At 37.5% G+C, this 72,089-nt stretch overlaps 6 protein-coding genes across 6 annotated transcripts; all 6 read right to left on the reverse strand.

The window, feature by feature from the left end:
* Positions 1 to 2,680: 2,680 nt before the first annotated feature.
* Positions 2,681 to 3,612, reverse strand: LOC128565541 (olfactory receptor 5M3-like). The gene is given in 2 exon segments (XM_053562052.1): positions 2,681 to 3,450; positions 3,453 to 3,612. Coding segments are annotated over 2 exon segments (930 nt in total).
* Positions 3,613 to 20,497: 16,885 nt separating this feature from the next.
* On the reverse strand, positions 20,498 to 21,436 carry LOC128565608 (olfactory receptor 5M8-like). The gene has a single exon (XM_053562199.1). The coding sequence runs from the start codon at positions 21,434 to 21,436 to the stop codon at positions 20,498 to 20,500; it is 939 nt and encodes a 312-aa protein (XP_053418174.1).
* An 11,141-nt stretch (positions 21,437 to 32,577) lies between these two features.
* On the reverse strand, positions 32,578 to 33,546 carry LOC128564320 (olfactory receptor 5M11-like). Its single transcript, XM_053559814.1, has one exon. The coding sequence runs from the start codon at positions 33,544 to 33,546 to the stop codon at positions 32,578 to 32,580; it is 969 nt and encodes a 322-aa protein (XP_053415789.1).
* Positions 33,547 to 43,894: 10,348 nt separating this feature from the next.
* Positions 43,895 to 44,842, reverse strand: LOC128565888 (olfactory receptor 5M10-like). Its single transcript, XM_053562664.1, has one exon. It carries the CDS (start codon positions 44,840 to 44,842, stop codon positions 43,895 to 43,897), a length of 948 nt encoding a protein of 315 aa, XP_053418639.1.
* Positions 44,843 to 51,437: 6,595 nt separating this feature from the next.
* LOC128566047 (olfactory receptor 1030-like) lies at positions 51,438 to 52,376 on the reverse strand. Its single transcript, XM_053562950.1, has one exon. It carries the CDS (start codon positions 52,374 to 52,376, stop codon positions 51,438 to 51,440), a length of 939 nt encoding a protein of 312 aa, XP_053418925.1.
* Positions 52,377 to 66,155: 13,779 nt separating this feature from the next.
* LOC128564321 (olfactory receptor 1020-like) lies at positions 66,156 to 67,106 on the reverse strand. The gene has a single exon (XM_053559816.1). It carries the CDS (start codon positions 67,104 to 67,106, stop codon positions 66,156 to 66,158), a length of 951 nt encoding a protein of 316 aa, XP_053415791.1.
* Positions 67,107 to 72,089: the final 4,983 nt, after the last annotated feature.

Here is a 72,089-nt window from a genome sequence, read left to right on the forward strand (position 1 = left end):
ATAGGTCTACCAATTGGTGGGATCAGGGTGCAAAACAAGTAGGTTTGTACTTATTAACTGCTGTAGCCTTAAAAATCTTCTGCAGCTGCTTCTTAGATGACCTATTCTACTGTTATATTTTCTTTCATTTAAAATTTTGCTCATACATTCCCCACAGTAGGGAAAGTTGTCTCTTCCATATCATTCATCCCTGATGGACTGTTAAGAACTGTTTGGGATCCCACAGCAGGTTTGACCACAGAGGTGCTAGATCACTGCTTCTCCCAACTTCTCCAGGTTCAGGTGATCCCTTTGACCTAGGAGAAGGCTACAATGACTTCTGGGAGAAAACCAATCTGTTACAGATATGTTTATCATCCATCAAAACAATCAAGGAGTTTGAAGGTCTAACTTCAAGAAAGCAAATTCATTTTCTATTAACATTCCTCCAATACCCCATGAAGCAAAACAGTGAAGGTACAAATACTGGAAAAATCATTCCAACTGACTCAATATCCATAACTCCATCATATATATTTTAAAACAATATTGTGAAAATGCATACTTTTTTTTTTTTTGAAAGAAGGATTCATACTCTGTCACCCTGGCATCATAGCTCACAGCATCCTCAAACTCTGGGCTCAAGCAATCCTCTTGCCTCAACCTCCTAAGTAGCTAGGAATACAGGTATGTCTCACACTCCTGGCTAATTTTTCTATTTTTTGTTGAGATGGGTCTTGCTCAGGCTGGTCTTGAATTCCTGATCTCAAGAAATTCACCTTCCTCAAAATCAATAGTCTTTATCAACAAAGGAGAGTAAAGGAAAAAAGTAAATGAGGAATAAAGAGTTTTGTAAATCCTCATTAAACAAGGTCATTCTTACAAACTTTTGAATAAACTATTAATAGAAATATTAAAATTTCCCCCTAGTATAATGATACACAATAAAATACTTCAATAGCAAACATTTGTGTATAAAGCAATAGTTCTCTCAAAATAGGGAATAAAATTAAAAGACTTAACTGTAAATCTGTACTGCAGAGAGTACAGAGCTTGCAGACCTACCTTCAGCATAGCAGAACAGCAAACGGCAATTTCTCAATACTTATAGTGGTGTATGAAACAGCAGGAGCATTGGGACCATCTCTCGAAGGAACTATCCAAGTTATTTTGAAGGAAATAATGAACACTCTAGAACTATCTTAGCAGCAGGATAAGTTAAAGAGTGTTGATGGGAAGAATAATTCACAAATAATAGTGAGATCAAAATTCTTGATCATGATAAAATCTGTCTTTCACTTTCACACAGGTGAAATTTTGCATCTATAGACAGTTATATTATAATTAAATATAAATTAGTGATTTGTTTATAAACGTAAATGTTTTAAAGAGTTGCACATAGTATGAATATATGAAAATGAAAATGAGTTCATTGGTATTTTTAATTTCTCTTGAAAACATAAAAATTAAATAATGGATAAAGAATTGGGGGCAAGACACAATTGCAAGAGGGACTTTGCCTAATAAATGCAATCAGTGTAACCTGGTTTCTTGTACCCTCAATGAATCCCCAACAATAAAAAAAAAACGAACAAAGAATATAGCATTAATATCATTTCATATTTTTATCTTTGCAGGTAAATTTTTGGTTACTTAAATGTGTGAGTTACATATCTTTAGCTATATATTTTCTACAATGAAATAGAGTTTACTACTTATGTGTGTGTTTATTTGTTTATTTCATTTCAAGGCACAGACTTTAATGACATTACTAAGTGGTTGCCTCATACATGTCATGAAATGAGGTGCAAGAGAGATGTAAAATTTTATTAATACTATTATGACACAAAATGTTATTATTAACAACCAGTAGTCCATCTTAAATGTTTGATTTTTTCAAATGCAAAAGTTAACTAGAATATGTAAGTCTCATATCTTAGTCACAGATTTGCCAAATATTTAACTTACTGAGTGACATTTGGAGAGCCATGAATTTACAATGAAGCATCCCTCCACTACTTCCCTCCGCTGATCCCTCCTTTGCATGCCATACTGAAGACATGCTGGCACGCTGAAGACACTGCCAGCGCCCAATGCATAGTCACACCAGTGGCAAGTGTTAAAGCTTGGGAGATACTGGAATCTGTAAAATGGAGGTACTTACCATGCTACATCCCTTACAAAACACAAGAAAACTAAAAAGTAATTGAAAAAATAATCTTGCTATTTTCAAAGTAGTTGTCTCTGAATAGACCTGACCCCAAGAATGAAAAAAGCATTAAACAATATACAATCTCAAAGCCATTAGTGAGATAAATATTTTATGTCTTCTTTCCAGAAACTAACTTTTTTTGCTTCAAATTTGTTTCCAAATAGAAAAATAAATATTTCCTGAATTCATCCATAGCACATTAGAAACAAAACAAAAAAAGTATTTTGGTTCTAGCTAAATATTTGACCAATTTCAGTTAGTTCACCCATGAAATATGGCACAAATCACTCTTTTAATTTAATTAATTTGTTCATTTCAATAAATTGTAACTAGCTGCATAATCAGGAATGAATCAATCTACTTATTTTTTTCCAATTTCCATCACTTTTTTCCCCTTTTCAACACACAAAACATATTTAGCTTAATGTTCCTATGTACTGGCTAATAACTTGTTTCCAAATAAGTTATAAAAACAACATTAACTCAATTTTATTTTTTTAAACATATCCTGTTGATTACTTTGGTCAAGGCTTCTTTCACGTCCTTGTTCCTCAGACTGTAGATCATGGGGTTCAACATGGGGATCACCGTGGTATAGAAGACAGCCACCATCTTCCCCTGCTCCACGGACTCCTCGGTGGGCCGTCTGAGATACATAAAGATCAGGGTGCCATAAAATATGATAACAGCTGTCAGATGGGACCCACAAGTAGAAAAGGCTTTCCGTCTCCCTTCTGTTGAGCGCATTCGTAGGATGGCAATGAGAATGAATAAATAAGAGATGATAATTACACTCAGGGAATATGTGAAGTTAATTCCTGCCAGTATGATCATTGTATATTCTTTCACAAAGGTCCCCGCACAGGCCATCTTGATGAGAGGTGGGTCTGCACAGTAGAAGTGGTTGATCTCGATTTTCCCACAGAAGTACAAGCCATACGTCCATAATGTTGCTGCCAGACTAGTCAGGAAACCATATATGTAAGGGAAACAGATCAGTCGAATACAGACAACCCTTGACATTTTGCTGCTGTAGAGCAGAGGGTTCCCAATTGCCATGTATCTGTCAAAGGCCATCACAGCCAGAATAAAAATTTCCACATGAACAAGAGCAATGAAGAAGAAGCACTGTACCAAACACCCAGCATAAGAAATAGTTTTTGTCTCTGATAGCAGGTTTTCCAACATTTTAGGGGTGACGTTGGAAGAAAACCACACATCAACAAAGGACAAATGGCTGAGGAAAAAGTACATGGGCTGTTCAGCTGTGGACTGATCTTAATTAACAGAATCATGCCAGCATTGCCCACCATGGTGATAATGTAGACCACGAGAAAGATGATGAAGAAGAGAACTTGCCATTCCTGACGGTCTGTTAATCCCAAAAGAATAAATTCTGTCACATCGGTGAAATTGAGCATTTTCTGAATTCTTGATGAATATGAGTTAACAAATGTCTGTGGCAACTAAAATGAAATAAATGAAAAATTGAAGAACTGCAGTTTTCTTGATACATATCTTTATACATGCCCCCATGTATTGTTTCCTTTATTAAATATCTGTGATCACATTTGGCCATTCTTTCCAGAAATTCTTTCCTGAGTACCTCTGAAGATTACTAAATAGATCTTAGTATGTAACAGTTATAAAAAATAAATTTAGTGAATTAAAAATGCTAGTACTAAGAATTGTGAGTAGTCACATTTCTAAGACTATTTATTAAATATATTATGTTTTCAATGCTGGCATGTTTGGTGGTTTTGTATTTTTAAGATAATTGCAAGGAGTCATAATTCCCTTTTTAACAGAACTCAAATATCATGGGTTATTTATTTACCTCACTTTTCCCCCATTATAAGCATATTCCCCATGTTTAGAAATGAAAACTCCGTAATGAAATAATTCATCAGATAAAAATATTTTAATCATTCTTATGTTTTCATTCTTTTAAATTAAACAGCAAACTGATGGAAGTAGCCTTAGAATTCAAGTTAAAGGGTGAACCATTTATACACATTCATTCTATATGCATATTCCCTGGATTCAGACTAGCTTCCAAATTTGACATGGAATAACAATCCACTAGATATCATGTATCTTCTGATATGCTCTGGAAATTAAAAAATGATTAAAAGAAAAAAAAATTAATGTCAGTAATTCTTGGGGTACTGACATAAATATTTCTGCAACTAGTATATATTCTTACAGAGTTATAATAGGTACAGAAATAGTCAATAGAAATCGACTCTTCATTGGGGCTCCAGTGGAATTTCAGGAAGTTTCCTCAGATATTTTGAGAATTTATTCTCAAATGTAGCATGTATCATATAAAACTTCTTGAGACAATATTCTGAAAATTGAATTCCTAAGAAAACACTAGTGACTTGTATGGTATTAATTGATGTTAAGAAGGAAAATGTAAAAGTATTTCTCTATCAAATAATAATAGGGAACCTTAGCATTCTGTCAAATCTCTTGGAGATTCACAGTCTATCTAGTAAATTATGGGAAGCTCTGTGAGAAAGAACTGTGTTAATATTTACTCTACCCAGCCTTGATGCCATTGCCATGCATACTTAGGTCTGCTCAACATCTTGTTCAAATGTATTTCTGTGGTGTGTTTGCATAGGGTAGGAAAAAATAAATCTCCCAAGATGATTCATACAGACAACAATTAAATCCCCATCAAAATCCTAACCCAATATTTTTCAGATCAGCTGATTTTAATATTTATGAAAAAATGTAAAGGTCTACAAGTTATCTTCCAGAATAATAAACAAACTTTTACCTAATAGATATGAAGATCGACCGTAAAAATATGGTCTTCCCAACAGTGAGTTATTGACATACAATTAGAAAAAAACGACAACCAATGTTTCAGTATAAAAAGTACAGAAATAGCTCTACACTCATAGGTGACTTGATGTAGGAAAAATGTGGCATTTCAAATCAAGGGTGACAATAGAGATCATCGCAATATTTTCTGTCATCTTAATTGATTCTTTTAATGGGAAAAATATTGAAGTATATCTTTCCTTCACACCAAGAACAGAAAATATTTTTAATCCTATGTGATGGTTTAACGTGTATTCCTTATTTTATGGCTTATAATTTATATAGATATTATACATTACACTCAATTTTGTCACAAATTATTTAAATATACAACACATCAAAATAAGTTAAAATATTGAATGTATTTGAATTTTTTATTCACAATTTCAATATACTAACATTTGTATAAAATGAAATTAACATCTAAGTATTTATTTCCATAAGACAATTCTGAAGTCAGAAAATACCATTATCAGAGAACTTGTCAGTCGCTTTATATAATGTTTTCCTTCTGAGCAGCCTCAGGACATCCACGTGAGCAGCCCTTTATTTTTCATCTACCCTAAGAACACTGGAGGATACTGGCTATTAAATAGCATGAGGACTTTGAAGAATTGTTCAACTCTTTTTAACATGAGTTAAAAAGTTCAGAAAACACTTTAAGTCACTTTGTAAAATCTTGTAAGACATAAATCTGGTTATGTACACATGCTTATACCAAGTAATCATTGGGTATCTTTCAAGTTCCAGACACCGTACTGGTTGCTGGAAGTAGGGCAGTGGACAAGACAGAAGCAATAGGCTTAGTTGTGTGAGTAACCAGGCTCAGAAAACGTAACATTATAGCTCAGCTCACAGGTCAAGAGCGGAAGAATGAGAAGGACGATCACATACTACTGCTCCAAGTGTAGTGATCTTCATCTGTAATATTTTCCAAGAAAATCTCTTTTTCAGTTGAATATTTTGCTTCAGTAAGAGTAACACCTGTTGCCAAACATGTTTAAATTCAATTTATCTCCTACTATTGTCTTCCTATACTACTTCAGTGATTTCAGCTATGGGCTACTGGAGAAACCCAGTATGAATAAAAGAGGACCTGGTATTAGGGTTTTCCTGGAGGTACAGATGATAGGGACAGATCATAACAACCATGAGAGATGGAGGAAGAAGAAGAGAGGCAGGAAGCCAAGTAATCAGTGCCCTAACTTAAGGATAGAAAGAAATTCCGACCAAGAATCCAGGACAGTGTCTAGAATTATAACTTAATTTGTCAAGAAAGACAGCAAACTGTTCTTTTAAGTCGCAGCTAATGAGCAACTTCTCCGGTCTAATATCTAGGTTTTAGTACTAAGTGAGTCTCTAAAGGGTTTTGCAAACTTGGTCAGGCCCCACTGGTCATCTAGACATGCATCCTTTTTAGTGGAAACCATTATGCCTAGCCATATTTGAATTCTAAAATTACGGGACTCTAGTAAACAAAGACAACCAAAATACAGATCTATAGCCCATGGGTAGTTTGTCATGCTGCCTCCCAGAGGCCAGAGACTCTCACAGCAAGGTGTTCAGATGGAGTCTGTCAGCTTGATGAACCAAGAAGGATCCTGAGACTGATAATGCAGCTGAGCAAAACAGAATTATTTTCACCAGCTGACTTGTCAGGCCCTGAATACAATTTACGTATTTGACTTTGAGTAGATTAATAATCTAATTTTAAATATCTTCGTTTTAAAAAAATGAAATCAAATAATATTCTTGGGAACAGAAAGGTCCCGAAGTACAAGTATTTCTTATGGAAAACCAGATCCCAGACAAAAACAGAGCATTGGAAAAGAATCCACAATCTTTTAAGATAAAAGAAACAAAGGAATTTAGAGATCTGCTTGTCTTGGTCCCTAAGCTCAAAACACTGAACCTGAAGAGTAATTTTCCAATATGTTTAAGGGTCACAAAGAAAAAGGCTGTTTGAGCATTTACTTCATACAGGTCAGAAAAAATTTTAATGATTAAAATTATTTTAAGCGATTAAGTTACCTAGACTTAAATGATTACTGGTAATAGTAGACAGCAAAATATTAGGTAAACAGGAAACACACACAACAAATGAACATGATTTGAAACTAATAATAGTGAATACCTCTGCTGGAATATGCATAATTCACATTTATTTATTTATTTATTTATTTATTTTGAGACAGAGTCTCACTCTGTTACCCTGGGCAGAGTGCCCTGGCTCAGACTTTTGGAGCCCAGCAATCCATTTGCCTCAGCCTTCAGAATAGCTGGGATTATAGGAACCCACCACGATATCCAGTTACTTTTTTCTATTTTTAGTATAAATGGGGTCTCACTCTTGCTCAGGCTGGTCTCAAATTCCTGAGCTCAAGCAATCTGCCCTTCAGGGCCTCCCAGAGTGCTAGGATTACAGGCATGAGCCACCTCTCCCAGCCAAGACAGAATTCTACTGAAATACCATAAAAGTGAAAGACAGAACTAAGTAAGTACCCTATAGATTTTCTTTCATGCCAAATGCGTTGTCTGGGAAAATTTGTCCCCAAACTATTTATTTAAGTACATCACTATTTAAATTGTACAAAATTTAGTGAAGAGAATACATGAATGATAATACTAGATATTGAAAACTAACTCACGAGCACATTTCCTCTCCTACCTGTGATAATACAGGTATCTTCTTAATAACCACTAAGGTCAAATTCTGGCCAGGGCCATATGATTTATACCTACAATATTGACATCAGTGTTTACCTCAGGAGGATTCCCAAGTGTGTCAAGAAGAAGTAATTAGATGTGGAGTCCCACTGGAGAACATGCTCAGAGGAAAAATACCAATGAGTCATACTGGGCTACATCATATCAAGTTATTAAGAAAAAAAATCTTTATTTTATACTCTACTGAAGTTCAAATCAATTGTCTGTTATGAATACCTGGGTAGGTAGAACTTTAAACAATATTGAAGACTAAATCTAAAATACCCTATGGATGCTTAACCTCTTATGAAATGGAATTCAGATAATTGTCTTTATCATTTCAAGAATGCTACTGTATTTCCTACATTGTCCTTTAACAAGTTCACACAAACGTATGTACTAATAAAAGAAAGAGGCGGAAGCTATGTTGACTGGTTTGATGCAACGTCAGACTGTGTAAAAAAAAAAAACACATTGTACCCCACATATGCATAAATGTATTCGTGATCTATGTGTATATGACTTAATAAAATTAAAAAAAAGAGTGGGATTGGAACATTTCTAGCAGATGGCCAGCCTGGGAACTTGACGAATGAGTACCTTTATCTGTGAACCTTGCTTCAGGTTTGGAAAACTTACTCTACAAAGGAATGCAGAGCTCAGACTGGCAAGGTCTGCAGAGAATTTACTGAGCTTGAGCAAGAGAAAGTCCGTTTTTTTCTTTTTTTTGTTTGTTTGTTTGCTTTTTCTGCTGTGACCTGCTGCAAAGTAGCAGATGCCTATGAAGGGACTTGGCTGTTTCCTACTCCTCCCTTCAACGTAAAAGTCTGCACCTACCCTTGCAGTCCAAAATGCTTCATCGCTTGTGAAACACAGTGGTTCTTCCTCCCAACCACACCCACGCAGGAGCAGAGAGAACTCAACTATCCACCAGCTGAGTTTGGTTTCAGCTCCAGACGGGAGGGCATTTTTCCCTATTGTATGTCATAAGATGCTTTCAATGGCTACTTTGGTTTATGTCTCCAAATTAAGACCTTGGATGTTTGGATGTGGTTTAAGTATTTTATCTTAAGAAGAATAAGATATGAGACTTTGATCAGATACGTGTAGTGCAGTTATTTTTTTGTAGTCTGTACATTGTACAGTCTTCTTTCAATCTTTCTCTCTCCTTTCTCTCTCTCTCTCTCTTTTTTTTTTTCCTAAGATAATGTCTCAGTCTGTTGCCTGGAATAGAATGCGGTGCTGTCAGCATGGCTCACTGCAACCTCAATCTCCTGGGTCTAAACCATCCTCCTGCTTCAGCCTCCTGAGTAGCTGAGACTAAAGTCACATGCAACCACATTCAGACAATTTTTAAATGTTGTGTAGAAATGGGGTCTCACTATGCTGGCCAGGCTGATTTCAAATTCCTAGTCTCAATTATCCTTATGCCTTTACCTCCCAAAGTTCTAGGCTTATAAGCATGAGCCACACCTGTCCTCAATCTCTTTATATTACCTTTTTTTTTTATTGTTGGGGATTCATTGAGGGTACAATAAGCCAGGTTACACTGATTGCAATTGTTGGGTAAAGTCCACCTTGCCATCATGTCTTGCCCCCATAAAGTGCGACACACACCAAGGCCCCACCCCCCTCCTTCCGTCCCTCTTTCTGCTTTTCCTCCCGCCCATAACCTTAATTGTCATTAATTGTCCTCATATCAAAATTGAGTACATAGGATTCATGCTTCTCCATTCTTATGATGCTTTACTAAGAATAATGTCTTCCACTTCCATCCAGGTTAATACGAAGGATGTAAAGTCTCCTTTTTTTTTCTATTTTTTATTAAATCATAAATGTATACATTGATATGATCATGGGGCATCATACACTCGCTTCATAGACCATTTGACACATTTTTATCACAATGGTTAACATAGCCTTTCTGGCGTTATCTCAATTACTGTGCCAAAACATTTACATTCTACATTTACCAAGTTTCGAAATACCCCTGTAAGATGCACCACAGGTGTGATCCCACCATTTTTTTTAATAGCTGAATAGTATTCCATGGTATACATATACCACAGCTTGTTAATCCATTCCTGGGTTGGTGGGCATTTAGGCTGTTTCCACATTTTGGCGATTGTAAATTGAGCTGCAATGAACAGTCTAGTACAAGTGTCCTTATGATAAAAGGATTTTTTTCCTTCTGGGTAGATGCCCAGTAATGGGATTGCAGGATCAAATGGGAGGTCTAGCTTGAGTGCTTTGAGGTTTCTCCATACTTCCTTCCAGAAAGGTTGTACTAGTTTGCAGTCCCACCAGCAGTGTAAAAGTGTTCCCTTCTCTCCACATCCACGCCAGCATCTGCAGTTTTGAGATTTTGTGATGTGGGCCATTCTCACTGGGGTTAGATGATATCTCATAGTTGTTTTGATTTGCATTTCTCTAATATATAGAGATGATGAGCATTTTTTCATGTGTTTGTTAGCCATTCGTCTGTCGTCTTTAGAGACAGTTCTATTCATGTCTCTTGCCCATTGATATATGGGATTGTTGGCTTTTTTCATGTGGATTAATTTGAGTTCTCTATAGATCCTAGTTATCAAGTTTTTGTCTGATTGGAAATATGCAAATATCCTTTCCCATTGTGTAGGTTGTCTCTTTGCTTTGGTTATTGTCTCCTTAGCTGTACAGAAGCTTTTCAGTTTAATGAAGTCCCATTTGTTTATTTTTGTTGTTGTTGCAATTGCCATGGCAGTCTTCTTCATGAAGTCTTTCCCCAGGCCAATATCTTCCAGTGTTTTTCCTATGCTTTCTTTGAGAATTTTTATGGTTTCATGCCTTAAATTTAAGTGCTTTATCCATCTTGAGTCAATTTTTGTGAGTGGGGAAAGATGTGGGTCCAGTTTCAGTCTTTTACATGTAGACATCCAGTTCTCGCAACACCATTTATTGAATAGGGAGTCTTTCCCCCAAGGTATGTTCTTGTTTGGTTTATCGAAGATTAGGTGGTGTAAGATGTTGGCTTCGTTCCTTGGTTTTCAATTCGATTCCAAGTGTCTATGTCTCTGTTTTTGTGCCAGTACCATGCTGTCTTGACCACTATGGCTTTGTAGTACAGACTAAGATCTGGTATGCTGATGCCCCCAGCTTTATTTTTATTACTAAGAACTGCCTTAGCTATACGGGGTTTTTTCTGTTTCCATACAAAACGCAGAATCATTTTCTCCAAATCTTGAAAGTACGATGTTGGTATTTTGATAGGAATGGCATTGAATAGGTAGATTGCTTTGGGAAGTATAGACATTTTAACAATGTTGATTCTTCCCATCCATGAGCATGGTGTGTTCTTCCATTTGTTAATATCCTCTGCTATTTCCTTCCTGAGGATTTCATAGTTTTCTTTATAGAGGTCCTTCACCTCCTTCGTTAGGTATATTCCTAGGTATTTCATTTTCTTTGAAACTATGGTGAAGGGAGTTGTGTCCTTAATTAGCTTCTCATCTTGACTGTTATTGGTGTATACAAAAGTTACTGACTTGTGGACATTAATTTTATATCCTGAAACATTACTGTATTTTTTGATGACTTCTAGGAGTCTTGTGGTTGAGTCTTTGGGGTTCTCTAAGTATAAGATCATGCCGTCAGCAAAGAGGGAGAGTTTGACCTCCTCTGCTCCCATTTGGATTCCCTTTATTTCCTTGTCTTGCCTAATTGTATTGGCTAGAACTTCCAGCACTATGTTGAATAGTAAAGGTGACAGAGGACAACCTTGTCAGGTTCCAGTTCTAAGAGGAAAAGCTTTCAGTTTTACTCCATTCAGTAAAATATTAGCTGTGGGTTTGTCATAGATAGTCAATCAGTTTTAGAAATGTGCCTCCTATGCCTATACTCTTCAGTGTTCTAATTAGAAAAGGACGATGGATTTTATCAAATGCTTTTTCTGCATCTATTGAGAGGATCATATGATCTTTATTTTTGCCTCTGTTAATATGGTGGATAATGTTTATGGACTTGCGTATGTTAAACCAGCCTTGCATCCCTGGGATGAAGCCTACTTGATCATGATGAATGACTTTTTTGATGATAAGCTGTAATCTATTTGCTAGGATTTTGTTGAGAATTTTTGCATCTATATTCATGAGTGAGTTTGGTCTGAAATTCTCCTTTTCGGTTGGGTCTTTTCCTGGTTTTGGTATCAGGGTGATGTTTGCTTCATAGAATGTGTTGGGGAGGATTCCTTCTTCCTCAATTTTTTGGAATAATTTCTGCAGTACAGGAATAAGCTCTTCCTTGAAGGTTTGATAGAATTCTGGAGTGAAGCCATATGGACCAGGGTATTTTTTGGTTGGAAGATTTTTGATTGTTTCTTTAATCTCAGTTCCTCGAAATTGGTCTGTTCAGGAGCTCTATTTCTTCCTGGCTAAATCTAGGGAGAGGGTGTGATTCCAAATATTTATCCATTTCCTTCACATTGTCCAATTTCTGGGCATACAGTTTCTGGTAGTATTCAGAGATGATCTCTTATATCTCTATGGGATCAGTTGTTATTTCCCCTTTATCATTTCTGATTGAGGTTACTAGAGATTTTACTTTTCCATTCCTCATTAGTCTGGCCAATGGTTTATCTATTTTATTTATTTTTTCAAAAAACCAACTCCTTGTTTCATTAACTTTCTGAATGATTCTTTTGTTTTCAATTTCATTGATCTCTGATTTGATTTTGGATATTTCTTCTTCTACTGAGTTTAGGCTTAGATTGTTCTTCTTTTTCCAATTCCGTAAGATGGCTTGTGAGATTGTTGATGCGCTCTCTTTCTGTTTTTCGAATGTAGGCATCTAAAGCGATGAATTTTCCTCTCTAAACTGCTTTTGCAGTATCCCAGAGGTTTTGGTAGCTTGTGTCTTCATTGTTGTTATGCTCAAGGAAGTTAATTATTTCCTGTTTTATTTCTTCCTGCACCCAACTGTTATTCAACAGAAGATTGTTTAATTTCCATGCCTATGGGTGGGGTCGAGCGTTTTTGTTAGAGTTGAGTTCCACCTTTATTGCCTTATGATCTGAGAAGATACAAGGTAAAATTTCAATTCTTTTTATTCTGTTGATATTTGTTTTGCATCCCAGGATATGATCAATTTTGGAGAATGTTCCATGGGGTGATGGGAAGAATGTATATTCTTTATCTTTGGGGTGGAGTGTTCTATATGCGTCTATCAGGCACAGTTGTTCTAGGGTCTCATTTAAATCTCTTATATCTTTGTTTAATTTCTGTTTAGAGGATCTGTCCAGCTCTGTAAGAGGTGTGTTAAAGTCCCCTGTTCTTATGGTATTATCAGATATCATATTGCTCAGACTGAGTAAGGTCTGTTTCAAAAATCTGGGAGCATTTAAATTGGGTGCATAAATATTTAGAATTGAAATGTCTTCTTGTTGTATTTTTCCCTTGACCAATATAAAGTGACCATCTTTGTCTTTTTTGAACTTAGTTGCTTTACATCCACATTATCTGAAAATAAGATTGCAACTCCTCTTTTCTTCTGGATTCCATTTGCCTGAAAAATTTTCTTCCAACCCTTGACTTGGAGCTTTAATTTGTCTTTTGAAGCCAGGTGTGTTTCTTGCAGACAGCAAATGGATGGCTTGTGTTTTTTAATCCAGTCAGCCAATCTGTGTTGCTTCCGTGGGGAGTTCAAGCCATTAACATTTATTGAGATAATTGATAAGTGTGGTTGTATTCTATTCATCCTATTTTATGAGAGTCCATTGCTTAGTTTTATCTTTTGCATCAGTGTGGAGGTTAGGTCTGTCCTTTAATTTCTGAATTCTTACTTTGCTGCTGATCCATTTTGGTGGTCAGTGTGCAGAACAGTTGAAGTATTTCCTGTAGAGCTGGTCTTGTTGTGGCAAATTTCCTCAATTTTTGTATATCCGTAAATGATTTTATTTCTCCGTCAATTTTGAAGCTTAGCTTAGCAGGGTACAGAATTCTGGGCTGGAAATTGTTCTGTTTAAGTAGATTAAAGGTAGATTACTATTGTCTTCTTGCTTGGAAAGTTTCATTAGAGAAGTCTGCAGTCACTCTGATGGATTTGCCCCTATAGGTCAACTGGTGGTTACTCCTGGCAGCTTGCAGAATCTTTTCTTTTGTCTTGACTTTGGACAGGTTCATCACAATGTGTCTTGGAGAAGCTCAGTTAGAGTTGAGGCGACCTGGGGTCGATTATCCCTCTGAAAGCAGTGTGTCAGAACCTTTGGTGATATTTTGGAAATTTTCTTTTATAATATTCTCTAGTATGGCTTCCATTCCTCTGGGGCATTCTTCTTCCCCTTCTGGGATTCCTATAACTCGTATGTTGGAACGCTTCATAAAGTCCCATAATTCTGAGTGAACGTTCTGCTTTCTCTCTTTTTCTGCCTCTTCTACTGTCTGAGTTATCTGAAGAACTTTGTCTTCTACCTCTGAAATTCTTTCTTCTGCATGGTCTAACCTGTTGCTGATACTTTCCATTCCATCTTTAAGTTCCCTAATTGACTGTTTCAGTTCCTTCAGCTCTGCTATATCCTTTTTATATTCTTCATAGCATTCATCTCTTATTTGATTCTGTTTTTGGATTTCCTTTTGGTTATTTTCCACTTTATTAGCAGTTTCCTTCATTGTTTCCATCATTTCTTTCATTGTTTTCATCATGTGTATTCTAAATTCCCTTTCTGTCATTCCTAACATTTCTTTATAAGTGGAATCTTCTGCAGTAGCTACCTCATGGTCCCTTGGTGGGGTTGTTCTGGACTGGTTCTTCTTGTTGCCTGGAGTTTTCTGCTGATTCTTCCTCATGAGTGATTTCTTTTATCTGTTTCCTTGCCCTAATTTTCCTTTCACTTCCTCTTGCTCTTTAAGTTCTCATGCCTGTGTACTAAGGGTTTGATGAGTTCTTATGGTACAGGACCAGAAAGGTGAGATGGTTGTAGAGCAAGAAAGGGATGAAAGAAAGGAGGACGGAGTGATAAGAAAATAAAAAAAATAGAGAAGGGAGAGGGGGTGGGTAAAAGTAATATTGACAAAAAGAAGAGAGTTACAGAAAGAGGGAGACAGAGCAATATAGGTGTACAGTAGGATACTTTGACACAAATTTAAAGAAACCCACCTTCTGGGGGTGCCCAGTTGGGTGGTTCCCTTGAGGTCAGCAGCTCTTTGCTAACCTGGTCAGACACAGTACCCCACCTCCACCAAGTAGAAAGGAAAGACAAAAATGCTATAAATCAAACCAAAACAAGCAAAAAGAAAACTTTACTGGATAAAATTGGGTGAAAAACCAAATAATAGCAGTAGAAACACTAGCAAAAATGAAGTTCTGGTTATTGAAAAAGGCAGCAATGGGAAATTATAATTAAACTAGAAAAATTGAGTAAGAAAAAAGATCTGTATGGAAAAGGTTGAAATTAAAAAACAAAACAACATCAACAACATCAAAATAAACAAAAAAACAATCAAACCCCCCCCCCCCAAAAAAAAAAAAACACAACCCAAAACAAAGCAGTATGTATGTGTTGTTGAATATTGTCTGGGCAACACATGGTCTTCTGGGGTATGAGATGTTAATCACAGTTCTGATACGGCTGGAGGCTGCTGATTTCTCAAACCCCAGCAGGTAGACACCCTAAATCTCTCATCAGCCCACTTAAAAGGCACTTTGAACTTGTAAACTTGCTGAGCAGAAGCTTTCCCAGGAAAGTGCTTGTCGCTGGAATCACTGCTGAAGTGGCTATCCACTTACCCAGTGTGCCAAAACCAGTCTCACTCTGCCCCTGAGGGTTAGGGCTGCAAGGCGACTCAGACCCCACCCTTAGGCTATTGGGTGGCTGCGTTGCCAGCTCCCACCCGATTGTAGCTCTGCGACCCTGCGGGCGGAGCTTGCCGGGGCAGATAGCTCACAATGGCTCCCTGTGGCCCACAGCCAAACACTATTAACTCCGTCTGGCTCAGCGGCTCAGACTGGGGCCCTAGACAATGGCCAAAGTTCTCCGCACTCCCGCCCAGGCTTTCCCCAAGGCAGCCCAACTGAGTGCCAAGTCCAAAGACACCAAAACAGTTCACAGGTAAGGCCTTTCTGGTCTGCAGTCTCACTGCTACTGAACTTACAGTTGCTGGCAGGTTTAGACCGATTGAACACACGTGACCACTTGCTGGTTTTCCACTGTTTTAGTCCTCCTCTTGGGCTCCAGAAGTCTCTCGCTGACTCTCTGTATCCTCACAGGTGTGATGATAGGCAGGTCCCACCAGCCAGAGATGCCTGAAGTCCTATCCCCCCGGACTCTCAGTGCCCAGATGCAAGGAAGCTGTTACTCGGCCACCATCTTGCTCCTGCTATGACACAGCTTTGTTTTCTGGATTTCTTCTCTTCTATGTAGAGAATAATAGCTGTGCCTGGTAGACTTCTGCTTACATAATGTAATGTAGGCCCAACTGAGTCACTTGGCCACTTTTAACAGCAAGGCACCTGGGAAGGTGAGCAGTAGCAAGTCACAGTGCTGCCCTGCACACAACTGAGGTTCTCCAACTGCTTCTCCTCACTTCCCAAAATAGCCATATTCCTTCCTTATGCTCCCTCTGCCAGAAGTCCTATATTTCCTTTTACTAAAGAATGGTTCTTAGTATGAAGCCAGTCCTAATGATAATAATTTCTGTATCTTGTTTAAGAAACACAGATAATCTCAGGTTATGAACATATTCTCTTACACTTTGTTCCAGAAACTTTATTATTTTGTCTCTAACATTATGCACTTGTATCCTCCTAGAATTGATAGTTGCATATAGCGTGACTAGGGGATAACAAAATGATTAATTTCAAATGGATATCATATTGACCTAACAGCATTTATTGAGAAATGTTCCTTTCCCAGTACATCTCAATGCTCACCTTCATCAAAAAACCAGTGATCATGTAAGCGTGTGTCTGCATCCGCCTGAACCATATCATTTAGTTTGTTTGCTTGTTTGTTTTTATTACTGTGGATTTACTGGTGTCTTCTTAGTTCTTCATTATAGAAAACAGCTCTCCTGTCGTTCATGTTTGAATTTCTGTCTGGGCACATATACAAACATAAACACACACAATACATAGGCGTAGCATTTTAGACTTGTCCTTGTTCTCTTTTAGAACTTTAAGAGATGGTGTTTTATGGCTTCTGTTATTTCTCTTAATAAGTCAACTGGTCCTCTTTGCATTGCTTTTATGAGCATAATATGCTTCTCTTTATCTCCAGCTTCTTTTGAAATTTTGCTACTGTTTTGTGATTGAGCAATTTGACTCAGGTGACTGGAAAAGTTATACTGTTTGTGGTATAAAAGAAGCTTCAGTAGAATAACGGACATGTACTGAAGCTTCTTTTATCTGTGTGCAAACATCTTTCATTAGTTTTGAAAATTCTTTTGACCTGTTCTCTCTAAAGGTCACATTAGCCCATTCTTTCTCTTTTTACTTTTACTTCCTAGAAATCTGGCCATATTTATGTGAGACCTATTTACTATGTTCCTCACTTTTCTAGTGTTTATTTCAGTATTTTACATTTTTTCCTCTCCTTGCTTTTTTTTGTGTGTGTGTTTTCTACTGACCTAGCTACCATTTCACTAATCCTGTTTTCAGCTCTTAAACCTACATAAACATTAAAATTTATGTTGTTTAACATGTCAACTTTAGAACCTTCCACTGATTGTTAGTATGTGTTAATCATAATTATTTTAAAGTCTTTGCCGTGTAACACTAATATCTGAAATATATTGGTTCTGTTTCTATTGGTTGACCTGTCACATTGAAAAGTCTCTTTCCATCCTGAATAAATTTTGATTCAAAGATTGCTACTGAATATTTTATGCTAAATAGGAGACACCATATAATATTAGAGTTTCCCTTTTTGAAGACATATTTTTCAGGCCTAAATTTTCTGGGCTTTCTCTTCTTAAGCTATTATGGATTTATTGAGAAAATTGCAAGTTTACTACCCTGTTTCCTCGAAAATAAGACATCCTCTGAAAATAAGACCTACTTACAGGAAAGATAAGATGTCCCCTGAAAATAAGACCTAGCACATCTTTGGGAGCACATCTTAAAATAAGACACTGTCTTATTTTCGGGGAAACAGGGTAATATAAATTAGTATTCAATCACCTTATAGTTTTTAGCTGTAGCATTTACTACCCCTAAAATAAATAGCAAGTTGTTCACTGACTCTTTGTCTCAGGTTTTATGAAATATAAAATTCATGCAATGATATTACATGTCTGTTATTCTTCTAATTATTGACACAATACCTGTAAGGTACTTAGAACTGTTTGTGGCATGTAGGCAAGATCATACAAGTATTATGTTTTAATCTTTTTGCTCCTAAACTTTTGCAATATATTGTATATTTAGTCTTTAATTATTGACAGTTGATATTTTAATTCTCACACTAAGTTTAATAAATTTGAAGGTTAGCCAATATTTTTACTGTCTGGCCAAACAATATAAGGATGTAAGATTTAATATAAAATGAAACAAAAAACCTTATCTGTCACCACGTTCTTCTTCCTCATGATACTATTTTTCCGGGAAATAAATTCTATCCTTTGAAATCTACATATTAAATATTATTATTGATTTACATAGTTGGTTTATACAAACACACACATCACATAATTCTTGGGAATTTGTTTTGTATATGTGCAATTCTAGCTTTATTGTTTCTTCTTAAATTTTGGATGTTTATTTAAAACTTCATGGTCTCCTGGTTTTAATTGTCACCTTTATTTCATGTAGAAATATATATTTTTATAATTTGAATCAATTAATTCCAATATCTTAAATTGAGGGTATCCACCTATGCTTTTTATTTCTTTCTTTCTTTTTAATTTATATTAACTAAGAGGTTATCTATGGCAATTGTCTGAAGCCTGGATGGCTGAGGGTTCATTACTCTACTTTGAGTCTGTGTTTTGTTATTCAGTGCCATGAATCTTCTCTCCACCTGGACCACTTTTTGTTAATGTCTTGAGATTTGACAGCTCAGGAGAAAAGTCTAAATCCAAACCAGAAATGCATGGACATTAACCGAGTGTCATGAATTTTTTTTTTTTTTTTAGACGGAGTCTCACTATGTCTCCCTGGGTAGAGTGCTGTGGCATCATAGCTCACAGAACTTCAAACTCTTAGGCTTAAGTGATTCTCTTGCCTCAGCCTCCCAAGTAGCTTGGACCACAGGTACCCATCACAACGCCCAGCTACCTTTTCATTGCAGTTGTCCTTGTTGCTTGGCTTGGCAGTCCTGGGTTGGGTTCAAACCTGCCAACCCTGGTGTACGTGGCTGGCACTCTAGCTGCTGAGCTACAGGCACAGGGACACTGATTGTCACAAATTCTTAAATGAGGTATTTTGTTGTTGTTTTTAACTCCTAAGTCAAAGCCTAGATAGACTGATCTCAAAATATTTGTTGTTTTGTTTGTCTTACTGACTCTAAAATTCTTTAGTGGTGTAGCCTTTCAATAATCCTAATCTCATGAGCACATTTATGTTTTAGCTTCCCAACTCATGACCATTTCATTATTGTTCTCTCATCTTCCACGTAGATGATTATCTGTGAGGCTCTGAGTCACCTTTGGTGGGCTGTAGGCCTCTACACCTACAAAACACACACCCACAAGGTGAGAAGACAGTGGTCCTCTGTAAACATGAGGTGATATTATTAAAACAGTGTATATTCCCTTACATGTTGATACAATGGGTTTAGACATCCATTGAACATATTATTGATTAACCTTCTGGGTTCTTACACAGATTTCTAGCATTCAGTTTAGAAACCTATTGATCATTTTTTTTTCTCTAAAGAGCCAAGACTTAAACCAGGTATCATGGCAAAATACTAGACCACTGGTTGGTATATTTTAGGCTAGAGATAGAGCCCACACAGGAAAGGTCTAAAGCTGAGCCGACAAAAGAACATGCAATGAATGAGGCTCACATTTGAGGTTTGATACGTTAAAATGGAATGCTGGCTTTGGGAAGCTGAGCAAGAATAACTAGAGATTAGCTGAATTATTTTTTTTCAAAAGCTTATTATATATTTAAAAAAAATGCTAAGAAGCAGTCTGAAACTCTATGACTAGCTCCTTACACAAAGAAAATCCAGTTCTAGTTTTATTGCTTTAGTTCCCCAAAGTATAAATCAATTTTTTTTCACTTACATGAACTCTTTACTATTGAGGTTCTTACCTTGGGGCCTGGGGATATAAAATTCTTTTAGAAAATTCAACATTCCTATAAATTGATATAGATAATCAGAATCCATTTATTCAAATTTCTTTAGGGAAATTTCCCCATCCCTTCAAGAAAAAGATAAAAATTATTGATAAATTATATTTAGACTAACTTAACAAAATATCAGCTACTATATAAAATAAGAACACTAACTAAGGACTGTCGTGGTGGCTCACACCTATAATCCTAGCACTCTGGGACGCCAAGGTGGGTGGATCCCTTGAGTTCAGGAGTTTGAGACCAAGCCTGAGCAAGAATAAGACCCTGTCTCTACTAAAAATAGAAAAATTAGCCAGGTGTTATAGTAGGTCTCTGTAGTCCCACCTACTTAGGAGGCTGATGCAGGAGGATACTATGAGCCCAAGAGTTTGAGTGAGGTTGCTATGAGCTAGGTTGATGCCATGGTATTCTAGCCTGGGCACCAGAATGAGACTCTGTCTAATAAAGAAAACACAAACAAAGCAAACACTTAGTTAAAATCAATAATTATGTTTACTTAGCAAGCAATTTCCTTTTAAACAATTCTTTGGATAAAGCTTCCTTCACATCCTTGTTCCTCAGACTGTAGATCATGGGGTTCAACATGGGGATCACAGTGGTATAAAATACAGCAACTATTTTTCCCTGCTCCACAGACTCTTCTGATGGTGCTCTGAGGTACATGAGGAAAAGAGCTACAAAGAATATAGTGACAGCTGTCAGATGGGAGCCACAGGTAGAGAAAGCTTTGCGCCTACCCTCTGTAGAGCGGATCCTCAGAGTGGCAGGGAATATGTAAATATAGGAAATGAGTATGATAAGGAGAGAATAGGTGAAGTTGAAACCAGCCACAACAAACATGGACAACTCTTTGTTGTAAGTGTCAGAACAAGCCAGCTTAATCAGTGGAGGGTCAGCACAGTAGAAGTGGTTAATTTCATTGTGGCCACAGAAAGACAAGTTGTAGGTCCACATGGTTTCCATCAGGCCAGTGAGGGCTCCATACACATAAGGCACAGAGACGAGGGCCATGCACACACTTCTGGACATTTTGCTGCCATAGAGCAGAGGGTTGCAGATGGCCATGTACCGATCAAAGGCCATCACAGCCAGGATATAGATCTCCACATGGACCAAGGCAATGAAAAGGTAACACTGCACCAGACAAGCAGGGTAGGAGATGGTTTTCTTCTCAGAGAGGAAAATCTCCAGCATCTTTGGAGTCACATTGGAGGAGAAGCAGAGATCCACAAAGGACAAGTGGCTCAGGAAAAAGTACATGGGCGTGTGGAGCCGGGAGTTAACCTGGACCAGTACAATCATGCCCAGGTTCCCTGCCACCGTGACCACGTAAACTGCCAGAAAAAGCATGAAGAAGAAAATCTGTAATTCCAGGCGATTGGTCAGTCCCAGGAGAATGAACTCAGTCACCAAGGTGAAGTTTTTTCTCATGATTTCCTTCAAAGGGAAATTAAAACACTGGGTCAGTTCTGAACTTGTTTAAATGGCAAAACTGTCATTTTTTTATAGCATTGCTATGCTTTCAACTTCTTCATTTGTTATTCTTTTCTATGACTTTGCTTTATCTCGGGAAACACTATAAATAGTGGTTTAACTGAAGGAGGATCTAATTAAAAATTTGTAATCACTGTCAACTACTCAGCTTGAGACCTCTGTCTTTTAGTTCATTCTTTATGTAATACAAAGTGCAGAATATCTTACGTTAGATTGACTAGCTTTTTTTTTTTTAAGGGGAAAGATGGAAGAAATAAGGAATATCTTAAAGTGGGACAATTAAAAACCTTGCGAGAAAACTTTCAGAAAGCCTTTTAACATTCTTCCAGGTAATTTAATACATTTCACAGATGCTAATTTTTCATAGTAGCTGACCTGAATTAGAGCACAGCCATTTCTGTGTCCAGCATGCTAGTTCTAAGTGTGAAAACAGAGGTTGAAGGGCAAAGAGATCATCCAGAACACAGACAGAGCGTGGACCACCTTGCCCACGACTAGGACCAGGTAAATGTTTCTTCCTCGAACATCAGAGGCCGAGCTGGTCTTCACGGAGCAGCTCAACAAACAAACAAACAAATAAATGATTACAACCTCTCTTTTTGTTTTGTTAATTCTCAGACTAGATTTGCTATAGGCAGAGAGTAGCGTCTGGCCACAAGAAGGTGATGAAAGGGGAGTGTGGAATTTTCATTCACCCTGTTTTAAAATAGGCTCCCCTCCGTCCTTTCTTGCTCCCACTACCATTAGTGTGGACACGGAGCAAGCTATCCTGGATGAAAACAATAAGAGCCACTCTTTACAGATGGCAGAAAAACAAGGTGAGTTAAACTGGAGCTCCTAAAATTTTAGTGAAGCCGAACTTACATACTAGTTCAGAGTTTTATATAAAGGAGAAACAGACTTTTAACATTGTTAAGTAAAAAGCTAAGTAACTTTGTTTTCTACAAAACTGAAGCCATTATCTGATTAATACAAGCATTCTAAGGTCCATACTTAAGATGACTATAAGCCATATAAGATGCAACTCTATGAAATTACCATTATCTGTTAGCATTTAATTAGTTTCTCAGGAGTTATACCCAAGGACTATGGGATGGCTTGAAAAGTGTGATGACAAAACTTAGACAATGCTGATGTCGGCCACTTGAGACCTTTGCAAATTGCCTCCAACCTCCTTTTTATCCATCCCTGCCATTTAGAAATTCGGAATCTTCAAAAATATACAAACACAGAAGGCACCGTGTATTGTAACTCCATGGAAAGCTGAATAAAGATAAATATTTATTGCAAAAAAGGAATAAAAAGTAAAGTTTACACATGAAATGCATCCTTTGTATTTCCCATCTGCACTCAAACATGGAGGATTTTCCACTGGCTGTGACATGGTGCTTAGTCCTCAGATTCACTATACCTCTCTGTTTTCTCTTATTTCTTCCTCCTTCTATCTTCTCTCTCCTCCTCTCCTGAAATGACCTCAGAAACACTGTAATGTTTCTCTCCATTTTATTCTGAGGCGTTCCCCTTTCGTGGGCTTCTAATCACAAGCTCAGCTCTAGCTCTAGCTTTGCCTAGTGAGCACATTAAGGTGTTTTGCAAAACTGAAAGGCTTTTTATACAATAGGAATCGTCATCTTTAGAACGATGGTGAAGTGATAATTCCCTTTCTCTCTTTTCCTCTCTCTTCCCTCTGGACTTACTGCAGAGTCTCTCTGACTGTGCATATTATGTAAATACATGGAGAGGTGTTATATACACAGATGTACTTGTGTGCATACATATATACATGGATGCACATATAGACGGGTATACTTTTTGTTTCAGTGGGCATGCATATATTTTTATGAGGATTGGGCAATAAGATGCCTCTATCATTTCCTCATCTCCTACCAGAGAGCCCTGGAACACCATCTTAGACTCTCCTATGTATTCATGCCCTACCCTTACATGCTACCCTCCATGAAGACAATTTACTAGGAGATTGGGCCTTTCAAAACACTAAAAATGATTTTTAGCCAAAATTTTTTTCAGTATCTTCAGTACTGTTATTCATCTCACAAAATCAGCTCAAAGTTTTTGGAATTTGGACGTAAAAAAATTACATCTATGACCAGGCACGGTGCCTGTTGCTGGGCTGGTATTCCTAATACTTTGAGAGGCCAAGGCTGAAAGATTGCTCGAGGTCAGAAGTTCAAGACCAGCTTGAGCTACACAGTGAGACCTTGTCTCTACCAAAAAATAAACTAACACACGAATGAATGAATACATAAATAAATAAAAAGAAAAAGAAAGATCAGCTGGGTGTAGCAGTATATGCCCGTAATCCCACCTACTCAGGAGGCCGAGGCAGGAGGATTGCTTAAGCCTGGGATTTGAGTTTGCAGTCAGCTATTAGAGGCTGCTACACCATAGTCCACACAACAAAGTGAGACTCTGTCTCAAAGAAAAATAAAAATAAAACAAAGCAAAAATCTGAAAAACAAACAATTACAATTATGCTACATATTAGCTCTACAATTGTAGACAACTTAGTTAACTCCCAGGCATATTAATCTTCTCACCTTAAAATATTGTTGAAGAGATATTCCTTGAGAATAACAAGTTATATATAAAAATCAGATAACATACAGGGACATAAAGCTATCGTGAGAAAATGTACTTTCTTCCTCCTCTTCTTTAATCTTGAGACCAAATACAAATCCTCAGATTTTGTGCCTTGGTACCTCACAGACACCTGGCCACATTCCTTTCAGTGTGGTCATTTAACTAGTTCTAACCATGCACTCATTTCTGCCTAATAAGTATTTGTATTCCAGGTATAAATAATAGTTTTTTGCCTAGTTGCTAACAACTCAAAATAGACAGCTCTACATATAAAGAGGTAGGAAAACCAACGGGCCTTTAAGAATAATAACGAAGGAAAATTTTGCTTGTCTTTATAAAGTTGATTGTTTTTCCCTAATGTATTAAAAAAGATCATGAAAAAGCAATCAATTCTTCCAATTACAAATTCCCGGAAGACAGGTTGGGAGTGCTTTCAACATGGGCGTTATAAATGGTTTAAGTGTGTCTACCAGGCCATCTTCATCTCTCTTGCTAATGGCCTTACCCACTACTCCCTGTCAGGATGTCCTATTTTAGATTGATTAGCTTCTCCCTCCCTGCCTCTATTACTCATCAGAAAGGGCTGCATTTTATAGAAAGTGTATTACTTATTCACTACACTTGGCCGTCAATGCAGCAAAAGCATATTTGACCACACAGTGTTACTGTAGTGTCATTCCGTTTGGAGAAAAATTTAATTGTGGCTATTTTTGGCTTATCTTGCATTGTTTGGTGTTTTAGAAAAGTCTAACACGTAAATGAATATGAGGCTACTACACCACTACGAATAATTCAAATGTTTGCTATATATTCTTTATTTTCCTAAACTGTGATGTGAGAAAAATTTAATTGTGGCTATTTTTGGCTTATCTTGCATTGTTTGGTGTTTTAGAAAAGTCTAACACATAAATGAATATGAGGCTACTACACCACTACGAATAATTCAAATGTTTGCTATATATTCTTTATTTTCCTAAACTGTGATGTACTATGTACAGTTGTCAAATTGCTTGGTGATCAAGCATTTTTAATATATGTGATTCATAAATTAATTAATGTTTATAAACTCAACATACCGAGCATTTTTCACATAGAATTTTATTTGAAATTCATTAAAAATCAAAGTAAATGTTATTAATCTCATTTTACATGGAAAGACCTGAGCTTTAGTGAGAATAATCAATTTTCCCAAATTTAATAAGTGAATGAGTAAACCGGCAGATAATAAAACTCAGATCTACAAATCTATCATTAGTCAGTAACATACAGACATGCCTTCTTTTGCTGCTAGTTCATCTCATTTTATGATTAAACATTCATTACCAGGAATTAAAAATGTCTTTGTTTTCCAGGTACGTGGAATCAATGCCAGACAAATTTATTATAACATTTAACAGGGGAGAAAATCAAGCAAAGTGGCTTTAGTTGCACTGAGTATTTCTGCTTTTACAGGCTAGTGGTCTGGGAATTTTAGCCGAGGTACCTTCTTTCAGTTTCTGCATCTTTAAAATGTATGAATGTCTATTACAGAAAATCCTAGGTCACTTCCATTTCAAAACCCAACACATATTTAGGTATTTTATGCAGGTGTTTAGGATAATTTTTTCTCCCTGAGAGCTTACTGGAACTCAGTTTTTGAGCCGAAAAGGGAATAAGGGCAGTTCAGGACTTTGATAACAGGGAATTGGGTGGTACAACACCAAACCTCTACAGAAAAGAAGCAGCAGTAAGGTGTGGGGGAAATGAAAAAGATAAATAAAAAATTAATATTGTTCTCCTAAAATTACTTCCTAGATGAAAAAAGAGACACAGAAATTTGGATAGAAATAAAAATGGACTGGGGAAAGACTTCATGAAGAAGACTGCCATGGCAATTGCAACAACAACAAAAATAAACAAATGGGACTTCATTAAATTGAACAGCTTCTGGACAAGTAAGGAGACAATAACCAAAGCAAATAGACAACCTACACAATGGGAAAGGATATTTTGAATCAGACAAAATCTTGATAACTAGGATCTGTAGAGAACTCAAATTAATCTACATGAAAAAAGCCAACAATACCATATATCAATGGGAAAGAGACATGAATAGAACCTTCTCTAAAGAAGACAGATGAATGGCTAACAAACATATGAAAAAATGTTCATCATCCCTATCTATTAGAGAAATGCAAATCAAAACCACCTTGAGATACCATCGAACCCCAGCAAGAATGGCCCACATCACAAAATCTCAAAACTGCAGATGCTGGCATGGATGTGGAAAGAAGGGAACATTTTTACACTGCTGGTGGGACTGCAATCTAGTACAACCTTCTTGGAAGGAAGTATGGAGAAATGTCAAAGAATTGATCCTGCAATCCCATTACTGGGCATCTACTCAGAAGGGAAAAAATCCTTTTCTTATAAAGACACTTGCACTAGACTGTTTATTGCAGCTCAATTTACAATCGCCAAAATGTGGAAACAGCCTAAATGCCCACCAACCCAGAAATGGATTAACAAGCTGTGGTATATGTATACCATGGAATACTATTCAGCCATTAAAAAAAAATGGAGACTTTACATCCTTGTATTAACCTGGATGGAAGTGGAAGACATTATTCTTAGTAAAGCATCACAAGAATGGAGAAGCATGAATCCTATGTACTCAATTTTGATATGAGGATGATTAATGACAATTAAGGTCACAGTGGGGGTGGGAGAAGAGGAGAGCAGAGAGAGAAAGAAGGAGGGAGGGGTGGGAAAAGGATGAGCAGAGAGAGGGAAGGAGGGAGGACGGTGGGGCCTTGGTGTGCCACACCACCCACACACACCTGTCCTGCTTTGTTAAAATAAGATTTTTGCTCTTCAAAGAATCCTCTCTCAAGTGCATGATGAAGAATGACTGGAAGGAAACATTCCCTTCGAGTCGCTAAAAAGTGTTGATGTTTCCTTATATGTCACAGTCTGCATTATGACACTGTGACAAAATGCCACAGGCTAGGTAATTTACAATAAATAGAAATTTATTTGCCTCATGATTCTGGGAACTTGAAAGCCCTAGAGCATAGGGCCGGCATCTGATAGTGCATTCTTGCTATGTCATCCCATGGAGAAAAGTGGAAGAGAAGAGAGAGCAAGAGTGAGAAATCAAATTATCTCAAGCTTTTCTCATAGCCGTCATTAATTCATTTATGGATTAGGCTAAAACTCCCCCCTACCCCCACAATCCCCTACTGATTGAAGGGTCCAAACACAGTGATGTTTTGATCTGGAATTAGCATCATTCAGAGTCAGTGTTCAGTAGTCCTCAAAAGTGTGATCGTTTCCTTTTCCCAGGTAAAAGGCCTTATGTTCCTGTGGGACACAGTGGTGTGTGACATCCTTCCAGGAAAGGATGATGCCTCTCCTTCATCCCGGGAATTCTGACTTCAAACAGTCTCACATCTGGGAATTGACTGAGGGTTTATCACTCTCTTTTTTTATGATTCAAGTTAGACTGTTGTTGATTTGACCTAGCAATTTTATGTTTATAAGGATAAAATAAGAATTTAACAGGGTTCCATCTATTTTACTTCTAGGAATACCATATTAATTAGCAAATGCTATGATCCTATACAGGTCAGATTATTCCAGTTGCTGCTTGGACTCTACTGTCCATTATGGTGACAACACCTTGGCCTCTTCCAGAGCAGTATCTGATTACTACCATCACATTTTTGCTTTTCAGTTGTGTAGCTGTGGTTCCCATAATAAGGTCTGACCTAAAGAGTGGAGCAATCATGCAGCTCTTCCAGAATGCCAGGGCTTCCTTCCCCTTCGAGTTTATTTACTAAAGTATTGGTGAAAAGTTTGTCTTCTAAACCCTCCCAGTGTGGGTGAGTCTGTCTTAAGTGGCAAGTCCACTCTTGTTTTTAACCTCCTGAATCTTTTGAATCCACCCTTTATAGTAATCCAAGGGAAGTTAGGCTTCTCCAGATTACTCATAGTGAACCATCTTTTGATCCATGTTTCAGCCAAACAATCAAACTGCTGTTTGGTAGAGTTTTCATTCACTCTTCAAGCTGTGATATTAAATACGAAATCCCTCTTTAATGAGTTCACCTCAATCCATTCAGCAGATTTAACTTTATGTTCATTTCACCATTATCCCACAGCCTTCACGTCCATTCCCACACATGCTGCCTGCAGCTATGCTAGCTGTCAAAATCACCCCCCCAAATTTTATTATGAGCTGAGCATAGGTGGTCAAACTCTGCCAATTTCTGTATTTTTTTCTCATAAGGTTACAACAGAAATAGGCTCCTATGAAATGCCCTGGAACACAGGGATGCTGGAGGGCTGTCTGCCTTTCTTTTCTTTCATCGGTAGGAGAAAGCTTAGACTTGGGATTGCTTTCAGTGGTGCTGCGCCACGCTGGGGAAGAAGCAACACAGTCAAAGTGAAGCTGCTCTTAAACATCTAATGTGGCTTTCTACATTTTTGTGTTCTAAGACTCCAAAAGTGTGCATCACCTCACCTCTGTGTTACGGAGTTTTTACCTGGGCACTCTGTTCTGCAGGAAGCAGATAACTGGTAAATAAGCCATGTGGACTTGAGTTGGGAGTCTCCTATTCTGCTGTCTTGCTCTAGAATAGGTTTTTAAATCCGTACTATTTTCTACTTTCATATTTAATTCCAACATTAACAAATAAAATATCCTATAGTTTTATATCCTGGCATCTGAGCTATATGGGAAATACAGAATTTTGTTTGCTTGACTTCTTAATTATGACAGCCATAATAGTTTGTCCTGAAAAATTTGGACATAGCTATTAATATCGAGTTTTACTTCTCCTTATTCCTAGTACTATTGTTCATATGATATATATTATATATTATATAACATATTATATATTAATATAATTATTATATATTATATATTATTATATAATATATATTATATTAATGTAACATATTAATATATAACATAATATTATATATTAATAATATATATTATTGTGAACATTATTTTTCATAAACTACTATATGTAAAATGATTTTCCCTTTCCTCACTAGGAACATCACTACTTTAATGGCTATCCTACACTCTATTACAAAATGTTTCTCCCACACTTCACACTTTCCTTTATGGTCAGAGCCTTCAACTCCTTCAACCATTCTAGTTATTTATAGTCAGCTTCCATCTGTGGGTAGACGCCTGGATGCCTAGGCCATTCTACTTATTAAAAGCAGGCAGTTCTCCGGCGGTGCCTGTGGTTCGGGGATAGGACACGGCCCCATATACGGAGGGTAGCGGGTTTAAAACTGGCCCCGGCCAGCTAAAACAGCAGTGGCAACTGCAACAAATAATAGCTGGGCATTGTGGTGGGCACCTGTATTCCCAGCTACGCGGGAGGCTGAGGCAAGAGAATCACTTAAGCCCAAGAGTTGGAGGTTGCTGCGAGCTGTGATGCCACAGAATTCTACCGAGGGTGACATAGTGAGACTCTGTCTGAAAAAAACCGCAGACAGTTCTCACTTTGTGGTTCTGTAGTAACTGATAATTATGCAAAACAAAGACACATTACCCATATTGGCGAATTTCTGTTCCATAGTACTGTGCAAAGTAGGAGCTTTTATTTACTGTATCATGCATTTCCTTTTTCTTAATTATAGAACAAACATTACCATAAATTATTCACACAAGTTTCTTATTATGCCTTCAGTGGAATCTTAAAATTGGAGCCCCTGAATATAATAGTAAATTTTAAGACTTCATAAAATGTTAAAAATATTAAATTTATTTCCCAAAACACTTATACTATTACATTTTCTGCAACTGACAATGAATGTCTGAGTGTGCTAGTCTTTTTGAGCTCTTTAAGTATTTACATACATAAGAGTATTTTGTTTCATATTTTTGATTGCTAATATTTTTTGTGTTAATTATAACATTTTAATTTTTATCAATTCTATATTCATAGCTTTCAGTACTTATTTATGTTTGTGTTTTAGTGCCTTAAATGATTTTTATTAACTTCTCATATTTTAATAATTTTACAACATCTGTCTTCTTTGTGGCAAATGCATTGTCAATGGTTGGGTGCCTCTTAGTTTTAGATGGTTTTTGGCTTTGTTTCTTGTTTCTGTTTCTCTCAGAGGGATTTTCCAGTGGTTACTTAAATATGTAATATTTATTTTAGTTCTAGTCAAGACAGCACAGTTCTCTGTGTTTGAAATGAGTCACAGTTGAAGGATATGTTCAAGCATGTCAGTTCTTTTGGAGGAACAGTTACTGGCAAAAAATGCATCTAGTTAGGTCAGAAGAAAGTAGTCACCCTGGACTAGAGGTCAGAGGAAATTGGTCACCCTGGACTAGAGGTCAGAGGCAAGTGGTCTCCCTGGACTAGAGGTCAGAGGAAAGTGGTCACCCTGGACTAGAGGTCAGAGGAAAGTGGTCACCCTAGACTAGAGGTCAGAGGCAAGTGGTCACCCTGGACTAGAGGTCAGAGGCAAGTGGTCTCCCTGGACTAGAGGTCAGAGGCAAGTGGTCTCCCTGGACTAGAGGTCAGAGGAAAGTGGTCACCCTGGACTAGAGGTCAGAGGAAAGTGGTCACCCTGGACTAGAGTTCAGAGGAAAGTGGTCACCCTGGACTAGAGGTCAGAGGAAAGTGGTCACCCTGGACTAGAGTTCAGAGGAAAGTGGTCACCCTGGACTAGAGGTCAGAGGAAAGTGGTTACCTGGACTAGAGGTCAGAGGAAAGTGGTCACCCTGGACTAGAGGTCAGAGGAAAGTGGTCACCCTGGACTAGAGGTCAGAGGCAAGTGGTCTCCCTGGACTAGAGGTCAGAGGAAAGTGGTCACCCTGGACTAGAGGTCAGAGGAAAGTGGTCACCCTAGACTAGAGGTCAGAGGAAAGTGGTCACCCTGGACTAGAGTTCAGAGGAAAGTGGTCACCCTGGACTAGAGTTCAGAGGAAAGTGGTCACCCTGGACTAGAGGTCAGAGGAAAGTGGTCACCCTGGACTAGAGGTCAGAGGAAAGTGGTTACCTGGACTAGAGGTCAGAGGAAAGTGGTCACCCTGGTCTAGAGGTGAGAGGAAAGTGGTCACCTGGACTAGAGGTAAGAGGAAAGTTGTCACCTGGTCTAGAGGTGAGAGGAAGTGGTCACCTGGACTAGAGGTCAAAGGAAAGTGGTCACCCTAGATGAGTGGGTCGGAGGAAGAGATGGGTTTGTGTAGCTCAGGCTGGATCCACGCACTCCAGACTTAGAGAAAACATGATCCCTGCCACCTCTTCACTACCTAAGTGCATTCATAAGTAGAGGAAGCTATTACTGTGAACTGAAAGTTTCTAGTTTAACTTGGTCAGGAGAAGAGTATAGAAGGATGTTTCGTAAAGACTCCTCTATCAAAAGGACAGATGAGAATAAGAATAGAATAAATCCAAGAAACTGAGCTGAGAATATGGCTATTCTGTTTACAACTGCAAGCAGTAAGAGCACATGAGTGTTACTGGCATGCAGGTTCAGACGTACTGCCTAAAATAGACTTCTTAAGATTTAACGTTCGTGGAAATCACCTGAGGATTTAGTTAAAATATATATTTATATACAGTAGAGCTGAGGTGCAGAATTTGATTCCACATGTGTAACAACCTCCAAGGTAACACATCTGCTGCTGATTCATGGGATATATGCTGGGAAATAAGCCCATCCCCTAAATACAGCCTCTCATTTTTTCATAAACATGAGATTCTTTACCTGAGATGCTTGCAACACAACTATACAGAATACTAAATCTCACAATCTCCAATATATACTTTAATTTAAGAATATTAGGGGTAGCATCATTCTTCACAGATGTAGAGAAAAATAATTGTATGTTTAATTTAGACCCAGAAAAGAGCCTGAATAGCCAAAGCAATCTTAAGCAAATAGAACAAATCTAGAAGCATCACATTATTCGACTACAAACTATACTACAGGGTGATAGTAACCAAAACAGTGTGATATTAGTAAAAATTAGAGACATATAACATCATATGGCAATGGAACAAAGAAACTAGATATAAAACTATCTACCTACAAACAACTGATCTTCAAAAAGGCAGACAACATTACTGGGGAAAAGAAGCTCTACTGGGATGATTGGATATTTAAGATTATTTTTTGTTAAAATTTAGAATTATGGGCTGGTAATGTGGCTCACTTCTATAATCCTAGCACTCTGGGGCCAAGGCAGGAGGATCACTTCTGCTCAAGGGCTCAAGACCATCCCGAGAAAAAAAGTGAGATCTCATTTCTATTAATAAAGGAGAAATTAAACTGGCATTGTGGCAGGCAGCTGTAGTCCAAGCCACTTGGGAAGCTGAGGCAGGAGGATCTCTTGAACCCAGGAGTTTGAAGTTGAAATTAGCTAAGCTGATACTATGGCACTCTACCCTCTGGCAACAAAGGGAGCCCCTGTCTCAAAAAATAAATAAATAAATAGATAAATAAATAAATGATAGTTATGCTTTATTGGAAAGTGAAGGTGTTGTCACAGTAGCGACTATATTTCGTCTCAGCACATTCCTGAAAGCCTGCTTAACATCTCTGTTCCTCAGACTGTAAATGAGTGGATTAAGCACTGGACTGACAAAGGTATAGAAGACAGACATTATTTTGGATTCCTCCACCGTCTTATCTGTTGGGCGTCTTACATACATGCAGAAGAGTGTCCCGTAGAACAGGGTGACAGCCAACATGTGGGAACCACAGGTGGAGAAGGCCTTGTGCCTCCCCTCTGCTGATTTGATCCGGAGGATGGCAGCAATAATGAAGGCATAGGACACCAGGATGATGGTGAGGGAGCTGGAGAGGTTGAAGCCAGCTGAGATGAGCATGGCACGTTCTTTGACATAGGGATCAGAGCAAGAAAGCTTAATGAGTGGCGGGTCTGCACAGTAGAAGTGGTTGATAATGTTGGATCTGCAGAAGGTCAGATGGAAGGTCAGGATGGCCTGGAACAGCCCATCTGAGAAGCCATAGACGTAAGGAAACGTGGCCAGGCAAATGCACACTCGCCTGGACATCCTCGCACTGTACCGCAGAGGGCTGCATATGGCCACATAGCGGTCATAGGCCATTGCTGCCAGTGTATATAATTCTGTGAGGAGCAGTGCAATGAAAATGTAACACTGTGTAAAACAGCCAGCAAAGGAAATGGTCTTCTTCTCTGATAAGAAATTAGTCAGCATCTGTGGGGTTGCGTTTGAGGTATAGCACAGGTCTACAAAAGCTAAGTTACTGAGGAAGAAGTACATGGGCGTGTGAAGGCGGGAGTCCAGTCTGATCAGCATTATCATGCCCACATTGCCCGAGAGGGTGAGGAGGTAAACCGCAAGGAACAGCATGAAGAGCACAGGCTGGAGCTCTGGACGATCCGTGAGCCCAAGGAGAACAAACTCGGTTACTGCACTGCCAGTCATGTTCCACATCTTCTAAGAGTCTGTCTGCACTTCACACTCTGACAATAAAGCAAAGGGACAGGGGTGAAGCCCGGTCAGTGACAGCTGGAATTATTTTCCTCTAAAAATATATCATCCAAAATGAATTTTACTGTCACCCTACTTTGTATTTCTACTAAGTCATTATTTTCCTTGCCTTTGTATGAAATTACTATATATTTTGCTTTACAAGCCTATTCTTATACCTATAGCTATACATCTATATCTATATCATCTGTATTTATACCTATACTTGCAACTCAGCTATATCTTCCCCACCTTCTGCATTGCTTTTTCCCCTTCAACCTCTGTTCATCCTACATGGCCCAGAGTCAAGGCCACTGCTTTATGAGGTATTTCCACCCTACTCTTCTCATGCATGAGAATAAATTAATCTCTTTATGCTGTATGCTGCCAGCAACACCCTAAATATCATTTACTTATTTTTTAGCACATTAAATCCCAACAATATATCTACATTCTATTCTTCACATAGTAGTTCTTCCAGGACTGGAACAAAGTCCAGTTTTTTATTGTATTTGAGGCTGTTTATCACACATTTATATACTGAAATGAAAAGAGCGGGGAAGAACTAATTCTAGACTGTATATAGAGTCTGCACATTGTACCCCATAAATGCAGAATGTCACACAGTTATGATCTAATAAAAAACAAACCAAAAAAATCACGTACAATGCTTTGCTTACCTCTGCATGTTGACAGTGTTTTGGGTAGTGCAGTGCATTGCGTGTACTAAGCAATTTCCAATGAAACTTGTTAATCAAGCAAATTCATGGTAGTTGAGCTACGTAATGCAAACTGTATCGAATAAAGGCTGCGATTCCCTCTGGCTTTTTGTTTCGACACACCTCAGTGCCAGCGCTGAATCCCTGCTTCATTTCTCGCAAGTTGCTTTTGACTTTGCCATTTCTTTTTTGCTTATTTTTTTCACAACGTTAATCTCATTTTAGAACAAACCACTGCACTTACTTTACTGTGAGCTTAGAAAGGTAGTAATCAAGTATTTCCTGGTTGCTTTACCTCCTTCACTTGGAAAAGTAAGTACTTAATAAACATTTGTTGAATAGCCCAATAAAAGTTATCGACACTATATGGATCTTTAACCATATATGAGGTTTTGGTTCTAGGCTCTGTGTATATAGTAAGAGATTTAATACTCACAACACCTTATGTGACAGCTACTATCATTTTCCCATGTCACCATTGTTAAAGATGAAGTATAAAAAAGTTAAATATATAAGAGAGAGTCTACCTAACAAATGTAAAAGTTGTAACCTAGTTGTTTTTGTCCTCACATTAACCTGAAATTTTTTTTAAAAGGTTATACAATTGGGTGAAGGTCACATTCTTAGTGGATACAGGATCTGAGCTATGGACTGAAGATTGTCTAATGTAAGAACCTCCTTCATTAGACGTTGCTGTGAAAAGCTGACCTGTGTTAGGAATTTCCATACACAGACCCAGAGGGCTTTGAGTCATATGAAGGTAAGGTACAGCTGGGGACTCAGACAACTCTGGCGTCCTTAACACGGTGAGCCATGAGGAGCACAGGTGTGTCACACACTGTCCTACACACAGGCATGTTCTAATGTGTAGATGACTCATGCTGCTCCATCACCTGCAGCTGATGTATTTTAGGAATATCATATGTAGGAGCAATGACACATCTCCATGTTAGGAGTTGGTCAGGAGCCCTAGATTACATTAATGGTGCCTTTTGTTTACCCAAAAAACTGAAGGGGGGAAAGAACAAGGTATAAGGCTTAGAAAAGTGTTTTAGGAAGAATAAAAGCAGATATAAAGATACTATGTGTGATCTTTCTTTAGAAATGCTAGTGTGTGTGTGTGCGCGCACACAGTATTTATACGTAAAAGTGCAGAAAACTTCGCTAGGTTCCATAAAACACAAACATATACTTAATCAAAGTGCAGAAAACTTCGGCTAGGTTCCATAAAACACGAACATATACTTAATCAAAGTGCAGAAAACTTCGGCTAGGTTCCATAAAACACGAACATTTACTTAATCAAAAGTCTGATCCATCTCTACCAACAACTTTCTCTACCACTCTACCACTAAGAGCATGCACAGCCTTCCCTGGAATATAGCAGTCAGTGGTTGGTTGCAGCTACTCTTCAAGAAGCATCTAGCAGAAAACATTCTGAAATATAAGATGTATCTGTGTGTCAGCAGCAAAGTGGCAAAGGGGATGTGTTCACGCTTCCCTACACACAGGAAACCCCAAACAGAGAACAGATGTCGCTTAACAGGAACAGAGAAAGCTGGGAGTAAAAAGGTCAGGGTGTGAAATTTTCAAACTTAAAACAAGACACATCTAGGGCAGCACCTGAGGCTCAGTGAGTAGGGCACTGGCCCCATATACCGAGGATGCCAGGTCGAACCCAGCCCCGGCCAAATTGCAACAACAAAAAAATAGTCAGGCATTTTGGCGGGCGCCTGTAGTTTCAGCTACTCAGGAGGCTGAGGCAAGAGAATTGCCTAAGCCCAGGAGATGGAGGTTGCTGTGAGCTGTGATGCCACAGCACTCTACTGAGGGCAACAAAGTGAGATTCTGTCTCTGAAAAATAACAAAAACAAACTAACAAAACAAAATACACCTGGAAATTGTGCTTGACATCTGATTTGCTCTATGTCAGTTAATAAACACCTGTGGGCTTTTAAACAGTTTTCACTTACAAGATCTGTGACTTCTTTTGGGATCCCGAAATAACCCATGGAAGCAGGGCAGAGGCACTTAGGAGAGATGAGAAGAAAAAACACTATGAACCAGACGTGTGTGCTCAGAAAGAAAGCCACAGCCGGGCAGGCGGGCTGTTGACAGAGTGAAAGGAAAACACCTTAGAAACAAGGAGCATCTGTGCAGGTCTCTTCCCAGGTTAGTCTCTACCTGATGGAGAAAAGGGGGTAGCTGGAAGGTTTGGAGGAAGCTGTAAGTTGTGAAACGTGCAACTTACAGTAAATGTAAGGAGCCTTGTTCAACAATTATTAAGGATGTTGTGTGAACATGACAGCAAAGCTTGGGCCCTCTGAGCACAAGCCTGGAACACGTAGGCTATCAGAACTCAAAATGGATATGGAAGCAGGGTTGTATCAGTCTCCTTTCAATTGAAACAAAATTGAAAAATGATACCCAGCCCAGATGAGGATGCACCAGCAGGTGACCTGTTCCAAGGGATAAGTTGTCTACATGAATTTTGTGTGCTGTTCAATTAAAAGTGAATGAAAGGAGATTTTCTTTCAAAAAAAAAAAAAAAAGAAAGAAAGAAAGAAAAAACAAGTTAAGAAAAAAACTATAGCAATATTTCATTGTGAGAATGGTTCTTAAGCATCTTGTTTTTTTTTTTTAATTTGGTTATCTATTTATATGAACTTCCTCAAAAATCCAATAAAATTAAAACTTCTTCACCAAAAGAAATGTATATAATCAAAATCTTACCTCTCTAAATATAAGGATCTTATCAATCACTTGCATCTAAGTATTTAACTCCTTCATTAGAATAAGCCCCATATGATGCCTGAAAATGGCCTTATGTTTTCATGATGAATGGAGTTCTGGCCTTTGGGGGATGTTTTGCAACAGTGAGATTTTTGTAAATTATTGATCAATATGATCAAAGCAAATTTCAGTAAGCATGTTGTAAGGGGAATTAATTGAGATTAAACTGTACTACTAAAACCAGAAAAGCCTGCATGTACAATTTTTTTTTTTTGAGACAGAGTCTCACTTTGTCGCCCTAGTCATGTGCTATGACATCACAGCTCACAGCAACCTCAAACTCTTGGGCTTAAGTGATCCTCTTGCCTCAGCCTCCCAAGTAGCTGGGACTATAGGCACCCACCACAACGCCCGACTATTTTTTTGATTGCTGTTGTCATTGTTGTTTAGCTGGCTCTTGGCTGGCCTTGAACCTGCCACCATAAGTGTATGTGGCTGGCACTTTACCCACTGAGCTACGGGTGCTGAGCCCTTCATGTACATTTTTAAGAAGCAAAATGCATAAAAGTTAATTTTGTCTTAGCAAAGTGCAGGAGATAATATACTACTGCCAATTTATAGTTACAAAGTTAGAAATAAGCAATCTGTTTGAGATGAAAATAGAAACATAATATTAGCAAGCAGCCTTCAAGTGACAAAGCCCAAATAAAGCAAGCACATGATGACTGTTGTTAGAAAGGCAGTTGACACTGTTCATAGGTCCTCTTCCCTCTCTGTTTCTTTGCACACAGCCCCTGAGAGACGGCATGCCTTATTTCAGAGATAAAAACCAACCTTGCTCCCTACTCATTTGCAAAGTCAAGGAAAACTTGATTCTTAAGAATAGTACATGTGTATAATGTGTGGGTCTCAGTTTGAGGCTTTGGTACAATTTCTTCTTAACTAAAAATAAAGAAGTTAAAAAGGCAAAGACTTACTTCTGATTCTGATATACATTTATTTCTCAACTTGATTGAGGAAGTTTCTTGATGCCTCTCCATCCTATAAAATATAGTCATATTTATAGCAGGATGTGAAAGATAAAGATCTGCTCTTAAAGCAAATCTCACAGGCTCTGAGGAGCAGCAGTGATGTCACATTTGTAATCACCCCTCCTGGGTTTAATTGGAACACTCTGGGATCAAGAAGCTAATCAGATGCTTGCCGTATTTTTGGTAGTTCCTCATTTCTCTGTGTTTGTCTGATCAGTTCTGTGGACAACGCACATAGGTTTCATCTTGCTTTTGTTTTATACATATAGAAAGACAATTTAACAACATGTGATTTACTCTCTTAAAAATTTTTAATTATAAAATATAGTCGTGTTAACTATAGGCACAAACATTTACAGCAAATCTCTAAAACCTAACCATCTTGCAAGACTGAAACTTTGTATGCCTCACATAGAAACTCTATGTCCCCGTCCTTCAAGCAGCCAGGAGTAAACACCAACTGACCTACAAAGGCAGAACCATAAGGATGACAGCAGACTTTTCAACTGAAACTTTCCAAGCCAGAAGAGAATGGTCATCCACCTTCAACATCTTTTTATTTTATTTTATTTTATTTTAAATCATAACTGTATACATTGATATGATCATGGGGCATCATACACTCACTTCATAGACCATTTGCAACATCTTAAACAGAACAAATTTCAGCCCAGAATTCTGATTCCTGCTAAACCAAGCTTCAAAAGTGATGGAGAAATAAAATGCTTTATGAATATACAAACACTGAGAAATTTGCCACAAGATCAGCTCTACAGGAAATACTTAGACCTATTCTCAACACTGACCATCACAATGGACCACCAGCAAAGTAAACACCCAGAAGCTAAAGGTCAAAAATTAGCTTCCACAATGGCACAAAGGATAAAACTATACAAGAGACTTTCACAAAGCAATATGAATAGAACTCCACCACACTTACAAATTCTCTCAATAAATGTCAATCAATGGTTGGAATTCACCATGAAGAGGCACAGGCTGGATGATTGGATAAAAAATCACAAGCCCTCCATTTGCTGTCTCCAAGTAAGACATGCTAGCCTTGAAAAACAAATCAAGACTCAGGGTTAAGGGATGGAGAAGAGTAATTCAAGCAAATGGAAATCAGAAGAAAGGAGGAGTTGCAATATTATTTTCATACACAAGCAGATTTAAAGCAACTAAAGTTAAGAGAGAGAAAGATGAACACTATATACTGGTCAAAGGAACAATACCACAAGAAGACATTTCAATTTTAAATACTTATGCACCCAACTTAAATGCTTCGATTAATGCACCAACTTAATGCACCCAACTTAAATGCTCCGATTTATAAAACAGATGGAATGGGGGGGGCATCATGGTATATCACGGTATCTGGCACACTGCTTGGGGGCAGGATGCAATTATAAATGTCATTAGGGTATCCCAATTCTTTGTACCCTCAATTAATCCCAAACAATACTATATATATGTGTATTTTATTGTGTATGTGTATATATATGTATGTATGTATGTATTTGAGACCTCTGACTTTCTTAGAACAATTTGTTTATTGTATGATTCAAAATTGGACTAGAAATATTTCCAGTAGGAGGCTTTAATAGGTAGGTCAGTTTATGACACAACTTGGAATCACGAGTTTATCAGATTCAAGGGATCTAGAACTCCACCCAATTTTTAAAATATGAATTATGACCCAGAAACTGCTTTTCTAGATAAACAAATGAGTCTTACTAAAATAACTTAGAATTATAGTGGTCATAGTGGTAAAATTCCTTACAAAACACACAAAAAAATTCCTATCTTTTCAGCTTCAAATGAATATAGAGACCAAGAGGAATTCTTTGTACATATTTTAAACCAAAAATGAGGGGTCCCAAACCAATGGACTCTGTGTCCAGAGATGTTAATTTTATTATAAATAGCCAGGTATTGGAAAATAAATTGTATACTTTACACCAGCCATCTGATGAATTTGCTCTCTTTGGCCTAGGCTATTTCTCCACTATAGGAAACTCTAAGGCTCCTAAGCTTCCTAACCAGTTCCTCAAAGAAAAAAATTAATATTTCTGTGATAAGGGTTTCAAATGAAGTCCAAAAGGTTCCTGTGTGTCTAAACTTATCCAATTGGCACTTGGGGAATTTTCAGAAAAAAACATTGTAAGAATTAATGTTCTCTGCTTTCTCTATTTGATCCTGCTTGTCCAATGGGAAACTCTAAGTTGACTGATGGCTCTCTTGTACAACTCCTTCTCTTCAAATTCTTGTCCCTTGAATTTTTCTAGGCGATATATGTGAATTTCATGCGCACACTTAAAAAATTTCAACCTCTGGAATAAATGCATTAAAAAATAAGAAATTGTCAAAGCTTTTTTTTTTAACCTTTAAGTAATTAGAATAGGAAACAATGGCTTTGTGTTTTATGAAGATAATTTCCTGCACTTGACATTGTCTTTATTAGATTTTTGACTAAATAAGGTTTTTCTACAACTATGTGACTTTCTGTATTTGCCTTTCAAGTGTTCAAATTTCTGTTCTAGTTAAATGAATAAGTAACCTGTGATACTATTTTACTCATGTATTTTAAACCTTTTGACATTTTAAACAACTTTCAGAATAAAATTTAAAAATTAAATGTTTTCACTTTAAAATAACTTAGGTAGTTTTCAGATGATACCCTGAAATGTATTAAAATAATTTGTTCTCTCTCTTTGTAAAAAGAGAGATATTAAACTAACTGGGCTCATCTTAAATTGCAGTGATTGCTTTGTCAAATAATAAGGGGTGTTAATTCTTTTTTAAGTCTTATTGCATGTGGTTGTCCTTAATATGTGCTTCAAAACTTATATACAATTTCTGGAAATCTGGTAGTCATACTATAATGCTGTCATCATTCTAGTTATTATCTGAAAATATTGTACATCATGGCAATAATAAAGCTTCCCTGTCAATTACATTATACTTAACCATCATCAGATCTTTACCTACAGCCACTTTAAGTCTGGTCATTCACAATGGTTAATTGTTACTCTGATACTTTTCTGAAAACCATTGAAAGCAATGATAAACCTAAAACATTTAGTCTTTGAGGAGATTCATAGAAAGAATTCTGAAAAGTATCAGTTTCTGAGAAATTCAAGACCACACCATTTGGCTGGGTAAGAATGTCTAGAACTCCAGTGAATAACCTAACTGTTTCATCCAAACTCACATCAAGCAAAACAAGAAGTAATTGAATATTGAGTGAATATTCAATACAAGAAGTAACTTCATAACAAGAAGTAATTGAGTATTGAGAAAATGTTTTGACTTATTTTCATGCCAAGTCAGTAGGTATTGAAATAGTTAAGAAAGAAATTTTAATGAACTTTATTAGATTGATCCAAGTCAAATTACTGTTCCTCTAAAGATACTTGTACTATGAATTTACTATATTTTAAACAATGCTATGCACCTAAATTAGATAAACCAAACGCAGCTCAAAGGACATAAATTCAATATTCTAATGGAGAATCAGGATGGCACCTGGTCCTTCCTGAGTCCTCCAAGTTTTTATTATTAAAAGATCTGTTTACTACAACTCATAATGAAAAACAAACAAACAAACTATAGTGGGATGAATGCCCAAAATTGCTAAATGATTTATAACCAATGTTTTGTTTGTCAGACCTTTAATTCTAGGAAGACAAACTTCACATGGTATATTTCTGCCACTGGCTGGAACATTTGAACATTTAGAGATGGATTTTATTTTCGACCCGCTATGGGATATTTATATGCATTTGTAACAGCCTAGTTGAATAGAAGCTGTTCCACACAGAAAGGCAAGGCTGTAATAGTAGCTAAAAGGTTATTAGAGAGGGTCTTTCCTTTATGGGGATCCCTGGAGAAATCTCTACTCATTTAACTAGACAAGTTACAAAACAGTTATATAAGGTGTTACAAAAACAATGATATTACCATTGTTTCTGTCATCCTCAGACATCTAGGAAAGTCAGCAGGAAAAATAGCATCTGAAAACTAAATTGACAAAACTAACTGAATTTGCTGGATTTCCAGAACCCAATGCTATTATCGATGGCCATGATGGCCATCACATCCACCTATGCTGGAGAACACAAATTCATTATTAAATAGATACTGGAAGACTTCATGTATCTCTTGTTCTTATACACTTTATATGACTTATTATTGCAAAGCTTTATTGTGTCAAAGTACATTTTTATCAGGTAAAGGAAGCAATTCTTGACTCAAAGAATGATAAGAGAGCTTTCAGTGACCTTGAACATGAAGAGTGGGTCTTCTGAAAACTATATGACAAAAAACAAACAAAACTTCTCTTGAGATTAACTTGGAAGGGAAGATGCCAAGTTCTTCTCATGACCCACATGATAACAAAACTTCAGGCCTTGAATCCTGGGTCCACATTTCTCGGGACAAGAGGACCTGTACAGATTTAGGGAATGCACATCTGATGGTGACTCATGACTATACTCCCAGCATTTGAGACGCCAAGGTAGTTGGATTGTCTGAGCTCAGGGATTTGAGACCAGCCTAAGCCAGAGAAGACCTTGTCTCTAAAAAAAAAAAAATGACAGGCGTTGTGAGAGGTGCCTGTAGTCCCAGCTACCTGGGAGGCTGAGGCAAGAGAATTGCTTAAGCCCAAGAGTCTAAGGTTGCTACGAGCTTTGATGCCATGGCAGTCTACCAAGGGCAACAAAGTGAGACTCTGTCTCAAACAACACAAAACAAAACAAAATAAAACTTCAAACTAAAACAATTAAATACAAAATTCAAGAACATAAAATAAAAAAGGAAAATAAAATAAAAAAGTTAAACCAATCGGAAGAGGGTTCCTCCAGAAGAAGACAACGTCCTAGATGTGAATAGCTTTTCCAAGACTTCTTTTTTCTTCTCTGTCAACATGAACACCTGCTTTATCCTTTTTTCTCTTTTCCTGCGCCATCTTTTTATATATGTGTGACAAGATAACATTCTGGTTTGTATTTTATAATCAATAGCTTCAGAAGGAAATCTAACTAACTGCTGGACATGTTTTGTTAAACCCAAATCCTTAAATGGCCTTGGAGAGCGTCTAGTGTCTCGGTAACAAAGCTCACTGGTATCCAAAGCCCACCCGCCTGCTCACACTTCACAGCTGGACATTTAACTAAGATTGGGCTTTCAGGCACACAGATTCATATCACTTTTTAAAATCTAGCAGTAGACAAAAACAGTTAGGCATGGGTTGAGATTTTTGCAGGTAGAATTGCAATTTTTATTTTTTAATTTATGGGTACATAATTGTATATATTTATAAGGTACATGGGATGTTTTGATAAAAGATTACAATGTATATTAATCACATCATGGTAATTGCAGTTAAATTATTTTCTTATTCAGCCAAAAACTAAATAAGAAAACTAAGAAGAAAGATAATTTGATAGTTCACAGACTAATTTTAATCCTACATATGACCCCGATCTCTAAAATTCTTAGTAGCCCCAATCATGCAATAATTTAATATTGGAGCCTTCCTTAATATTCCAAGAGCCTCCCTACTGGTGACCTGTTTGTCCCAGGATATATTTTATCTGTGTAAAATTTAATAAACAACCATGTTCATGATCAACCTCATGTGTCAATAAATGGAAAATAAGAAACCCACATGTTAGGGACAATCCGTCTGCGCATGTTAATTTTGAGAAGAAATCAACAAAAATGGTCCCTGAGGCCATAATGTTAAACAAATCATGATCGCAGAATCTGTTTGTTAAAAAGAATCACTGTGTTATCCCAGGCACACAGTGATTACAAATCAACTGAAGCCTAAACTGCAATTTTAGGAAAGAAATGTCTCCTAGTCATTTGCTGCATGGCAAGGATCACGTCTTTGTTCCTCAGGCTGTAGATCAAGGGGTTCAGCATTGGGCTCAGAAAAGTGTAAAAGACTGCGATTATTTTGGATTCCTCGACAGACTTCTCTGATGGAGGCCTTAAATACATGCAGAAGAGCGTCCCATAAAACAGAGAGACGATGGTCAGGTGGCAACCGCAGGTGGAAACGGCTCTGCGCCTGCCTTCCGCAGAACGCATCCGCGGGACCGTGGCAGAAATGAGCAGGTAGGAGAGGAGAATGACCGAGAGAGAGCTGGAGAGGGTGAAGCCGGCGACCACGCGCATGGCCATCTTCTTGACCCGGGTGTCGCCGCAGGCCAGCAGGAGAAGGGGAGGATCCGCGCAGTAGAAGTGGTTGATCTCAGCAGAGCCACAGAAGGGCAAGCGGAAGGTCAGCAGCGCCTGGGAGAGTCCGTTCAGGAAGCCGAACACGTAGGTGGCGGTGACCAGGGAGGCGCAGACGCTCGGGGACATCCTGGAGGAGTAACGGAGCGGGCTGCAGATGGCCACGTAGCGGTCCAGGCCCATCGCGGCCAAGATGTAGAGCTCGGTGATGACCAGAGCGATGAAGAGCAGACACTGCGCGAAGCAGCCGCCGGAGGAGATGGCCCTGCGGTCCCAGAGGAGGTCGTGCAGCACGTGCGGGGTGACATTGGAGGAGTAGCAAATGTCCACAAAGGAGAGGTGGCTGAGGAAGAAGTACATGGGCGTTTGGAGGTGGGAGCTGGTCCTGATCAGCACGACCATGCCCTGATTCCCCGCCAGCGTGATGAGGTAGATGGCCAGAAACACCGCGAACAGAATCCTCTCCTGCACGGGGTCGTCTGTGAGTCCCAGGAGAATAAATTCCGTCACCACGGTGTGATTTGGGGACAACATGGTCTTATCCCTTAAAAACAGTAAGTGACAAAGACTGTGAGGATTTCTAAGGCAGATTTTCTTTTGTTGTGTCTATAAATCATTCATTGTTCTTCGTTCATTTATGGAAAACTTACCTTCTTTTCTCAACAAACATGTCAGAATGTCTGCATGGTATGTCCACCCTGTATCAATACTTCACCTGTCTCTGCCTTTCTGTACCTTACAAAAACACATGCTCAAACACAGGCACACACACATTCTCTTTCTAAAGCACACACACACACACACACACATATAAACATACATTCAGACATTCATATATTTGTATCTCTTTTTTGGGGTATACACATTTCATAAAATTTTTATAACTTTGTTAGGAAACAAAAAAAAAAGGAATGAAAATCAGCTATGAAAAGCACAGGTCATTTGCATCATTCACATGAAGAAATGAAGGAAGTTAGCCTCTTGGTCCTTTCATCTCTGAGGTCCTATTGTTTCAGGTACAAAATAGAAATGAGACTTAGTACATCATGTTCTCTTCAAGCCATTTTTTGTGTGGCTTAATTTTGTTCAGAGAAAGAACATTATGCTAGCAAAATTTATCTCAATATATGGCTAAGAAAGTGCAGAATTAAAAGCTTTTTTCCTTTTGTAATTTTTCTACCCATATATTTATGTACTCTGCAACACTTGATTTTTTTTTTCTTTCTAGTTTCTTTGGATACAGTAGTAAACAAATTTCCATTATCATAGAGTGTACATTGTATAGAGAAAAATATATTAGCCATATAGAAAAATGTATATAATATAATTTAAGGTAAAAGAAAGTCTATGAAGAAAGAAGTGAAGGGTGGCGCCTGTGGCTCAAAGGAGTAGAGTGCCCTCCCCATATGCCCGAGGTGGCAGGTTCAAACCCTGCCCCGGCCAAAAACTGCAAAAAAAAAAAAAAAAAAGAAGCAGAAGTGAAGGTGGATGGTTCTCAGACGAGTCTTTTTGAGAAGGCATCATTTGAACAGCAAACAATTCCAAGATATGGGATGAGTATGAATATTTTTTGTTCCCATTTTTGTGCCTCTAACCGGCTCATGAAAATCTTTGTTTAGGAAGCCACAGATAATATTTAAAAGCTTAGTGACTCTCTTTCAGTTTTTTTGGAAAATAAGATATGATTGTGTAAATTACTTCTCAAAAATTACACCTCAAACTATTGTTTATTTACTTCTCATATATATATATAGAAAAATTTGCAGACAGAAATGGTTTGTAGAAAATCAGTTAAATATTAATAGGTGACTAGAATGTTCACAATCACAAAAAGATGTATTTTTTTTAGTAAACAAATGTAGATCATAACTTACCTGTAAATGTTGACTCACCGTAATTTATAAAAACTAGGTGGGAAGGTTTATAATATATTTCTTAGGTATATTCCCTAAAGTATTTTAAAACTAATTCTGAAGAACCAATTACTTTTTTTTTCTTTTTGTTGGTTTCTCAAGGGCACGACTTTAATTTGTTTTGAGATGCAAGATTCTACTTTGAGGATGAAATCCCTATGTAATACATGTGTACCCTCCCTGTATATGTATACATGAAATTTTAGCACAAATAGAAAATGTTTTTTTTTTTTTTTGCCCTTTTGATTTTTTAATTGCCAGTGTTTCACATCTTCTAGAACTTCATGTGAATAGAAGCATACAAGACGTATAGTCAATCCTTGAACAAGGGGGTTGGGGTACCAGATCCCTGCAGAAATCTTACTGATAACAGAAATAGTTGATTAACATATATTTTATATTACATGAATTATATACTGCATTCTTACAATACAGTAATCTAGAGAAAAGAAAATGTTAAGAAAATCATAAAGAAGAGAAAATATATTTAGTATTCATTAAATGGAAACACTGGAGAAACGTTCCAGGGTATTGGTCTGCCCAAAAGTTTTAGGGTTGACTTCATAAACACAGGCAAAAAAAAAAAAAAAAAAAAAGGACAATCGGGATTACATTAAGCTCAAAGGCTTCTGCACAGCAGAGGAAACAATCAATAATGAGAGGAGGTTACCCATGGAATTGGAAAAAAAAAATTATGAATTATCCAGAATATAAAAGTAAGATAAACAACTAGAAAGAAAATAATAATGATAATAGTGATAATGATTTAATGAAAAATGGACAAAAGATCCAAATGACATTTCTCCAAAGAAAAAAGAATGGCTTTTACCAAAATAATAGGATGTTGATGAAAATGTGGAGAAAGGGGAAACTGCCTAAACTTTCGGTGGGAGTATAAATGATTACAGACACTATGTAAAACTGTCCATACATTTCCTCAAAAAACTAAAAATAGAATTATCATTTGATAAAGCAATTTCACTATTTCAATTGCACACAAACTTTATGTCCACCCAACAGACATACAAAAGACAAAAAAATCACTACATTGAAAAGATATCCGCACTTTTATATTTATTGCAGCACTATTCACAATAGTCCAAATATGAACTCAACCTAAATATCTATCAACAAATAAATAAGATGTGGCACACATACACAATGAAATATTATTCAGCCATATAAAAGAATGAAACCTGGCAAGCAAACATCCCTCAGAATGGGAGAAGATATTTGCAGGTTATGTCTCTGACAAAGGTTTAATAACCAGAATCCACAGAGAACTCAAATGTATAAGCAAGAAAAGAATAAGTGATCCCATCGCAGCTGGGCAAGGGACTTGAAGAGAAACTTCTCTGAAGAAGACAGGCGCACGGCCTTCAGACATATGAAAAAATGCTCATCATCTTTAATCATCAGAGAAATTCAAATCAAAACTACTTTGAGATATCATCTAACTCCAGTACAATTAGCCCATATCACAAAATCCCAAGACCAGAGATGTTGGCGTGGATGTGGAGAAAAGGGAACACTTCTGCACTGCTGGTGGGAATGCAAATTAATACATTCCTTTTGGAAAGATGTTTGGAGAACACTTAGAGATCTAAAAATAGATCTGCCATTCAATCCTGTAATTCCTCTACTAGGTATATACCCAGAAGACCAAAAATCACATCATAACAAAGATATTTGTACCAGAATATTTATTGCAGCCTAATTCATAATTACTAATTCATGGAAAAAGCCCAAGTGCCCATCAATCCAAAAATGGATTAATAAATTGTGGTATATGTACACCACATGTATTATTGAATATTATGCAGCCTTAAAGAAAGATGGAGACTTTACCTCTTTCATGTTTACATGGATGGAGCTGGAACATATTCTTCTTAGTAAAGTATCTCAAGAATGGAAGAAAAAGTATTCAATGTACTCAGCCCTACTATGAAACTAATTTATGGCTTTCACATGAAATCTATAACCCAGTTATAACCTAAGAATAGGGGGAAGAAGAAGAGGGAGGGGAGAGAGGGGGGAGGATGGGCAGAGGGAGGGTGATTGGTGGGATTACACCTGCAGTGCATCATACAAGGGTACATGTGAAACTTAGTAAATGTAGAATATAAATGTCTTAACACAATAGCTAAGAAAATGCCATTAAGGCTATGTTAACCAGTGTGATGAAAATGTGTCAAACGGTCTATAAAACAAGTGTATGGTTCCCCATGATTGCATTAATGTACACAGCTATGATTTAATAATAGAAAAAAAAAAGAAAGAAAGAAAGAAAGAAAAGAAAAGAAGTAGGAAAAAAAAAAAAAAAGCCTTGGGTTCTGTAAAAGCCAGAACTCATTTCTCCAGCTTGATTCAAACTAACCAGTGAGAAAGGTACCCGTGTGCTAGAACTTTTTGACTGAAGATAAAAAAGGAACAACAAAGCCAGTTGGGAACATGGCCACTTTGGATTCTCCCATGCCGTTTGCTCAGCCAACTGAATAAAAGCTTCTTCCTCTTAAAAAAGAAAAAAAAAATGAAATCTGGTCATTTGTAGCAGCATTGATGGAATTGAAGTTCATTATGTTAACTGAAATATGCCAAACACAGAAAGATAAATATATTTCATATTTACTACATCCCACTCATATGTGGGAACTAAAACAGTGTATTTCAGGAAGATGGAGAGATTGGTGGTTAACAAAGAGTGGGAAACGTGGGAAAGGGGGATGAGGAGAGGTTGAATGATAATTACAAATATGCACTCAGACAGAAGAAATAATACCTAGTGCCTGATAGATAAATAGCGAGACTATAGGCAACATTAAGTAGTTATGCCTTGCAAAATAGTTAGAAGAAAACAAATTAAAGCTTCCTAGCATAAAGAAAAGATAACTATATAAAGTGATAGAAATCCCATTACCTTAATTTGAATATACAAATGTCTTAAATTTTCACATATACTCCCCAAATATGTGCATCTGTTTCTCAGTAAAATATAACAAAGGAAAACTAGCCAAGACATGACTCAGAAATAAAAACAAAGCAGGAGGAATTACGCTACCAGACCTCAGACTATACTATAAATTGATAGTGATCAAAACAGCATGGTACTGGCCCCAAAACAGAGAGGTAGATGTCTGGAACAGAATAGAGAACCAAGAGATGAACCCAGCTACTTACTATTATTTGATCTTTGACAAGACAATTAAAAACATTCAGTGGGGAAAAGATTTCCTATTCAACAAATGGTGCTGGGTGAACTGGCTGGCGACCTGTAGAAGACTGAAACTGGACCCACACCTTTCACCTTTAACTAAGATAGACTCTCACTGGATTAAAGATTTAAACTTAAGACATGAAACTATAAAAATACTTGAAGAAAGTGCAGGGAAAACTCTTGAAGGAGTCAGCCTGGGCGAATATTTTATGAGGAGGACACCCCAGGCAATTGAAGCAGCTTCAAAAATACACTACTGGAACCTGATCAAACTAAAAAACTTCTGCACAGCCAAGAACACAGTAAGTAAAGCAAGCAGACAGCCTTCAGAATGGGAGAAGATATTTGCAGGATATGTCTCCGACAAAGGTTTAATAACCAGAATCCACAGAGAACTCAAACGTATTAGCAAGAAGAGAACAAGTGATCCCATCTCAGGGTGAACAAGGGACTTGAAGAGAAACTTCTCTGAAGAAGACAGGGACACGGCCTGCAGACACATGAAAAAATGCTTATCATCCTTAATGATCAGAGAAATGCAAATCAAAACTACTTTGAGATATCATCTAAACCACAATAAGATTAGCCCACATCACAAAATCCCAAGACCAGAGACGTTGGCGTGGATGTGGAGAAAAGGGAACACTTCTACATTGCTGGTGAGGATGCAAACTAATACGGTCCTTTTGGAAAGATGTTTGGAGAACACTTAGAGATCTAAAAATAGACTATTCTATCCTATAATTCCTCTACTAGGTATACATCCAGAAGACCAAAAATCACATTATAACAAAGATATTTGTATCAGAATGTTTATTGCAGCCCAATTCATAATTGTTAAGTCATGGAAAAAGCCCAAGTGCCCATGGACTCATGAATGGATTAATAAATTGTGGTATGTGTACACCGTGGAATATTATGCAGCCTTAAAGAAAGATGGAGACTTTACCTCTTTCATGTTTACATGGATGGAGCTGGAAAATATTTTTCTTAGCAAAGTATCTCAAGAATGGAAGAAAGAGTACCCAATGTACTCAGCCCTACTATGAAACCAATTTATATCTTTCATAAGAAAGCTATAACCCAATCACAGGACAAGAATATGGGGAAAGGAAGAAAGGGAGGGGATGGGGGAGGATGGGTGGAGGAAAGGTAATTGGTGGGTCCACACCTATGGCGCATCTTAGAAGGGTACAGGTGAAACTTACTAAATGTAGAGTATAAATGTCTGAAAACAATAACTAAGAAAATGCCAGGAAGGCTATGTTAACCTGTTTGATGAAAGTATTTCAAATCGTATATAAGAAAAGGACATTGTACCCCATGTTTGCATTATTGTACACAGCTATGACTTAATTTAAAAGAACAGTTAATGAATAGGTGATGGTAGTGAGAGAGTGGAAAAAGAGGTCATATATTGGTCGACATTGAGCTTGGTAAAACAAGAAAATAAAAATAAAAAAAAATTTCAAAGGAAATTTGGCATTTTCATCAAAAGACTCCTGAAAGAGGATTTTCTTGGATCAATAATATCATTCTAAAGGTATGCATTTGAGAAATAATCTGAGACATATTCAAATGATCCTCATTTTTGTATAATTTGTGTAAAAGAGAAAAAATACTACCTACAGTGGTTGACCAGTTTCTGAAAAACAGTTGGAAGTTATTAACCACTGTAACAATCAAATGAATTGTCATTTCTACGGTATTTGATAATTCTGTTTTTACCAGTGGGAGCGCTGTGGATAAACCCATGTGTCGTTTATCGACTATATAGTGCTCTAACAATGTCTTCTGGAATTGTCTTTGAGTTTCTGTGTTCTTTTTTGAATACACTGAGGTGGCAGTGTGAACTAATAATTGGAAACATTCTTACAAATCCCACACAGAAATTATGAAAGGCCAAAAATACTCAATAATTAAATGGGTTATTAGATTAAATGTCGGTTGATTTAAAATGCTCATTACTTGGTCAACCTGACCTGTCACTGAAACATCTACCTTATTTAACCAACAGTTTCTTTTGAATAACTTTCTTTATTGCTCTTTTAACTTCTTTGTTTCTCAAACTGTAGATCAATGGATTTAACATAGGACTCACAAAGATATAAAAAACAGCCGCAATTTTCCCCTGTTGTACAGATGCCTCAGAAGGGGGCCTCAGGTACATACAGAACAGCGTCCCATAAAAGATGGTGACAGCCGTCAGATGGGAGCCGCAGGTGGAGAAGGCCTTGCTCCTGCCCTCAGCAGAGCGGATGCGCAGGATGGCTGTGAAGATGAAAATGTAGGAGACAAGGATGATGCTGAGAGAGCAGGTGAGGTTGGAACCAGCCACCACGAACATGGCCGTCTCTTTGACATAGGTGTCCGAGCAGGCGAGGACCATGAGAGGTGGGTCTGCACAGTAAAAGTGGTTGATCTCATTGGGTCCACAGAAGGACAGACGGAGCATCAGGATGGTTTGTGCCAGACCATTCACAAAGCCATAAATATAAGCAGCAACAACGAGAGAGAGGCAGGCGCATCTGGACATTTTGCTATCATATAGCAAAGGCTTGCAGATGGCCATGTAGCGGTCATAAGCCATGGCTGCCAGCATGTAATAGTCTGTGATCACCAGGGAAATTAAAAAGTGAAATTGTATAAAACAGCCAATGAAGGAAATGGTCTTTCTCTTGGATAAGAAATGAACCAGCATCTGAGGAGTGACATTGGTGGCATAACAGAGATCAAGAAAGGAGAGGTGACTCAGGAAGAAGTACATTGGAGTGTGAAGTTTCCAGTCACTTCTGATTAACAAAATCATGGTCACATTGCCGCTGACTGTGACAAGGTAGATGACTAAGAACACCACAAAGAGGGCAGGTTGCAACTCAGCTCGATCTGTCAGTCCCAGGAGAATAAACTCAGTCACCATTGTATAGTTTTTCTTTAACATTGTGTGTACTTGGCTTCTAATGAGGTCTAAAGAAAAGGAAATAAAAATGCCTGTTGATTGTGTCATGTCTCCATTACCCGCCAGACATGTCATCTGACATTGCTTCTTCTTTTCTCAAACTTATAAATGTACATGGTATAAAGAAAGAGCCTAGTAAGTGTGTGATTGATGTTTTTCTTTTTTTAAAAATTTCAGATTGGTACAGGGGCACAAATGATTAGATTACATTGTTTGCATTTGTTGGGTAAAGTCAAGTTGTAGTTAAGCCCCTCACCCAGGAGGTGTGCCATACACCCCTACACTGAGCCTGTTAGGTAACTGATATCTTAAACGACTAAGTGAATCTAGAGCTCTCCATAAAAAAAGGCAATCCTCTATTTTAACTGATTTGCAGCAAGTATTTTCATATTTGAACAGCCTTATCTTTAATCTTTTTGTAAATTTTCTTTACACGTATCCACTTACACTTTCCTTGAACAAATGGGTATAAACATTGCTTTTCTTTAAAATTGTTATTTTACAATATGCTTTTGTTGTGGTATCAAAGTACAAGCCATTAGCATTCATTACACTTTTCACAGCTGAGCAAACACACAGCAGTGGCACTGATGTCCAATGCATATCCTGTAGAACAGGGGACTCTTTACCTGAGCCTCTGCACCCAAGATGGTGTTCAAACTGTTCCCTAACTCTGTTCCACACTGAAGGTGGCCCTCATATCACCAAATCTTTCTTAACTTTTAAGGCTCAGCTCAGGATTTTTTTTTTTTTTTGCGGTTTTGGGCTGGGACTGGGTTCGAACCCCCCACCTCTGGCATAGGGGGCTGGCACCCTATTCCTTTGAGCCACAGGCGCCGCCCTCAGCTCAGGATTTTTTCTGTGCTATATATTTTGGATCAAGGAGCAAACATTGGCTCTTGGGGAGCAAAAGTAAATCTTATATATTTTTAAGTATGAATGATATATATACACACACAGTGTATATAAACCATAAACACAAGCATGTGTGTGGGTATAAAGTACATATCTACATATATTGATGCTATAAATGTTTATGGGGGGACAATTAAGGAAAAAACAGTGTACAAGAGGGCACCAGGGAAGGAACATAATAATGAAAAATTGGTTGAGAAAACATATCCTCAGATAAAAATGTCTTCCTCTGGAATCTATCTCATTGTAACCCTTATAAAATTAAGCAAATCTTAGAACATGAATTCAATATAAATCCTTGAAAACTGTAACACATCATAGTAAATAATAATCATATTAGCCATATACCTGAGATTATACTTAGAATATCATGAAGTTCATCTCCCAACATTTAGGCAGGATAAATGTGAATATGAAGACCTTTATGGAAAGATCAAAAATTCTCATTCAAGGATATATATGCAGATTTGACAGTGTTACACTGCATTGGAAGCAGGTTTCTTTTCAAGGCACGTTGTAAATTTCCTACTCAAGAATCTTTCCCCTCCTATTATCTCATTCAGTACATAGGAACTTTGCACTTAAGGACTAAGGTAATCCTAAATCTATGGAATCATAGTTATTTTGAGTTTTTCTTTTGTCAAGCTCATCAGGCTCATTGAATGTGTTAATAATAATTTTAATAATGATTGCCAAATAAGAAAATATTCTTTCAGTGCTTTTATAGAATGGCATTTATAAATAGCTTTTAGATATTAAAATATTAATCAAGATTCAAAATAATTACTATCTCTATCTTTGCACTGTGGAGAAATGAGGTGATGTAAAGCAGTGAAGCGCCCAGGCAGTTTAACTGAGACCGTTATGGCAGTAGCCTTACTTCTGAGAAAAAGAACACAACATCCTACTGGTTTGAGCAAGGGTATCAGAGAGAAGCTTTTGCAAGTGGACAGAAGTGGCTTTGGGGATATCTGAGACATTTGCCTTTCCCTGAGACATTCTCATAGAAACCCTGACATCGATCAGTCCCCCAAAGAGTCTCCAAGGTCGGTCTTTGGCTTTAACAAGGGTGGAGCCTCCGTGGGATGTGGTCATGGTTCAATTTGAAGTGGAAAAATAAATTTAGAGAGGCTTCTTTCATAGCATGTATTTTTTAATTAACTTCAAATAATTAATTAGATAATGAACCTAAAAGTGGCCAATTCTTCATGAGGGGGGTCAGAACTTTACATGATACAACCTCTGTAATGATAACGAGTAGCACTGATTACTCAAAAGGAATCAGAGAATTCGTTTTATAGCTCACCCTTTGATTCTTCGTGAAGCTGAAGAGTAAACGTGATTGAGCCTCAGCAGAGTCTTATGAGTTACTGAGAGTTTGCAGTCTCACTTCCTAGGTGGAAATTCAGGTTCATCTGCTTCCCTGCTGTGTGGCCTACAGCCAGTGATTGGTCTCTCTGTGCCTCACTCTTCCCGTTCATAAAATTTGATTAATAGGAGCAACTTCTTCCAAATGAGGGAGTTAATTCCAAGGATACTTTGAAAATGTCTTCCTAGTCGTAGGCACTTCTTAAGTTGCGACTTCTAGTGATAGTTGGTGAATGATCCAGGTCTGGTCTATAACAAGTCTCAACATCAAAGTGGAAGCTTCTTTAAAAACAAGGATGGTGCCTAATCTTGTGGTCTACTCAGAGAAGCCTAGATAGGTGGTTTCCAATTGGAGGCAGTCAGTAAGTTCTGATGAAGTTAATGTTCTCTCTCTCTCTCTTTTTTTTTCCAGTTTTTGCTTGGGGCTGGGTTTGAACCTGCTGCCTCCAGCATATGGGGCCAGCGCCCTACTCCTTTGAGCCACAGGCACCACCCAAAGTTAATGTTCTCTTTAGCATAGTTTATTCTATTATGCAAACACTCTACCACTCTTTAAGCACCTAGACTCTGAGAATAATAGCTCATTAAAATATATTTTGGCTCATTTTTTCTTGATTAAGACATTTATTTATAGATTCCACAATACTTTTTAAAATTTTAACCCTACCTGAGAAAGAAGAGTGACTTCACAATGACAGAATAGATATGAACAACCTGAAGAATTTATAATGGAATTGTCACCTCAGGACCAAATCCCTATGGTTCAATTATTTCCATCAAAAATTCATCAAATTATGAACATTATTTTTCCATTCCTCTGAAAATCCTAAGCTCATGGAGGGCATCAATTTTGCTCACTATCCACAGTCTTTAGGGAGCTGAATCTCCTAAAAATTATGGAGCAATGGGATTCATTATTTTACGTTACTCTTCAATGACTTTGTGTATTTTTCCTTAGGGGAACATTGACTTTCCTTTCCACAATCTGTGAGATAAAATAGGGGATGATGTAGAGAGAAAGTTTAAATTTACCATCTGGAAAAGGATTGGAAGGTTGATTAACTTTTGCTGAACCAGCACTAGTTATTTACTGATTATTGAACCTTGTACCTTTATCATTTTAATAAGTATGGTCATATTCAACTACAGAACAATGTGGATTTGCCGATGATGTTGGTGCTGGTGATTCTTCCTTTACCACCCTGCTGCCATCCAGATCTGTTGTCTTTTCTTCTCTGCCTTGCACTATCCACCTGGAGTTTCACCACCATGGACTCATCAGCAGAGCATTCTGGTGTTTGTCTGGTTTCCAGCTGACTTTGAACGGGAGAGGAGCCAGCAGGAAGTAAAAACTGGGAAGGAGAGATCACTCCACTTCTCTCAGGCCCTTCCTGCTTCAATATGTGCCGCACCCTCGGCATCAAGCCGCAGCGAGGTGGCGCTGTCCGCGTTGTAAGACGCATGGGTAGGTGGTCTGTGCTCCCCGGAGCGAAGCCCCCAGCACCCCTAGTATGCGACAGCAGCGCAGAAGTTGCCTAGCATGCTGTTTGTTGAACGTAATTACTTAAGGTGCGGCATAAAGCCTGAGGAATGTCTGTGAATGAAACCTGTTTGTTCAGTTGAATGCCTGATTGTCTTTAGAAACTAAGAATAAACATAATGACTTACTGATCCATAATTAAACATAGTAAGAATGCCTGTGGAGACTCAGTGTCTCCAGGGGGAACGGTGCAATAGCACGCCCCTATCATAAATGTCAGTGAATTGAGACAATGCAGGAGCAGCAAACAAGATGTTCCATCCAGATATGTGCTTACACCACCCACAGCCACCCACGACTTAAAACTTTCCACATACCTTTACATTTCATATATTTCCTAATACTATAATCACTTACATAACCCACACATATATGAAATCTTTTAATCACATTAGAAGTAAATAATTTGTGAATTATTACTAATACTAGTAGTTATAAAGAAAGAATTTTCACGTTTTAAAACTTTAACCTTTGAAGCATTTACTTAGATAAGGGGTAGTGAAAGACACAACTGATAACCAATAACCTTTATTCCCCCTTGCGGACAGAACCCCTTGTGGGCAGGACATTGTGCAAGTGGGATGGTTGAATACTCACATCTACAAGGTTAGATAATAACTTATAAGGCTCAGCAAGTTGTAAAAATACCTTTTGTAATTTGTAATGCTTTGTCAAAAATGTATAAGTACCAACTCAAAAATTCAGTAAAGTACAGCTGCTTCCTTCACCATCTTGCTGTGTAGCAGTCTGTCATTCATCCTGCGTCGACCTCTCAACCAACCTGTACCGTTCGCCCTGAGCACCCTCGGACTGAGGCCCATCGACCGGCGGTCCGTGGCAAATATGAAACAGGAATGTGTGCTAGATACTCCAGTAATGTGTGCTAGAGTTCCCGGGTGGTGGGGAGAGTTGGGGGAAACTCAGGAAGGGATTTTTTTCTTGACTCCTGCTCTCACTGAGCTCTGTTGGCAGTAGCCCTTTGTCTTTCAGGCCTAAGAGGAGAAATCGTTTCCTACAGTTAACCTCCAGGTGTGTCAACTTTTTTGGCTGATTTCTTTAGCTATGCCAACAAGTGATGCTCTATTTTTTTACTAATTCCCTTTAGGTGAGACATCTGATTAGTATTTTATTTTATGCCTCATCTCTGATCTAGATAGTAGTTATTCAATAAATGTTGCAGTGGTGGCAGTAGCACTCATAATTATTATTATTATAATAAATATTATGTTTGTTAAATGTTTGGGATAATTCTGGGCTCTCCACTGTTGGAGCTTAGGGGGCCATTGAATCACCCTTCTTTGGGAACCTGACTCAATTATAGACTTCACGTAAGTGTTAGATATTGAAGTTACTAATATTATTGCATGTAAATTTGAATTTGAGAATAGGGCTCAGACGTGTTTTTCTACTCCACTCTAAATTAAAATCACTCCAATGGAACAGAGCAGCACAATAACCCTCCTCTGTCCTCTCCTTTCCAAGTGCACCACCAGCCTCAGCATTAGTCACCTACCACAAAGAGAAGAGGATGCTTTAAATTAGCACTAAGGCATCTTCAAAGTAACTTAGTTCATAATTTCACCAATCTCCATTCACTTTACTGAGATAGGGTATGGCAGGTGTAGACGGATAACCACATAGTGCCCTTCATAATTGTCAATTCAATTCAATTCAATTGTCTCCATTAATTCAGTCCTCTGCCTCAATCCTTTTTATCATGCTTTGCACTCACTTGCAAGTATACATGCCCATCAGAAATCTCTGATTAGTCCTCAGTTTCCTCCTCCCATTCCCAATGCCTCCCATGAGCCAATATTATCTCCAACACTTTTTAAATAACTCAAAAATTAGATTTTCCTGAAATCAAAAGATGAAATAAGGGGCTGGGTGTGGTGGCTCATGCCTGTAATCCCAGCACTCTGGGAGGCTGAGGCAGGCAAATCGCCTGAACTCACAGGTTTGTTACCAGCCTGAGCAAGAGCGAGACCCTGTCTCTAAAAAAAATACCCAGGTGTTGTGGTGGGCGCCTGTAGTCTCAGCTACTCAGGAGGCCAAGACAAGGGAATCTACTGAGTCCAAGAGTTTGAGGTTTCTGTGAGCTACGTCACCATAACCCTCTACCCTTGGGTAACAAAGTAAGACTCCGTCTCAAAGAAGAAGGAGGAGGAGGAGGAGGAGGAGGAATAAATTGGCACAATGACAAAGAACTTAAAAGACTCTTGCAAAGTTGCTTGGAAAATACTCGGAGATCCTTACAAGGGTATATGTGAGGCTTGGTAAATGTGGAATGTAAATGTCTTAGCAAAGTAACTGAGAAAATGCCAGGAGGGTTATGTCAACTAATGTGATGAAAATGTGTCAGATGGTCTATGAACCAAGTGTATGGTGCCCCATGATCATATTGATGTACACAGCTATGATTTAATAAAAAAAAATAAAGTCTAAACCATAACACACAAAAAAATAAAAAATAAATAAATAAAAAAAATATTAAGAATTGTTTTAATTCATCCCCCTAATATAAATTACAAATTTGAGAAATCACTGTGAATGGTATTGATCTTTTGATCTCATCAACTTCTAACAACCTAGCACCTGACTTTATTCCTTTTGCCTAGAAACTGTAATAGTGTGGAATTCTCCCTTTGAGTCTTCTGCATATAATATATTTGGATGTGTAATTTTCATATATATTATATTTATAAATTTTACTACTATCTGATTAACGTAATTATGCATAAACACAATTACCCATTAGACATCTTAATAAACCTATGTGTTTTGGGGTATCTTCTGCCACCCCAGAAATATCCAAAATTATAATGTTTTATATGACATCAAGCATTCTGTGTCCTTGAAAAAACATAATGCCTCTGAGTTACAGATTTTTTTTATCTGTAAGGAGTAAATGATAAGATCTGTATCATAACAAGGACATTGCAAGTGATTAATATACTTTGTTTTTCTTTGGCAAAGAATACGAATATTCATTTAAAATTCTTAGCGTACTAGTGGATATTACCTAAGAAGTACTCAAAAAATGAAAGTAGTTGTCCTGCCTTCTGAAGACAGTTTCAAATGCAGGTATTCTACCACCAGATAATGTAAAGAAAATGTGAGAAGGAAGCCTTTAAATTCTCTCTAATTGCTTTTATCCTACAGGAGCCCCATCAACCTGAGCAGAAGTGTGGCAAACTATGACTTCAAAACATGTTTTTTATAGTGAATGTGCTATCAGTCCAATTAATTTCATTTCTCCAACCTGAATTAAGAAAAATCCAGATATAATTTAAACCACCAAAAGCATGTGTATAGATTTAATAATGTTGAAGTTGATTATAAATGTCATTCCCAAGATCATAAACAATGGGTCAATTGTTGTTGAGCAAATTCATATTTAAAGTTCTATCATGAACACAATGTATCACCTTGAGTAAGGAAATAAGTTTTTGCCAAATATGAAAACATAATTTTTCCTAACCAGCATCTTTAATCAAAATTTGACAGTAGCTGGGCTCTATGACTGTTTTAAAATGTAAGAGATACTATTATAGAAGAGCTTTCACTCATTTCAATTAATCAATTAGATAGAAACATATTTTTCATAATGAAAAAGTAAACAGTATATGCAGATTTTTAAAAACTGTGGCAGGATTTTTGCCTGCCCTAACATGTACTTTGTTTATTCTTTACATGTTAATGGAAATTGGTGTATAAGTAATTTGCATGTTTCTCTCTCTCTCTCTCTCTCTCTCTCATAGAAAAGAATTATGATGACCAAATACCTTTAATTATTGCATTACTGGGGCCTTTATATCAAGATATAAATACATACTGCATGGAATTGTGAACCATGGGTTTCTTTTAAAGGATGGCTTTGGAGTTAGAACAATCAATGATTTAAATGACAACTTCTATTTGATCTTCCTCTTCAGGTGAGTTCATAGTCATTCAGATTTTAATCCTGTTTCTCTAAGTTGTGAGTCCTCTATCAGTGGGGAAGAGAGGCTCAGATCTGTATCTGTTGCTTCTCTCTGGTCTTTCTTCACCTCTAATCTGCCTGGTTACCATTTGTTCTGCTGTTACCCATCATGAAAAGTGCTTTGCAGTGTCATTCTGTATCCAGGCTGGACATAGGCTGCTGATCTTCCTCACTGAACCAGCATCTTTGTTTTCACAAGTGCTACAGAGATACCCCTTCAGTCTGCATTTATATCCATCCATTCGGATGTGGCTTGGGCAATCTGCTGTGTAGGACCCAGCACAACACACTCAGGTCTTGAAATCTCATATTCCTGTATTAGGGGCATGCTGGTAATTTTGAGATTTGAGTATTGTTCATATGGAGTACTTCATGTCATATGGAAAATGAAGAATGTAGAAATAATAGCTCAGATACAAGTGGGAACTGTTTGAATAAGGTGAGCTTGCCAAAATTGACTTTGCTTTGGCTACCCAACAAGTTGATTCAGGCACAAACGTCAGGGCAGGATGATTGGGACAACCCGTTGCAGAGAGATATTCTGAAACTTTTCAGGGGTCCTCAAACTGCGGCCCACGGGCCACATGAGGCGGTGTGATTGCATTTGTTCCCGTTTTGTTTTTTTACTTCAAAATAAGATATGTGCAGTGTGCATAGGAATTTGTTCATAGTTGTTTTTTTTCTTTTTTAAAACTATAGTCCTGCCCTCCAATGGTCTGAGGGACAGTGAACTGGCCCCCTGTTTAAAAAGTTTGAGGACCCCTGCGCGCCTGTGCCAAAGGGCCAAGCTTTGAATATTTTATTCTCTTTCTGTCATAATCTACATTTTCTTAGGTCAAGACTTAATGTTGAATTGAATCAAGGAAAGTAATATTTTCTCAGCCACATGAAAGATGAAGTATATTGTATCAATTTTATTATCATTCAAATAGTCTTATTATGCATCTGACCCAGAGGTAGTAGAACTTTACCTTGATTTCAAATATCAATGTAGATGGTATCTCAGGAAGACATATTATATGAGCTAATATATAAATTATAAATTAAACATATGTTTGTATAATACATCTGCTTTAACTATTTTTATTTAGGTTAATTATTACTGATTAGTTATTTATTCAATAACTTCATTAAATATAACTGTGCACACAAAGTATTGTGCAGATCTCCACGGGGGATACCAAGAAAACCTTTACATTGATTTTATCTTCAGAATATCTATGATCTAAAAATTGTGAGGGAAAATGTTACCAGAGAGGCAGAGAAGATCACCATGGACTTTCAGAGGAGGAGAAGACCCTTCAATCTGAGGACACAATGAACAGAGTCACAGTGAAAGTCTTTTAATTACAAAAAAAAAAAATTCTTTATTTATTTTTTTTTTTATAAAATCATAGCTGTGTACATTAATGCAATCATGGGGTACAATGTGCTGGTTTTATATACAATTTGAAATGTTTTCATCAAACTGGTTAACATAGCCTTCATAGTATTTTCTTAGTTATTGTGTCAAGGGGGTGGAGGGAGAGTAATAGGTGGGACCACACCTACGGTGCATCTTACAAGGGTACATGTGAAATTTACTAGGTGTAGAATATAAATGTCTTAAAAAAATTTTTTTATCTGTACTACAATTCATTCAAATACCAAATAAACTGAAACTTTTAAACTTACCCAAACCAAATTTCAGCCACCAGCACCTACAGCAGATGTGTATGGTTGTTTGCCAAGGTATTAGGGAAATAATATTCATCTTGCTCTAGTTCTTTAAACTACCCTGTTTTCCCGAAAATAAGACAGTGTCTTATTTTAAGGTGGGCTCCCAAAGATGCGTTAGGTCTTATTTTCAGGGGATATCTTATCTTTCCTGTAAGTAGGTCTTATTTTCGGAGGATGTCTTATTTTCGGGGAAACGGGGTACCTACCCATGCAAAGGTCAAAAAACTTGGCATTTTTTGTTTAAGAATTATGCAGAATACCTTTCTGAACACATAACCTTTAGAATTATTATTCAGTGCTTCATCTTTATATGTGCCCTGTTGTTTGTTACCAACATTTTCTCAGCTGTCCAGATTGCTTGCTCAGATTAGGAGCACTGGGCTTCTGCACTACTCTCAGGGTTTGTTTTGGTTCTGATATTTCTCTCTGGTTCACTAGGAGCATAACATATAGTAGAACCTCCATAGTCAACCACCTCTTAAGTTTTCACAAGCCAGACATGCACATGTACATATCAGAACAGTTGGCCTAATTCTTTGCGTTGACCACCACTGCATGTTGACCCTTGGGTGGCCAACTTACAGAGGTTATACTGTAATTTCCAAGCATTATCTCAGCTCCTGGACATAATCCAGCCCAGCTTACTCCTCATCTCTTTTTCTCTGGCAGTTCAAACACTATTCAGTCAAGGAACTCAAACATAGAAGAAATAAAACAGAAAATCATTAACTTCCTTGAGCATAACAACAATGAAAACACAAGCTACCTAAACCTGTGGGATACTGCAAAAGCAGTTTAGAGAGGAAAATTCATCGCTTTAGATGCCTACATTCGAAAAACAGAAAGAGAGCACATCAACAATCTCACAAGCCATCTTATGGAATTGGAAAAAGGAGAACAATCGAAACCTAAACTCAGTAGAAGAAAAGAAATATCCAAAATCAAATCATAGATCAATGAAATTGAAAACAAAAGAATCATTCAGAAAATTAATGAAACAAGGAGTTGGTTTTTTGAAAAAACAAATAAAATAGATAAACCATTGGCCAGACTAAGGAGAAATGGAAAAGTAAAATCTCTAGTAACCTCAATCAGAAATGATAAAGGGGAAATAACAACTGATCCCACAGAGATACAAGAGATCATCTCTGAATACTACCAGAAACTCTATGCCCAGAAATTTGACAATGTGAAGGAAATGGATAAATATTTGGAATCACACCCTCTCCCTAGACTTAGCCAGGAAGAAATAGAGCTCCTGAACAGACCAATTTCAAGCACTGAGATCAAAGAGACAATAAAAGAATCTTCCAACCAAAAAATGCCCTGGTCCAGATGGCTTCACACCAGAATTCTATCAAACCTTCAAGGAAGAGCTTATTCCTGTACTGCAGAAATTATTCCAAAAAATTGAGGAAGAAGGAATCTTCCCCAACACATTCTATGAAGCAAACATCACCCTGATACCAAAACCAGGAAAAGACCCAACCAAAAAGGAGAATTTCAGACCAATCTCACTCATGAATATAGATGCAAAAATTCTCAACAAAATCCTAGCCAATAGTTTACAGCTTATCATCAAAAAAGTCATTCATCATGATCAAGTAGGCTTCATCCCAGGGATGCAAGGCTGGTTTAACATACGCAAGTCCATAAATGTTATCCACCATATTAACAGAGGCAAAAATAAAGATCACATGATCCTCTCAATAGATGCAGAAAAAGCATTTGATAAAATCCAGCATCCTTTTCTAATTAGAGCACTGAAGAGTATAGGCATAGGTGGCACATTTCTAAAACTGATTGAAGCTATCTATGACAAACCCACAGCTAGTATTTTACTGAATGGAGTAAAACTGAAAGCTTTTCCTCTTAGAACTGGAACCAGACAAGGTTGTCCTCTGTCACCTTTACTATTCAACGTAGTGCTGGAAGTTCTAGCCAATACAATTAGGCAAGACAAGGAAATAAAGGGAATCCAAATGGGAGCAGAGGAGGTCAAACTCTCCCTCTTTGCTGACGACATGATCTTATACTTAGAGAACCCCAAAGACTCAACCACAAGACTCCTAGAAGTCATCAAAAAATACAGTAATGTTTCAGGATATAAAATCAATGTCCACAAGTCAGTAGCCTTTGTATACACCAATAACAGTCAAGATGAGAAGCTAATTAAGGACACAACTCCCTTCACCATAGTTTCAAAGAAAATGAAATACCTAGGAATATACCTAACAAAGGAGGTGAAGGACCTCTATAAAGAAAACTATGAAATCCTCAGAAAGGAAATAGCAGAGGATATTAACAAATGGAAGAACATACCATGCTCATGGATGGGAAGAATCAACATTGTTAAAATGTCTATACTTCCCAAAGCAATCTACCTATTCAATGCCATTCCTATCAAAATACAAACATCGTACTTTCAAGATTTGGAGAAAATGATTCTGCGTTTTGTATGGAACCGGAAAAAACCCCGTATAGCTAAGGCAGTTCTTAGTAATAAAAGTAAGACTGGGGGCATCAGCATACCAGATTTTAGTCTGTACTACAAAGCCATAGTGGTCAAGACAGCATGGTACTGGCACAAAAACAGAGACATAGACACTTGGAGTCGAATTGAAAACCAAGAAAGGAAACTAACATCTTACAACCACCTAATCTTCGATAAACCAAACAAGAACATACCTTGGGGGAAAGACTCCCTATTCAATAAATGGTGTTGGGAGAACTGGATGTCTACATGAAAAGACTGAAACTGGACCCACACCTTTCCCCACTCACAAAAATTGATTCAAAATGGATAAAGGACTTAAATTTAAGGCATGAAACCATAAAAATTCTCAAAGAAAGCATAGGAAAAACACTGGAAGATATTGGCCTGGGGAAAGACTTCATGAAGAAGACTGCCATGGCAATTGCAACAACAACAAAAATAAACAAATGGGACTTCATTAAACTGAAAAACTTCTGTACAGCTAAGGAGACAATAACCAAAGCAAAGAGACAACCTACACAATGGGAAAGAATATTTGCATATTTTCAATCAGACAAAAGCTTGATAACTAGGATCTATAGAGAACTCAAATTAATCCACATGAAAAAAGCCAACAATACCATATATCAATGGGCAAGAGACATGAATAGAACCTTCTCTAAAGATGACAGATGAATGGCTAACAAACATATGAAAAACTGTTCATCATCTCTATATATTAGAGAAATGCAAATCAAAACAACCCTGAGATATCATCTAACCCCAGTGAGAATGGCCCACATCACAAAATCTCAGAACTGCAGATGTTGGCGTGGATGTGGAGAGAAAGGAACACTTTTACACTGCTGGTGGGACTGCAAACTAGTACAACCTTTCTGGAAGGAAGTATGGAGAAATATCAAAGCACTCAAGCTAGACCTCCCATTTGATCCTGCAATCCCATTACTGGGCATCTACCCTGAAGGAAAAAAATCCTTTTATCATAAGGACACTTGTACTAGACTGTTTATTGCAGCTCAATTTACAATCACCAAAATGTGGAAACAGCCTAAATGCCCACCAACCCAGGAATGGATTAACAAGCTGTGGTATATGTATACCATGGAATACTATTCAGCCATTAAAAAAAATGGAGACTTTACATCCTTCGTATTAACCTGGATGGAAATGGAAGACATTATTCTTAGTAAAGCATCACAAGAATGGAGAAGCTTGAATCCTATGTACTCAATTTTGATATGAGGACAATTAATGACAATTAAGGTTATGCGGTGGGGGAGGAAAAGCAGAAAGAGGGACAGAGGGAGGCGGGTGGGGCCTTAGTGTGTGTCACACTTTATGGGGGCAAGACATGATTGCAAGAGGGACTTTGCCTAACAATTGCAATCAATGTAACCTGGCTTATTGTACCCTCAATGAATCCCCAACAATAAAAAAAAAAAGGAGTTGGAAAAGAGACAATAAAAAAAAAAAGACAGCTCAGCCTTTCTCTGTCTCAGAACTCTAATAGTGAGATTTATGCCTATAAACAAGGTGTTGAAATGTAATATTTAGTTATTTTTGAACATTTACACTTTGTGGAATAAGTGGGATTTATACAAAGCAGCCACATTCTCTAGGACACTTGGAAAATTTGGTCCAATTCCAGATCCAGATAAAAAGCCTCAGGATAGTGAAAATGAGCCAGGGTGAACTGAGGTGGGTTTACTTGTCAGGTCCCCTAGAGTCTTAAAAATCCCATCATTTGATGATTCTAAGTAGAGACGTAAAGGAGGTTGTTTGACAAATTTTACTTAGGGAAGCTTTGACGTCCTTGTTTCTTAGACTGTAGATGAGAGGATTTAGCATGGGGATGACCACTGTGTAAAACACAGATACCACTTTGTCCTGGTCCATTGAGTAGCTGGAGCTGGGGCTTAGGTACATAAACAGGAGGGTGCCAAAGAAGACAGTGACGGCCATCAAGTGGGAAGCACAGGTAGAGATGGCTTTATGCCTCCCATCTGCAGAACGAATCCTCAAGATGGCAGCAAGGATGTAGAGATAGGAAACCAGAATCATCAGGAGGCAGCTCAGTTCATTAAAACTGGCAAAAGCAAAAATGACAATCTCATTGATGTGTGTGTCAGAACAAGAGAGTTTCAGGAGAGGTGGCGTGTCACAGAAAAAGTGGTTGATGACATTTGAGCGGCAGAAAGACAGCTGGAAGGTGAAGCCAGTGTGAATGGCAGCGTTTATAAAGCCTGCAAGATACGTGGCCAACACCAGGAGGGCATTCAGGTGGGGAGACATCAGGACTGTGTACAGGAGAGGCTTGCAGATGGCCACATAACGGTCATAGGCCATCACAGCCAACAGGAAACCCTCAATGCCAGCAAAGGAGCCAAAGAAGAAAAATTGAGTGGCACATCCATTGAAAGAAATGACTGGTTTCTCCATCCAGAAATTGACCAGCATGTTAGGGGCAATGACAGAAGAATAACAAAAGTCAACAAGAGACAAATTACTGAGGAAAAAGTACATGGGCGTGTGGAGGCGTGAGTCAATCTTGATTAATAGAATCATCCCAAGATTTCCTGCAACTGAGACCATGTAAACAATTAGAAATATTACAAAAAGAAGACATTGTATTTCTGGATGATCGCTGAATCCCAAGAGAATAAATTCAGTCACTGTTGTAAAGTTGCTCATTATCTTGTCTCGGAACAGATGATTTATTTGCTGAAATAAGAATGAAACCATAAGAGATAATGTTAATCTGCTTCACTATGGCAACCACTGTATTATCCACGTGCATATGTTGTATCTATCCCATCACATCACGTTGTCATTTTTTTTGAAAAAATAAATACAATATGTTTTTTTAAATATATTGTAAATACATATAGTCCATATTGTATTGTAAAATACAATGTATTTATTGTAAAATATATACAATAAAATGTATTTTTCAAAAAGAAAGCATTGATAAATTATACAAAAATTATCCCCAGGAAATTAAATAGCTCATTCTCTGCTATAAGACTCTTTCTAAGATGTTATGAGAATATATGTATTACAATTCTTTTTTTATTGGATAAACAATAAAAGATCCCTTAAGTAAACCATAAGCCATTATATTGAAATCAGTATGTGTGTGTACACGAGACTTTTTGATAACTGTTGCCTTTTGTCCATATCCTATTCTATCTCCTGACTTTTCCTCTCTTCCTCTCTTGATCATCCAATTCAGTTGCCGTCCTCTCAGCAATTTAACACATGGACACAGTTGCCTGTACTTTACTGGATTCTCATTTCTCGTTTCCTCTTAGCCTTCCCTAATCAGGGCTTTCCCTCCATCTCTCACTGGAAACTGCTCCTATGAAAGTCACCAGTAGCCTTTATACTGTTAAATCAGGGGTGCATTCTCAGGCCACATTTTTTTTTCTTTATCAATAGCAGTTGACATAATTGATAAATTTCTACTCCTTGGAATGCTTCTTTCTCTTCTCCTCCAGGACATCAGGCTGTCTGAGTTTTCCCCCTCCCACAGGAGTCAGTCCTCTTTTCTCTTTTCCCTGATTCTTTGTGTTGAAAGATCTCAGAACTCTGTTTTGATCTTTCTGCTTTTCCATTTCCACTCTACCTTGGTGATCTTATTCTGTCTTATGGTTTTAAATACGCTTTATAAATTTATACCTTCTAAATTGATATCCTCAGCCCTGTCTGCTTCTCCGAACTCAAGAACTCATAATTCAAGATCTCACATCTCCACATGGATATCAAAGAGCAACTCAATAGGACCAAACTGAGTTCCCCATGCCTTCCCCGAATTTACTTCAAGCACAGCATTCCTCACCTGGAGTCAATAACGATTTTATCCTTTCATCTGTTGCAGTGAAATTAAAGAAACAGACAAATATTGGATGAATTATTATCTCTTGTCTTACTTATACACTCCATAACTCATCTATCAGATTATTCTGCTGGCTTTTCTTTCAAAAGAAAACACACACACACACACACACGCACACACACACACACACACACCCCTAAGATCTTTTCCTGAGCCAACTGCCTCCAATCACCTTTATTCCTACCATCAAGTCCCAAGTCAGCATCATCTTTTTGGCAGATTACTCACATAGTCTCCTTAATTGATCTTTTCTATCTCTAAAATCAGCTAAAATCCTGCCCTGTAAAGTAACAAATTTTAAAGTCACCTTTAAGTTGTAGCCATTCTTATGGCTGTATATACACATACACACATATAAACAATCACACATATATATGTGCGTGTGTGTGTGATTTATATATATAATAAAGGTATACACTGCCATAAAATATATATTTATATAATATATATGATCCTTTATGTTTTCAGATGAGAGAAGCAACTTGTTTAGCTTTAGCAACTCTGTTTTTCCAGCAGGTGCACATAATTTTGATTCACATTCAGACACATACATATAGAGTTCCCTACATGTCAGGTGTTGGAAAATACCCTTATATATAATATCCCTCATGGACAGATGGATACAAGAAGCTTAACAGGGAGACTTTTCCTTGCTGTGTGAAATGTAGATTTGATTTCAAAGATGGTAACTTGCTCAAGGTCATGGAGCAAACACAACTAAACTACAAGCTCAAGACTGAAAACTTCCATCAATTTATTCATAAAATTGTTTTATTTAAAGCCCTTCAGAGAGAATTAAATATGTCGTGTGTTTTGGCAGTCTTTATATACAGAAAGTACTTTTTTCTGTTTTTCATATCATATACATACAAATATCTGAGTATGGATATGTTGACTATTATATAGAATTTTTCATTTATACATGGTGATCCTAAATCTCTCTCTTCTAAAAATATCCCTGTTCATAGTTTAGTTGATAACATTAAAATCAGTGTTTCAGACATTGAATTTAATATATTTAGTCTGATTTTCTTGAAATTTTTTTGACATGTTCTTGAGACTTTTTACTTCTGAACAACTTAACATAAATTAAATCATCTTACCTTTTGCCCTTGGGAAGTGTTCACTGAAGACAGTGGTACATTATCAGTTTACTTTTGTTTTATTTCTGGTTCTTCTAACAAAGCTTTCCAATAGCTTTGAAAAATTATGCAAGTGCCTCAAAAGAATCAGCTAGGGCAGAATTCAAATGTGGTCAATTAATTCAGCAAAGGGTAGAGTGGGTTTCTTCTGAATCCAAGGCACAACACCAGCCTTATTAAGGCTGTGATCATTCTCTTGAGATTTAGTCTGCACAAAACATGGAAAACATAAGGTCTGAATCATGTCACAACCAAGAAGTGCATTCATTTGTCACTGAGTCAACTGAACTACATTTTCCCCAGAGAACCATTTATACCTTAGAGAGTATCTTGGAAATTTGGGAAAGAACCAAAAAGCATCTTATTATCCTGGGGCTCCAAAAAGAACAGCACTGAAGTAAATGTTAGAGGATTGACCAGATTCTGACGCCTACCTTCAGAATTCCACGTGAAATGCAATTCTTGGGCAGGCGTTCTTCCCTTCTTTCTTTGGAATGCCAGGCTGTTCTTTTGCTCTTGTTTCTCTCCCCTCCATCTTCCTCTCTCTCCTTTCCTGTTCTCTGTTTTCTTTCTCTCTCCTTCCCATTTCCCTCCCCCCTTCCCTCTCTCTAATATAAAATAAACTTATACTTTTACATCCTAAAACGTACAATTCTCATTTATTTCTACTAGATTATGGCTCTCAAGTAGCTTTTCCAGAGTCATGAAAATCTTAAGTGGCAAAGAAAAATTGAGACTCCAAATCTGTCTAACTCCGAAGTTAATCCTCTTTCCATTTCATACTGGAAGACGTGGACAGTTGCAAGGAGAGCATTCCAGGCTGAGAGAACCACCTGTGCTAAGGCACGGAGGTTGGAAAACAGGACATGGGCAAACACACAAGCTTGGCTTGAGGTCAGATTGGATCACCCCGTATTCCCAACATCTGCAAAACAACTCCAACACTCTTAGGCTCAGTGTGCATTTTTGCAACATAATGTGGGAAGTCTAAATGAAACCATTTTATATTTAAGAAGTCTAAATGAAACCATCTTTTGCAGAAATCTGTGCCATCTCAAGGATGCCAGGGAGTATGATGGGGGTGCTTGAATATCAATCCCTCAGGAGTAGTTCCCATGTTTGTTTCACTGTGCACTCAAACATCAGTAAAAAATGTTTATGATAACCCACTAATAAATGTAAATATACTAACAATGTAGATAATATAATATATTAATATATGCTAATATGAAATACAGGGCTAAAATGAGAATTTTAAAATTTTATGGGGAAAATGTTGAGTTTTATTTACGAAGTTATTATTTTTTATTAAATCATAGCTGTGTCCATTAATGTATTTATGGGGTATAATGTCCTGGTTTTATATTTAATTTGAATTACTTACATCAAACTGGTTAAGATAGCCTTCACCACACTTTCTTAATTATTATGTTAAGACATTAATATTCTATACTTGGTACATTTGATGTGTACCCTTGTAAAATGCACCATAGGTATGGTCCAACCCATTACCTTCCCTCTATCCATCCTCCCTCCTCCCTTTCTTCCCCCTCCTCTTTCCCCTTCATCTTGGGCTGTAGTTGGGTTATAGCTTTCATATGGAAGTGTGGGTGCTTATATTTTGGTTTAGTAGTAGAACTGAGTACATCGGATACTTATTCTTCCATTGTTGACACACTTTGCTAAGAAGAATATGTTCCAAGTCATCCATGTAAGCATGAAAGAGGTAAAGTCTCCTTCTTTCTTTAAGGATGCATAATATTCCATGGTGTACATATACCACAATTTATTAATCTATTCATGGGTCGATGGGCACTCAGCCTTCTTCCACAACTTAGCAATTATGAATTGGGCTGCAATAAACATTCTGGTGCAAATATATTTGTTATAAATTTATCTTTGGTCTTCTGGATATATACCTAGTAGAGGAATTGCAGGATCAAATGGCAGGTCTATTTTTACATCCCTAAGTGATCTCCAAACTTCTTTCCAAAAGGAATGTATTAGTTTGCATTCCCACCAGCAATGCAGAAGTGTTTTCTTTTCTATGCATCCGTGCCAACATCTATAGTTTTTGGGTTTTGTGATGTGGGCTAATCTTACTGGAGTTAGATGTCAAAGTGGTTTAGATTTGCATTTCTTTGATGATCAAGGATGATGCGCATTTTTTGTGTGTGTCTGTAGGCCATGCGTCTGTCTTCTTCATAGCATGGTAATGGCACAAAAACAGAGAGGTAGATTTATAGAATAGAGAACCAAGAGATGAACCCAGCTACTTATCATCATTTGATCTTTTATAAGCTTATCAAAAACATACAGTGGGGAAAAGACTTCCTATTTAACAACTGGTGCTGGGTGAACTGGCTGGCGACCTGTAGAGGACTGAAACTGGACCCACACCTTTCAACATTAACAAAAATAGATTCTCACTGGATAAAAGATTTAAACTTAAGACACAAAACTATAAAAATACTAGAAGAGAGTGCAAGGAACACACTTGAAGAAATTGGTCTGGGAGAATATTTTATGAGGAGGACCCTCAGGCAATTGAAGCAACACCAAAAATACATTACTGGGACCTTATCAAACTAAGAAGTTTCTGCACAGACAAGAACACAGTACATAAAGCAAGCAGAC

The sequence above is a fragment of the Nycticebus coucang genome, chromosome 14 (genome assembly GCF_027406575.1).
Source record: "Nycticebus coucang isolate mNycCou1 chromosome 14, mNycCou1.pri, whole genome shotgun sequence".
Taxonomy (NCBI): Eukaryota; Metazoa; Chordata; class Mammalia; order Primates; family Lorisidae; genus Nycticebus; species Nycticebus coucang.

Bases quoted from the DNA above. Each gene is read 5' to 3' on its own strand.
- LOC128565608 (XM_053562199.1), bottom strand. From the start codon at position 21,436: ATGAGAAAAAACTTCACCTTGGTGACTGAGTTCATTCTCCTGGGACTG.
- LOC128564320 (XM_053559814.1), bottom strand. From the start codon at position 33,546: ATGTGGAACATGACTGGCAGTGCAGTAACCGAGTTTGTTCTCCTTGGG.
- LOC128565888 (XM_053562664.1), bottom strand. From the start codon at position 44,842: ATGTTGTCCCCAAATCACACCGTGGTGACGGAATTTATTCTCCTGGGA.
- LOC128566047 (XM_053562950.1), bottom strand. From the start codon at position 52,376: ATGTTAAAGAAAAACTATACAATGGTGACTGAGTTTATTCTCCTGGGA.
- LOC128564321 (XM_053559816.1), bottom strand. From the start codon at position 67,106: ATGAGCAACTTTACAACAGTGACTGAATTTATTCTCTTGGGATTCAGC.